The sequence below is a fragment of the Mustela lutreola genome, chromosome 6 (assembly GCF_030435805.1).
Source record: "Mustela lutreola isolate mMusLut2 chromosome 6, mMusLut2.pri, whole genome shotgun sequence".
Lineage (NCBI taxonomy): Eukaryota > Metazoa > Chordata > Mammalia > Carnivora > Mustelidae > Mustela > Mustela lutreola.
Window position 1 is genome coordinate 16,024,880 of NC_081295.1, and position 72,089 is coordinate 16,096,968.

The 72,089-nt window shown below is 43.2% G+C and overlaps 1 protein-coding gene and 2 long non-coding RNA genes across 4 annotated transcripts; 1 reads left to right on the forward strand and 2 right to left on the reverse strand.

Annotated features, from left to right (window-relative positions):
- Positions 1-1,782: 1,782 nt before the first annotated feature.
- IYD (iodotyrosine deiodinase) lies at positions 1,783-21,613 on the reverse strand. 2 transcript variants are annotated; one of them, XM_059176783.1, is made up of 5 exons: positions 21,326-21,613; positions 11,720-11,911; positions 9,218-9,377; positions 5,465-5,621; positions 1,783-3,349 (listed from the first exon to the last, which is right to left on the reverse strand). In XM_059176783.1, exons 1-5 carry the CDS (start codon positions 21,507-21,509, stop codon positions 3,167-3,169), a joined length of 876 nt encoding a protein of 291 aa, XP_059032766.1. In that variant the 5' UTR covers positions 21,510-21,613; the 3' UTR covers positions 1,783-3,166. The 2 variants fall into 2 exon arrangements, with proteins under 2 accessions (XP_059032766.1, XP_059032767.1); XM_059176784.1 differs by lacking the exon at positions 21,326-21,613 and having other exon boundaries at positions 11,788-11,911.
- Positions 6,015-9,224, forward strand: LOC131833463 (uncharacterized). Its single transcript, XR_009354480.1, has 3 exons — positions 6,015-6,136; positions 7,526-7,656; positions 8,415-9,224. It is a non-coding gene; the product is annotated as an uncharacterized LOC131833463 (long non-coding RNA).
- An 8,670-nt stretch (positions 21,614-30,283) lies between the features above and the next one.
- LOC131833087 (uncharacterized) lies at positions 30,284-49,325 on the reverse strand. The gene is made up of 2 exons (XR_009354315.1): positions 49,188-49,325; positions 30,284-31,319 (listed from the first exon to the last, which is right to left on the reverse strand). It is a non-coding gene; the product is annotated as an uncharacterized LOC131833087 (long non-coding RNA).
- Positions 49,326-72,089: the final 22,764 nt, after the last annotated feature.

Consider the following 72,089-nt stretch of genomic DNA (forward strand, 5'->3'; position numbering starts at 1 on the left):
TGATGACTGCCATTTTACAAATATGAGAAGAGCCTCTATTAAGCAATGAACTCCAGGTCACCAGAGAAATAAGAATTTTTTTCTTTAGCTCTCTGGTAGGGCAGTGGTATAAACCCAGGCCGTGTGACTCCTAGGCTCCTGTGCTTAACTGTTATACCCATGGCCACCCTTGCTTCCTGGGCATGGCCATGAGGGTGATTGTGTCATACAAGGGTGCACCACTTCCTGCTTCCGGGAACGTTCCTGAGAGTCTAGGCACTTGGTATCTGGGGGGAAGACTCCAGGCCACACTGAGATTTGACTCTTTGTTCTGACATTGATTATTCTCATGGGAGCTTACTTCATGCCCCCTCTTTCCTCCCTGAAAATAGTCTTTTTATGATTCATTAAATAGACCCCTTCAGAAGTTTCCAGAAGCAATCAGATACAGCTAATGTCAAGCCTAGATCCTTAAAAAAGCCCAAGTTCAAGAGAAATAGCAGATATGTTGCTTCTACAGTTTAAAACTACATAGTGCATTAAAGATAAGATTCTTAAAAGATGTCATTATATTTTATTTTATTTTATTTTTTGCCAAACATGCATAGCACCTAGCCTTAATCATTGTGAGACCACTACTATGACTAACACCAGGCGCCAACAATACCAGCCAGCCCTCAGTGCTACGTAACACGTTAGGAACTACATGGGACCCATCAGATACAAGGTTTTAAGTGTAACTTTCACCTTCATTTTATAAAGGAAGAAAATGAGGTTTGGAGAGATCTCTGTTTCTCATGGCCATCTAGCTGGTGAGTACCAGATGAGAAACCAAGTCATGTAGGCTGTGCTGTCAAGACCAACAATCACTGTTACGTTGCCCCTCAAACATCACTGGGGTTCAGGATGCTGACCACGCCCCCCCCACCACACACTCCCAAATTCACCTATAACTTTGGTTCCTTCCAAAACTTTATTCCGGACAGCCAGCCATTGGCAGGAAGCCTTACTGATAGCATAAATACCCGATTAACACATATTTTGTGTGTTCTGTGTTTTATACACTGTATTCTCCCAATAAGACAAGCTAGAGAAAAAAAAAAAAATCATAAGAAATCACCAAAATACATTGAGACCACTGTCCTGTACTTATCTTAAGAAAATAAAAAAATTCTCATTGCTTAAGAGTCACCTGTAACTCCATTCCCTAAAGAGAAGGATGGCTGTCGTGCCTCCTGAGTCTATGCCTTCGCACATTTGTTCACCGTCTTTGAGAAACCAGGGCGGTGTTTCTGGACGCAGCAATCCGGAAGGTGGACAGGCCTTGGCAATCTGTTGCTGGAGGGTTCCTATCTCACATGGCCGGGCTTTCCCTTTCCTGTCCGTGTCTCTTCTTGAGCATGGTACTTGGACTCCCACCACCAGCCAGATTTCCTCTCCACCCTGCTCCCTGGAGGCAAGGTTCCCTTTTACGTGAGCCCCACTCAGCAGACCCAACTAAAACTAGTCCACAACGCTGGGCTCAACTAGTTTCAAAACATAAGAAATGTATCACTCTAACTCCAATTTCTTTGTATTGTAACGCCAAAGTGTGTTTATTATTCTGATACCTGGAACTCTCAGAATATCTTTTTTTCTACTAAAAACTGTCTGAAATACAATGGTTAGGCGCCCGTTCCATCCCGTGTAAGTCGAATAAGGCTTTAACAATGTAGCTAAAACGATGCTCATTTACAATAAAGAGCCCAGGACAAATACCTGTCACAATACTAATGATAGTAAAAAAAGAACAGAAACAAAATGTAAGAGAGTTGGCATTTATTAAAGTCTGTAGCCTTGGGGAAAAGCATGTTTAGAGAAAAATGAAACCAGAGGTACAAGATTTTGGAGATTTTAAAGGAAGCTTCTAGAGCCTTCAAAGGACTTCAGAGGTGGTTGAGGGCACAGGTTCTTATAATACCTAATTATATTTTAAAGGAAAATAAAAGTCCTTCTTTTCTCTAATACAGATTCGTCACCAGCCTCCGACTCATCAAAAACGCTCAGGGCTTTTCCTAGGTTTTATGACTCCCAAGAGGATGAAAAGAGGCAGGAGAGGTTTTTCTTGAGGAAGCTGAGTAAGAAAATAGAAAACGGGTGATAGAAGGGATAAAGAGACCAGTGGGGATGCTGGATGAGAACTGATCTGAGCTATGAGTGTGCCCGTGCGTATGGAGCCCAGGGAAGGGAACGCAGAGTGATGGGCCAAAGACAAGGTCTGGCATTCCCAACCTCACACCTCCTACCCCATCAGTCCCAAACTGCTCGACTGCCATCTGGAGAAAAGGAGTATCTTTTGTGGGCTCGAGTAGAAAAGAAGGGAGACACTGTTTGTGCTGTGTATGGAAAACAGTTCCCTTTAGGAAAAAGGAAACAAAGTCTGATTTGTAGTATCAATCGATTGCGGTGTTGTAAACACTCCACCATGGGCGATTTCCAGCGACAAATGGTTTAATAACTGGCTCACAAAATTCCTGAATACTTAAGGAAGTATTCCACAAGCTGGTGTGAACCAGCTCCAACACGCCACTCCATGATTCAACAACCCTTTGCACGTTCGGAGGGCTGCCGGTCAGAGCCACCTGCTCAAGCTGTTCTGTTCTGTGACGGTGATGTTGGAATTATTTTGACAGTTACTTATTAAAAACTAGCAGGGTAGCCATGAAGTTCAGCAAAAGAGTAGATCTCAAAAGCACATCCTGGCCTTAAAGCCACCAGAAATCAGAGGGCAGAAGTTACTTGATGAGTCTAAATTTAAATTCAGGAATGATCACATAGCCGAGTTCTCTGGGCTATGTTCAACATTCTGGTGACTCTTTCCTGCCTATGGGCTTTTTAAATGTAAGACGAAAAAAATCACCAGGACTTTTCTGGAAGAGTTTTAAAAACTTAAAAACCAGGGCCTGTTCTTAGTAAAAGCTTAATGCGTTTCCAGAGTGGATGAGACACAAAAGTACCTGTTGCCCTCTTACTATTTCTGGGGAGCAGGACTTCTCAGACTCCAAGGACCCAATGCGGTGGAAAGTTTCTTGAGTGGAGTGGGGGTGCTGGGGAGACCTAACCACCATGGAAAGAGCAGCCTTGTACACCCAAGAGGGACAAGAGAGGACCAAGCCATTGTCTGCCAGCATCCTGGATGGGCTCTTGACTACACGGTCACCATGATCTGATCTAGGGGTTTCCGTGTTAGGTCGGGCACCGTGGCCTCTTTGCTGGGGTACCCCACTGGGAGCAGCATCAGCAGCTTTTCATTTGTGGGGCGGTCCAGGAGCTCCCTCAGTCGGGGGCCACAGTTGAGAGGAGTGGTAGTGACAGTCACCAGTCCAGCATTCTGCAACAAGAGGGGAGAGAATACATGGGCAAGTGAGGGGAAAAGAAGTCACAGCTGTGCCCTTAGCTTGGGGACATGGTGGTCCCTGTGATGCCTGCATGTCCCATCCTTTCCCAGAAGCCAGCCCGGGCAACTGCACCTTGAACTTCACCTGCTCTCCTCAATCTCCCTGTCCCCACATTGACCCAACGGTGAGAGGCTTCTTGAAGAATTAAAACACTAGTCTTATTTTTCACTGATAGTTAAGAAATAGGAATGGTTATTTCATGGAAGGAAATGTGAGGAATCTTTTTTCTTTTTAAAGAATTTTTATACACCAAAGGAACACCCCCAGAAGCAGAGAGTTCCTATGTTTACATAATCAACATTGAAGAAGAGCATCATCCCCAGCTAAAAATACCTATGTCCGATCACAGAAGACCCAGGGACCCAGGGATCCGTTGGAGGTAGAGGAATTACTCCATCAACTTCTCCCCAAGCCTCTCCAGATAATAAACACTTAAAAAATTCATGTGCAGCTTTGAGATGTCTCCCAAGCTAACTATCTCCATCCCCCCTACTTTGCCAACCAGAGGGACACTGGAGAGAGTGTCCAGAGCCAGACAGAAGTTCTGGAACTGACTTGGACTGTCTTGCAGGAGAGGCTCTTTGGTCAGATCATTATGGGATCTGTGCAGATGGGGGTTTCAGGAAGATTCCTCTTGCCTCCCTCACAACTAGAACCTACACTCAGAATTAGGCCTGAGGAGCCGCTAGAGGGCAGCAAACTCAACACTAACGGGACGCGGCTGCCTACTGGAGCTTGAGAAAACCTCTGAATTAAGCACTTTTTTTTTTTTTTTTTAAACATGTACTTTAAGGAGGGCATGTATTGCATGGAGCCCTGGGCGTTATACGCAAACTATGAATCTTGCAACACTACCTCCAAAACTAATGATGTACTGTCTGGTGACTAACATAATAAACAAACAAAAAATAAACATATACTTTCCAGTTAAGTGTTTTCATACGCATTACTTTTTTCACCCCTACAACATCTCTGTGAGGATATCCAGTCCCCAGTTTCTTTTCTCCTCTTTTTTTTTTCCTTGGAGGATTAGTTTTACGTGTTTCTGTTTTTGTTTTCCTCCCAACACGCTAAGATGAATGAACCGTGGGGCCATATGGTCTGACCTCACACGTCATTTCCTCTATTTTAACCAGTCACAGATTCAGGAAGGAAATAAGGGGTCACTTGCTTGAGGCTGACTTCTCAAGAAATCTAAAAGTGAGTGTCTCTTTGGTGTAACAATGATTATATCTTGTGAGGTGTTTTTGGCATATGCATTTTTCTTGAAGAAGCATGTAGGTTTGGGGAATTGTTTGTCTCTTGATGGTTCGATCACTTGTCCTAATAATCTTGTTTGCTTCTCTTGCTTTCTGTGTTTTCTGTCTCTCTCCACCAGTGGACCCTGGTTTCCACTAGAAAGCACACACAGCTCACACACGAGGCAGTTACCCCTGGGACCTCCCCTACTCCTGCCTGGGGCCTGTCCAGTAGAAGGCGCTCAGAAGCTATGGGTTTAGGGAATGAATAGCATCATGTAAAAAGTGTATATCAATTCCTGCTCTATTTCATGCTGAACAGTGTCTAGCTCCTACAGAGTTGGAATTTTTTTTTTTAAAGCACATAGAGACATCTTTCTCATGCAATACAGTGTCATCTCGACTTTCCAGGAAGAGCTCTAGGACAGAGCCCTCTTCGGAGCGCTGTCATCATTCCACTGGCTCTGACAGCTGCGAGCACAGCTAGGTGGTGTGTCCGCTGAAACCCTTGAAGCTTCCTGTTGTTATGGTTGCAGGCAAACACAGTGTTTTCCTGAGCCTGATGTCGTACATAAGTGAATTTCTGGAGGAATCCCAGCTTGTGGCAACATTATACTCACCAATCCAGCTTTCTAGGGTGACTTTTTTTTTTTAGTACATCAGAGTCGCCTTACTTAGAAATCCAGCTCTAGATAAACAACTTCCAAATGTCTCTAGGCTAGAAACTTGGCTGAAATGTGTGAATAAGGCCACTGTTTGGCCCTGGAGCCGGGCTTCTGTCTTTGGGGCGGGCTGGGCAGGGGAACATACCTGCAGGGCAGCCAGGAGGAGACCGCAAGCAATGGAGACACTGATCTCGTTGTAGTAGTGGACTTTCCTTTTGCCGTTTGCAGCAAAACCATGAACTTGCTTGAAAATCAGAATCAGAACGGGAGCTGTGTCCAAGTATTCCTTAATCCAATTGGTTCTGAAGGGAAAGAAAGATAATTCAGAGACTATTTGCTCATAATGATTTTTTTTTTTCCAACTTGGCTTATTTCTGTCTAAAATAAAAGCATTTTCTCGGGGCACCTGGGTGGCTCAGTTGGTTGAGCGATGACTCTTGGTTTCAGCTCAGGTCTTGATCTCAGGGTCCTGGGATCGAGACCCATGATGGGTTCTGTGCTCAGTGGGGAGTCTGCTTGAGGATTTCTCTCCCTCTCCCTTTGCCCCCCCCATGCACTTTCTCCTCCTTCTCTTAAATAAATAAATAAATAAATATTTACAAAAAATAAAATCAAAGCATTTTCTTGTCTTTCATATTTCAATTTTTACCAGAACAGAATTTTTGTGTGTGTCTTATTTTTCTGTCCAGGGTCATTCAATCCAGTAAACATGTGTTCGTAAGGATATAGCATGGCAAGGCTCAAGAAATGCTGTAAGAGATGAAGATGGTCCTATAACCCAGAGGGCACTATGGAAAACTTGGCAAATTGAAACCTGGTAAGTGGAATTAAAGAAAAGTAAGTCAAGTACTTCAGGAGTTCTCCAAATGAAGGGTTGATCATTTTAAATAGGCAGATCAGAACTTTTCCAGAGTTTCCAGTGAGGTGGGGCGCTGAAGACCAGATGGAAAGGGGGCACAGGGAAGGGCATCCTACTAAGTCGACGAGTAAAGGCAGAGTCAGGACAGAGGATGATTGGCAGGCTGGAATTTTCAAAAGCCTGGTCGCCCAGAGAAAGAGGTACACGGTGGAGCACAGGGGGGCTGTTACTTACTTCATTTGGTAGATAATGGAAAGTGACCACAAGCTCCTGAGCAGAAGCTTCATGTGATCGGGTTTATTTCTGAAAGAGGCAGATTGCTATGGCCAATGGACTAGGAGAATTTGGGGAGGCATAGAGGCTGGAGTTGATCCGTCTGGTATAGAAGCAAAGGAAAAGAAAAAGATCATGGTGAGGTTTAACCAAAATCACTGGGTCAGAGAGTGTAATGTTGTCCATCCTGTTGTGGAGAAAAAGAAGGGAACTTTGTGGGAGTGGGAGATAATTCATGTGAGATATTAATATTAAGTTTCAATTTTTGATTTCCAGCTAAGGAGCCTCTATTCTATTACTGTATCTGATATATTTGGCAAAAGTTTTATTCCAACACAGATATTCAAAGTAATATTCATGCAATGCTATATATTAGAAAAAATTTTTTTTTTTTTTTAGGATACAGACACATTAGGTCATTAATTAACAAAGGATGATTTCATTTTAAGCCTAGTTATGCTTCACTGTTTTAAAACATACTAAACTCACTTGTGCAGTTTTCTATGGTTCCTCTTACACTCTTAACTTCTACAGTTTACATTTCCAAACCTACCTTCCCATGCTTCTACCAGCTTACATGCTTCTTGGCCTTTTGGCTAAGATCAAGTGTAGTACCACACACTTTAGTCAGCTTAGTCACATTGAGTTATTATCAATCCTTTTCTCCTTACAAACATGGAGAATGGTCATCATTTACAAAGAGCATAAACTCTGGAGCTGACGGATGTTGTCATTTTGGGTAATTTCTTGAATGTCTCATGGCTCCACTCCTGCATATGTAAAGAGCACTATCAGACACTCACCCCATACAGCTATTGTGTGGGTGAGATCAGTCAAATAGATAAAATACCTAGAAATATACCTAATCTAGCACAAACTGATATGTGAGTGTAAGCATTACTACTACTACTATTATTTTAAAATGGATAATTCAAAAAAAGATTAATGCAAGATGAAGATTAAGCAGTTAAACTTGGTTCAAAGGCAAATTAATAATTTCAATGATTTTTATACTTTTTTTTTGCCTGGACATACATTAGTTTCCTCATATTTCTGGTTTGTTAAATTTTACAGGAATTTATTATGACATCACATTAAAGCTAATAAAAACATAGCAACAAGACCTATTAGGAGAAGGAAAAATAGGACCTCCTGCCTGGGGTGAGGGCTTAGACCCACAAACAGAAAAACAGAAGGTTTGACAGGTAGGTTGGACCCAGGTTGTATATTGAATCTTTAATGACAGCTATGGGCTTCAAAACTGACTCAAACAGGATGTCAGGATATATGCTCATTTGCAATTCAATTCAACAAACATTTATTCAGTTACCCACTATGCATCAGTACTATGCTAGATGGTTTAATGTAAGACACCTTAAATCTGGACTCCTAGAGTTTTTATGTATACATGTGTGTGTACATACTGCCTGCAGAGAAAGTCTATAATCTTTCTGAAATATGGCCTATAACACAAGAAGAAAAGTAAACCAATAATTAAAATGCTATGTGATAAAATGGCCATATTAGATGCACAGAAAGTGTATGTTAGGTTTTTGGAGCACAGGGACGAAAGAGTGACTAATTTTGCCTTCGCTGGGGAGAGGACCAGGGGCTAGCGGCATTCTGTAGGCACTGTGCATGCAAAGAGCAGGCCATCCCAGGTAGGAACTCAATTTGACCCATCCCATTTTTTCCCCCATGAATATGCAATAAGGTTCTTATATTTATTATTAATATCCTGTGCTAGTTCCAGAGCATGGTAATAAGTTAAAACTCCGTAAGACATCAATTTCTTAGGGTTTAAATATCTTAGGAAAAATATGTCCTCTGGGGCCAAATAAATGAAACAGGAGCAGAGCCAAGAGGCCCTCTTCCCCTCCCCCAGCCAGCCCTGAATACTGGATGAGAGGTCCCTCCTCTTCTCCCCAGGGCTGCAATCTCATTGCCCTTTCTTGTCTTACAGGCTTGGGTCACACTGGGGTGTTGGATAACACCCCAGGACTGGCCACGGAATGCCCACAACTGAAAGCCACAGGTATGAAGACCTCTGTATTCCAAGTACCAAATCTCGTTCCATTGTCCCTCCTCAGCCTCCGGGCACCCTGGAGGGGAAAGGAAATGGCCTTTGTGGGGAAGGCAGAGTTTATAAAGAGGACTCGGCAAATGACAAAGCAGAGTCTAAACAATTGAAAGTGACCATTTTGATGACAAAAGTGACTGAGAAGTTATGAAATGCATCTGAGCTATTATGAAGGAGACTGGCCCTCAGTGGGGAAAGAGGACTCCACAAGTCACTGTTAGTCACAGCGACCAGAGGAACAGACGACTTAGAGGACCTACCCTAATGCATTAAATCTAGTCACAATGAGTTTCACCACACTTCCTTCCTGAAGATAAGGAGGCCTGCGTAGTGACTAACGCCCAATAGATATTACACTTACACTAAATATCTACTCTACTAACTGTACCCAAACTAAAGCCTGCTTAATAACATCACTTGGAAGATGGTATCACTTCCACAAATGGAATTTACTTCAGTCAAGGTCCTGAGAAATACCTCACAATCTTACATTCCAGATAGGAGAAAAGTAAGTCCCCAGTGTTTTATTTACTATTGCTTGGGTCAAAGCCCATTTATTTCCCGAAGACGTGGATGGCAAACATGCAAACATTTAATTTTCATAATGAAGTAAATCCTAGACATTCTCATTTTACAGATGAGAAAACCAAGCACAGAGAGGTTAATAACTCCATCAACTTTTGTACCTCAGCTTCTTCAGGTCCGTGACCCATTGGCGTCCCATCCGTTTCAAGTAGTTTATTTCCTCCTCCTCCTCAATGATCTGTCGAATCTTGTGCTTCACATCCGGGTCCTTCACAACCACAAAGGTCCAGGGCTCTGTGTGGGCCCCACTTGGGGCGGTTCCTACCATCCATTAAATTAAAATTAGAAATTAAAACATAGGAAAATGTGAAAATGTTCATTAAGGATAGATAGGATAACTCATACTTGTTCAAAATGAAGTTAGATCACCCGGTGAACGAAGGGCTTGGCCACAGACACTGGTGTGTGGCTGCCACTCCGTTTCAGTCTGCATCCCTTTAGGGGCAACAAACCAGCTAACTGAGTTCAAGACCAGTGGTTCTAGGGCTATGGGAATTTATCACCACTTCTCTAATTATGTGGAGGAAAACATCCCTAAATAACTGTGCCTGGACCACTAGGTGAATCCAGAAGGGAAACTCTGACGGCCCAAATTCTCTGAGATGTTGTTTGTTTTGATATTCTTGAAACAGGATAAAGTCATGAAGCTTATTGAAAATGATAAAAATTCAAATAGCAAAATGACTTTTAAACACTTATGAAATGGGCACCTGGGTGGCTCAGTCAGTTAAGCATTTGACTCTTGATTTCAGCTCTGGTCATGATCTCAGGGTCGTGAGATCGAGTCCCACCTCCAGCTCCATGCTAAGCTTGAGATTTTCTCTCTCCCTCCGCTCCTCTCCCCACTTACACTCTCTCTCAAAATAAAAACAAAACTTGCCTTTAAAAAAAATAATAATAAGGGGCACTTGGGTGGCTCAGTGGGTTAAGCCTCTGCCTTCAGCTCAGGTCATGATCTCAGAGTCCTGGGAATGAGCCCGGCATCGGGCTGTCTGCTCGGCGGTGAGCCTGCTTCCCCCTCTCTCTCTGCCTGCCTCTCTGCCTACTTGTGATCTCTGTCTGCCAAATAAATAAATAAAATCTTTAAAAAAAATAATAATAAATTAAATACTCATGAAAGGGAACTGAACTACAAATTGTTTGGTACCTATATCAGAACCCTGAATGTGGTACTGTGCAGTTTGTGGTCTTAGGGACACATGAGATCTCCTGGCCCTCAGTGCTTAGTACACATAAGTCTGTCTTCAGGTCTCATGGGCTATGGGAACCCTTAGCCCACACTTGGGTCAGTCCCAGGATCCTGAGTCAAAGCTTCTTAGTGTATCTCAGCGTCCAAGGAGCTTGAATTCTTTTTCAGATTCCAACCAGGGCCATCTTCTGCTGTGAGTCACCCTGCTGTCCCAGAGATGGCCTGCTGTTCCAAGTGAGAGAATGTGACCCATAGGTAGGCTATTTCAGAAGGAAGTATTCCTTTCTCCCTAGTGAGTAATTTAATGACATAATCTCTGCATGGGGGGTGGGGGGGTGGAGGGGTAGGTGGGTAGGTTGGGGGCAGGGGGGTGGTTAGAACTGCCTGCTTGGTGGGGATCTTTGCCTCCAAACACTCCCTGTGGTTGAGAAGGCATGACTGGATTGTGAAATGCAAGTCAAAAGCTACACACAAAGCCCATATTTCTGAAAAGAGTGATTCCAGTTTCCGTTGTACTCATGTTTTTCCACTAAATATTGTCATCGCTACACATAAGAAATAAATTGTTCCCTAACGTTTCTGATTATGCCAAATTCATCTGCACATCATATGTATAAACACACAAATATAGGTAAAGGTAAATATGTGGAAGGAACTCAAGGACCGTTATTGTTAAATAAAAAACTAGCCAGTACATTTGTATTCTTAGTTTAAATGAATGTTTTATTCTTGCTTCCTTTCATTTTGAGCAATGGATCACAATAGCCATGTAATATTTCTGCAAATGAGCTTAAATGTGACTTATATAGGAATAATACACAATACTCCAGTAGTATTCAAATAAGAAGATTTCTCTTATATCTCTTTCCCCTTCTTCTGTAATTCCTTTATTCTCCTCCACGGAGATATCAATTTATGTTGAAAATGGGGTTGCCTTGCTGTAGATTACTCTGAAAATTCACATAGTGAATGTTGCTAGTTCATTAGAGAACAGTATGAGAGCATGATGCTGTATAATATAAAAAATTTGGTTCCAAAAAGAGAAATGCATAAACGTGAGGGTGTGTGTATATGTGTGCATCCATGTGTTTCACGAAGAGGGGAAAGAAAGGGCATGTTTCTCTTCCAGTATGTAATAGTATGTTCAAAAATTTTAATTTTTGATAAAAGATCATAATATTCAGTAATTTCAGAAGCTTTACACTGTTGTTACATCTGCTCCCAGGAAGTTTGTAATAGTCGATAGTTTGTAGAAAGTGGAAATCATTATGTTTCTGGCAGCCAGTCAATACCTGGGTAAACCTTTAGAGATAAATGCATTGCTCTGGGCTTTGTTCACTGTGTTTGAGCTTTATTGCCCCAGTATTATCATTTGCAGCTGACATTCTCAAGGACGCAATGTGCCATTACAGACCTGCTGCTTTGATGACATTATCAATGACTTCCATGGGTACTTGCTCATTACTTATGAATCGGACAGACCGCCTTTTATTGAGAAGTTCATAAAATTCCTGGGACCGCTTAACCATTTCTTTTTCAGGATACCGGGTGTGGGAGAACGGGATATGTTCAACATTTTCCTCTGAGTCTTGCCAGTCATCAGCATCTGCAAGAAAAGCAGGAAATTCAGTGACCTCTCTTGGTCATGAAGGGGAGCAGATTGTGCCACCCCCAAATATGCCTTTTTGACATAAGAACTATATTGAGCTGATTTTTTAAGAAACAACAGACACAAGAAAATTTCTGAAAACCAGAGTGAAAGTTACCTTTTTGTAAGGAACACTTACTTTTATAAAGGATATCTCCATTCATAAGCTTTTTCTGTACCCAAGAAATTTTTTATCAATGGAGAAGGTAGACTTAAATCTGCACAACAACCTTACTCTTTTTTTAAAGTTATTTTTATTTTTTAAAAATTTATTATGTCAGTCACCATGGAGTACATCATTAATTTTTGATGTAGTGTTCCAAGATTCATTGTTTGCATACAACACCCAGTGGTCCATGCATGTGTCCTCCTTAATACCTATCACCAGGATCACCCATCCCTCCACCCCCTCTCCTCTAAAACCCTCAGTTTGTTTTCTAGAGTCTATAGTCTCTCCTGGCTCACCTCCCCCATGGATTCCCCCTCCCTTCATTTTCCCCCTCCTTCTCCTAATATCCTCCCTGCTATTCCTTATGTTCTGCAAATAAGTGAAGCCATATGATAATTGTCTTTCTGTGTTTGACTTATTTCATTTAGCATAATCTCCTCCAGTTTCAACCATGTTGGTGCAAATGGTAGGTATTCATCCTTTCTGATGGCTGAGTAATTTTCCATTGTATATATGGACCCCATCTTCTTTATCCATTCATCTATTGAAGGGCATATCGGCTCCTTCTACAGTTTGGATATTGTGGACATTGCTGCTATGAACACTGGGGTGCATGTTCCCCTTCTTTTCACTACAGCTGTACCTTTGGGGTAAATACCCAGGAGTGCAATCGCAGGGTCATATTGTGCTCTTCTTGATAACTTCCCATAACTGGATCCTCCTCCCCCAACATCTTTCTTTCATTTTTTGTAGAGGATGGTAATTAAGGTGGTGGCTTGGGCCATTTCAGGGACTCACTCAATTTTCCTGAATCTGTCCCATGTATACAGGAAGTATATGTGTTATTAAGATCCTATTTTTTTTTCTCTTCTTAGTGTGTCTTTTATTATGGGGGGGGGTGGTTTCCTCAGCCAAGAACCTAGAAGAGTAGAGAGGAAATTATTTTTTCTCCCCTACAGTCATAAAGTGGCCAACAGGGAGAAGGAAATAAAGTTCTCAAAAATGTCTTCCAGATTATCATTTCAAAAACATCAAGAAAAAATGAAAAGAATGAGTCCACAGAATCCTGAACTCTGATCTTGACTATTGGCTATCCAAATTCCATACTGGTTAGAAATCAAGAAAAAGAAAATTTTACCTACACAAAGATGAAGAATGAAAATTCCTATTAATGGCTAACTGGCATATTTGAAACAATATCCCACGAACTAAAAACCACTAAGATCATGAAACAAAGTATCTTTAAAGTATTAAAACAACAGCAATAAATTGCTGACAATGTAGTAAGAAATTCCTAAGCCAAAACTGAAGGGAAATATGAGCCTGCAGAGGCAAGTAAGCACAGAAGCCACTTTTCCTTTGATAGTATTTGCCAATCTCTACATATTTGAATTTTTATTTTTATATTTTCAGGGGTTGTGGGGGGCAGGAATCAAAGCTCAGACCCGTACACAGTGAGAAGGTGAATAAGCTGTGACCTCAAGATTACATTCTTAAAGAAAACATGGATAATAAATATAATAGCCCCCAAGGGGTTATACCATTTGGTGGGTCCTGCCTAAAACTTGAACTTGGAAATAGGTGCCCTTGCCTATAAATGTCTCCATTGTCTAATAGAAACAAATGCTAATATACAAGTAATTTTAACTACAATTACTATAATTACCCACCATATTCAATCAAGCATAAAAAGAAAACATTTTGAGCAAGAAACAACAGAATTGTTATTTAAAAAGTCTCCAAATATTAGAATCATCAGTCTCAAAAGATACAACTACTATGATTACTAGGTTTAGAGAGGTAAAAGCACAAATCTGTAGGGTACAGAAAAAGATAAAAGGTGACATAGAAAATATGAAAAAAATAAACTTCCAAATTGAAAAGGTAATAGAATTAAGAACTTAATGGATGGATTTAAAGCAGGATATACATACCTAAAGAAAAAATTAGTGAACTGGAAGAAAACTCAGAAGAAAATATCTGGAATGGAGCAAGGAGAATCCAACAGAGAGAAAGCATAAACGAAGCAGGGTGAGGTGTATATTGGAGGGAGACAAAAGTGAAGGAGAAAGAACCATTGAGAAACCACTACCATAGCCAGGGTGGGATGATGTTGGCCCAGGCTAGTTGTGCAACAAAAGAATGACAAATTCTTGGAGCATCTTGGAGATACAAATGATGAGATCTGCGGAACTATGTGGTTGGGAGTGGAGAGAGAGAGCGACTAAGGATGAAACCCAGGTGGCAGGCTTTAGCACCTGGGAAGACAGTGGGACCATCTACTGAGATAGAAGATGAGCGATCTGGGGGAACCATCTGGGGGAAGTAGAAGTAGGAATCACCAGTCCGTCACATTTGAGATGCCTGTGCGTTGTTCAAGCAGAGATTCCTAGTGTGAAACTAGAAGTCTGAGTCCAGAAGGCTGGATGTCACTTTGGGAACCTCCCCATAAAGATGAGAATGACAACAGGAAAAGAAGGAAGAGAACAAGAGGATCTAGTGCCTGGCCCTGAGGGTCTGGAACATTCCAGGTGGAATTCAGGTAAAGGATTAACTTTCCCCTTCAATCATATGCACATACTTTACTCCTAGGCCTTTGAGGACTGACTGGGGAGGGAGAAGGCAAGAGAGGATGACTTCAAAGACACTGAAAACCTCAAGGACAATACAAGGTCAGCACGAACAATAGTTTGCACATTGCTGTTAGTGAGAAAATTCCTTATATATTTTACTAGCCAGGGAAGTTTGGACCCAAACTATACACATTTAATGAAAATGCCCAGTTACTCAGTTAAAAGGAAGTAGATGTGATTGGGGAATAGCAGCAGACACCTATCAACTCTCTAGTGATCAATTCTCAACTAAACCCAAGTGTCATCAGTATCAACCCTGAACTTATCAAATGTGTTAATAAAGACTTTCAACACTAGTGATAACTTCTATATCATTTGTTATGAAGTCTGACAACCTCTGTTCTTAGTAGGTGGTAAATGAGCAAATGCATGAAATGCCTCATTACCTGTTTGAAAAGTAGGTTACCAACTCTTACTATCCATTCAGAATTTGTATAAACTAAAGGCAGTCTAGGTGCATGATTTGGCAGTTTCTGCAGCTTCTAAAGTCCAAGGTAAGAGTTCCCACTGTAGCAGAATGAAGCGGCTGCTGCCTAAACCTTATCAGTGAGCTGGGCAGACAAATGGCCTGATCAGTGCTGGGTTAGATTGTCCTGAAAGGCTTGGTCTTCCTGGAGCTTCTCCCAGAGCAGAAGGGCAGGGCAGTGAACTGATACCAAAGGTACTTTTCTCCTTCCCCTTGACCTCCTGACTGCTCTAAGAGGAAAGAGAACAGCCACTGTAACCTAGTCATTTTGTTTCCATGCTAGACCAGCCAAGCCACTCGGGGGGATTCACTCAGGCATAAAACCCATGTATTTCAAAACAAATGTGTGCAATTATGGTCCACTTTTTGCTATAAGTCTGTGCTGCTACACTTGGGGTTTGCACACTTGGGGTTGACACCAAGAACTACTCACCTTTTATCATTGCTTTAATGCCAAGGAACCCCAAACTCCACTATAATAAGGTTTAACAGCCAAGAAGTTCTAGGCCACATGTATTCTCTAGTGCTTAACACAAAGGTGGTTTGTGGTGTTTTTTTTTGGCTGCATGTCTACATAAGTTGCTTTTGTGTTTTTGCAGTTCTATTTCAAAACCTTTGCAAATGAGCCAAATTTTCTAGCTAGGAAGCTAAAAGGCCAATTTGTGTCATGTCATCCTTGTTCCCTCCTTCGAATTTTGGAGAACATTGAGAAGCAATATTAATAAGCGTGAGGGTAATGCAGCTTTTGCAGGAGACTGATAATGAAGGTGGGGATGTAGCAAGGTAAGGGCTCAACCCCTGCCCTGAGAGCCCTGAGAACACCTCCTTCCCGACTGCCTCAGCCCTCACGGTTTCCACACCGGCCTGTCAGTCATTCAGCACCCTACAGTATATATTTCACTAGCAGCTCCTGAGGTGTATGGCAGCTGGAGACTCTGGGAGATGTTCAGATGGAAAGTTCTTGAATAGAGCAATGTTATTGTAGGGGCTCAGGGCAGGCTGCCCCAAAAGCTGCCACAATGGCATATTGATTATTCTGAATTGAAGCTACTTGGGAAATAGCTGGTATAAGAAGGAACCTCTGACCCTCCTCTGCCCCCTTAAAAGCAGAAAATAAATCTCTCATGAAACGTACTCCACCTATACTAGAAAGTAGTGTATATATATATATATATATATAGAGAGAGAGAGAGAGAGACCCTCATCACCAGAGACAAGGACTTTAGAGCCAAGAAACCTGTATAAACAAATCTTTTTACTTTTTACCAATCTACTACCTCAGCCCAAATTCTGTTTAGAATTCCTTCCTAATTGAAGCCTTCAAGCATTTGTTTTCTTTGTCCTATCAACTCCTCACAAATTTATTGTCTCTGTCTAGAATGTATAAAATCTGCCTGGCTTGGTCATTTTTTGGGGTCTCAATTTTATTATTGGGTCTCTGTGCACACATAATTAATTGTGTTTTTGTTTTCTTCTATTAACCTGTCTTGTGTGAATTTAATTCTTAGATGAGCTTGAAGAACCTTGAAGGGTAGAGAGTAATTTTTCCTCCCCATGCTATCCTAAATGAATTTGACAAACTTCTTTCTGAGCCCCATCATCTCTTGAGGTATGTCAGTGCCCCCTTCTACCTCTGTGTTGGTCCTTACCTTCCCCTAGGGCCCACCCAGATTTGATCTCAAAGACAATGTCTCCATGCAAGTCCTTTCCCTTTGCTAATCTTCTCCCACCTGAGTTTACCTGTCTTTGCCCTAAAGTTTTAAGGTCTTATAAAAGTCTTGGTAAATCAACCTTTTAAAGCTAACCATGTAAAAGTATTAATGACTGTGTGTATGTGTGTGTGTGTGTGTGCCCAAGGATAATGAAAAGTAAAGACCAAGCCAGATTTATTGCTTCCTATAGCAAAAGAGTCTCTGTGAACACAGTAAATACTGCTGACCTTTTACAGTATTTTGGACAGTGATGTGCTAGTAAACCAGCTCTAGGAGGGAGGAGGGGAGCCTGACTTACAACACTTGCCAATTTCCGCTGTGTAAATACTTTCATCCAGTCCTCAATTCAAGCTGATAATTCAAAAATGGTGCACGAAATTCCTGAATATTTAACAATTGGTTCTTGCTTCTCCCAGAGGCTACCTATAGCATACCACCGGTTGGGAAGCTTGGAGTTCAGGGATTGGTGACTCCCAGAAATGTAATAGGATTAATATCATCTCTAGGGACAGTGTTACTTGTTTGATACTGTTGTTGATTGGTTGGTACTGAAGTGAATTCATCCCTGATTGGCTGGCTTTCAGAAGCAAGAAACTGTCACTGACTGGTCCGCTGGCTAAGTTTTTACTGAAGTGAGTTGTCATTGAGCTATTGAACAGATCTGAAACTGGTTCTGACAGCTGCTTATTACCTCGATTACCTAAATTTTAATTCTTAGGGGCTACCCACATTAGATAATTTTAACACAGGCCTTTTTTTTAATGACCACGCACAAACCTTGAAGATGCATATTGTCTCTACATATACATATACGTATATGTCATATATATGTATATACATATATTTCGTATGTATATATATATCATGTATATACACACAGAGATGCATTAATTTGTGTGTGAAATTTATAAGATCATATACACACACATATGCGCATATCTATGGACATATATCTACCCTTACCACTGAGCATTTTTCTAACACATTTTTTCCCCTTGCTTCTGTCTCCCATTGCCTTTCCTGCCTTCCATTGGTGTGACTGATTTTTTTTTTGTTTTACCTTTTCTCACCTGGAAGTTACACAGTGTATTAGGTTGAACTAAATGAAATTGCTAATGCAAGCCTTTCTCAGTAGTGACTGGACAATCTGGGACAACCAAAATTTCAACTAGGACAGTAGCTTTTGGATGGTCAGTAAAGCTAACTGGAGACAAATTCCTACCAACATTAAAGCAAACCTATCCTGGGGCACCTGGGTGGCTCAGTTGGTTAAGCAACTGCCTACAGCTCAGGTCATGATCCTAGGATCCTGGGTTCGAGCCCCATGTTAGGATCCTTACTCAGCAGGGAGCCTGCTTCTCCCTCTTACTCTGCCTGCTACTCTGCTTCTGTGCTCTCTCTCGCTCGCTATCAAATAACTAATAAAAATTTTACAAATAAAACAAACATATCCTGATGAGATGTGTTCCCTCTATCTTTTTCTTTTATTTCCATTTCCATGCACTTCCGTGAATCAGGCCTGACTAGAATATGTTTGTGCAGGATTTTTGCCTTGTTTTAGGGAGACAATCTAAGGTTTTCTCTTTGTCACTTGTCCTCCTAAGACTGCTGCTACAGTTAAACAGGAAACTGAAAATATTAACAGAACTCATGTTTGGCCATCCCCAAAGGAAGTCTGTGACTGATGTCTAGTAAGCATGGCCATTCTGCACCCTTCCCCCATTCCCCAAGCCACCCACACACATGCTGATTCTCTGGTCTACGAACCTGGAGTAGGAATTCTTTGTGAGAAAGATTGTATTGTTACCCATTATTTTCCTTAACTCACACTAGGATAGCCTAAATACTTATTTTACTGTATTGTCTCCTATAATTAACTTTCAGCAGAGTTTGAATCTGGTATCCATTTGCTGTCATCAAAAGCACCTCCATGTTTCTTTAGAAATGGAATCCTTTCTCTTGTATCTCTTCTACCCCCTGCTCAATCTCCTCTAAACCTGCACCTGGTACTGGTGCCATGAGTCCTTTCTTGGACTGTGTACACCCATCCAGGGCTTAAGAGTAGGGACCTGGGGGTGGCAGAGAAGCCTGGGTTCAAATGTTGCTTCTCACTGATCACCTGTGAGACCTCAGTAGGCGTCACTTCAGCGAACAACAAAAATTCCAACAATAGACTGAACTCCACATTCAGAGCAGAGGGCCCCATGGCTGCTGAGATGCCCCTAAAATTCAACCTATTCTTCTGTGTGAGGAACAGAGAATAAAGAAGCAGAGGACTTTGAAAAAAAAAAAAAAAAAAAAAAGAGTAAGTAGGAAGAGAACAGAACCAGACAGGGCCATACAGTTTGTGTGTTCCCAAACTTCAGACCCAGCCCCCTACCCCTGGGTCCCCACCAGCCTTACCAATTCCTCTCGTATCCCCCAAACTCTTCAAATTCAGGGGCTTTTCCTCAAAGCATACTTGGGGTGATGGTCTTCTCCCGCCCTCTCTGTTCTAGGTTATTCTTCTGTTAGAAAGACAGCCTAGCAACTGGCTGTGTGTCCAGAATCCAGAACACATTGCCTGGGTCCTGGCTCTACCAGGATCTGCTTAAGCTGGTTGCTTAGCATAGTTGAGCCCCAGTTTCTTTCTCTCTAATGTGGGACAGTAACAGTGTCCACCTTGTGTTGACATGAAGACTGAGTGGTTTACTCTACATCAGCTGGGATGCCAAGTGAACAGAGCCAGTGTTCTCTAAAAGCCTGCTGTCGTCATTATCCTGAGCTGCTCCCCCATATGGTCTTGTCTGTGGTCGCTTCTCCCACCACCACCCACAGCCCCTCTTAACTGCAGGTGCCCCAGATCCATCCTCCGTCTTCTGGCCAGCAGCGTCTCTTTAGGGAATTCACCAGTTTTCCAAGTTTCAAGTATCCCCCTGTGCTGGTGAGCGTCCAATCAGTGTCTCTGGACCCCTCACCTGGACTGCCTTTCCCTGTCTGCTTAGATGTGTCATCTTCTCAAATCCAACATGTCCCTGTGTACGTTCAACATCTTCTCTGTGCGTCCTCTCCCCTCCCCCGTGTGGGATCATGTCCTTCCGCTTCTTCCAGCCTCCAGCTCTCATCCTCCCCTTCTCCCCCTACCCAAGGTATTACCAAACCCTGTTGTTCTTCCTGTAACTTTTTGACCAGAGCAGACTATCACGCGGCTTCACAGCGGATGTCCCTTTGCTTAAGAAAAGTGCTTCTCGACTGGGCCGAATTGCCATATGGGTGGGATTCGTTCAGTGAAAGGAAGAGTGAGAGGCAGGTCTGCTCAGAGGCTGCCTGACCTTGAACTCTATGCACTACATTCAGCATGGCTGGCTCCCAGCACTGAGTGCCAGCTGTATACACCAGCCCCCAGTCCTGAGATTAGGGCAGCTCAGAACACATGCGCACATACGTGCACATAGGCACATCAATACACCCCCAACCATATCCAGGTGGCTTCTTCCCAGGGTGCGGTATCACTAGCCCAGCTGAGAATCACGGAGTCTCTTCCAAATTGAATCCATCCTACAAACCCACCTCAGATGAACCTCAAACCCTGATCGCTTAAGGCTCAAGAGCCTCTCCCTCCTGCCTGCTCCCTCACCACCTCGGGTCAGCCATGACCGGGCCCATGCTCACCACCACAATGCACTCTCGCCCATCTCCTCCCCCCACCCAACTCCAGTGCGGTCCTCCCACCTTCTCAGCATCTTTCCCAAGGGCTCCATCCCTGCTTTTATGCTCTTTCTGCTCCTTTTGCTTCAGATGCCTCCTAACCATAGCTATTCGTGTCCTAGTAATCGGCCAGGCCTGACTGTCCTTTCCCTGTGGCCCCACCATGCCCCTCTGCCTCCTTGAAACCCCTGATGATCACTTTAGCCCCTCACTCCTCCCTCATTTTACCTGTTTATTGCCTTGTCTGCTAAACGGGACACCCAGCTTTGAGGACACAGCCGAGTGGTCTCTAAGCCACGCAACCTGGCCCAAGGAAAAGTAGTGAGCCCCTCAACCGATGTCACTTTTTACATTTCCAAGACCTTGTTTCAAACCTGACCATTTCCCCCACCAGCAGACTGGGATGTGCCCCTTCAGAAAGATTTCAACAGCCAGAACAGGATTGGGGCCAGGGAAAATGTCAGCCCCTCAGCGGTTCTTTGACTCTTTTTCCAGAAAACAAGGGGGGTTGGTGCCAGCAGGTGCTAAGCTGACCACCTGAGAAAAATGACCTGTCCCTGTCACATAGTACTGTAATCTGTACAGTAGACGCTGCCGATGAAAGTTCCCCGTGTGTTTCCTCCTCTCCATAAGCCCAGGTTTCAATGGGCGCCCAGCAAAGCAACACAGAAGGTGGAAGCGAGGCAGCTGTGCCTGTATCCTTACCTTCTTCCACTGGGTGCAGGTCAGAGCTGTCTTTTAGGTCCTCATCCACCCAAGGACGGGCCTGGGCCCTGGCTCTAGTCTCCCCCTTTCTTCTCTCCATGTTTCCATCAGCATTTTTAAAGATCCAGGCAATCAAAATGCAGACAACTGCTACCAAAAGTGGAGTCAGGAAAAACATGGTCATAAGACTGACTCTGAACGGTGCCCACGCTTCCCACACGGCATTTAAACAAACAGAGCCGGAACGAGAAATGCTGGGGGATGGGATGAAGGAAGAGAGAGGTGTGCGGCTGTGGGAGGGACCTGCTGAACTCTCGGACTCTAGGAGGACTTTGCCAAGGAGCAAAGATCATGGCGTGTGCCTCCAGGGTGTGTTGTCGGGTTGGAAATTCACAGGTGCATCCCCCTTTTAAAACTGTGCTCTTTCAATATATTCCTAAACAATAATTGCCAGGATCTGAGGAAACACTTGAATGCACCAGATCTTGCTAACAGTGGTGTAAGGGGTTTGGTTTTCCTCCTGTATAACTTTTCTCTGAGAGACCTGTGTCTTCATCTTGCCAGAAGCCAGGAACCACCTGGGGGTCTTGTTTTTAAAAGAGATTTCCAGGCACCAACTCAGGTCTAGTGAAAGAAAATGTCTGGAGGGAGAAAGGTAATCTGCATTTTAAAAACAGCATATTTATGAAACGCTGCCCTGAGGCTTTGAACTTTTTTAAAGGACGCTCCTGAGACAACAGAGAAAGCAAAGAAATTATCACATTTCGCATTAGAGAAAAACTTTTTGATCCAGGAAAAGTGATCCCAAATCATTAAAAATGATGGTTTGGTTAATTATATAACTTAGATAGGGTTTGTTTGTTTGTTTCTATTTTTAAGCAACTGTCTTATAATTTGCTGAGCAAATGTTGGTTTGGGTCCCTATAACAAAAATACCTTAGGCAAAGTGGCTTAAAAAGAAATTTTTTTCTTACCTGCCTTGAAGCTGGGAAGTCTAAGATCATGATGGGGCCCAATTTGGTTCCCTGTCAAGAGGGTGTTCGTCCTGATTTGAAGGTGGATGATTTCTTTCTGTGTCTTCACATGGCGGAAAGGGGAGACCATATCTCTCATGTCGCTTTACAAGGGCACTAATGTCACTCATGAGGGCTCCACCCTCATGACCTCAAAGAAACCTAAGCACCTCCCAAAGACCCCACCTCCTTATACCATCACATGGTGGTCTGTTGGGACTTCTCTGTACTAGTTTTGCAATTTCTTCTGAGTCTATACTTCAAAAAAAAAAAAAGGTTAAGAAACAACTGTGTCTATTTCTTTTGGATGGGTTGTGGTATTGGATTGAGGGGACAAGAGAATTATTACTGTATACTATTCCATAATTTTAAAATTTAACTATTATGGTTATATTACCTATTCAAAAATTAAACAAATGTTATTTAAATACCCCTTTTATGTTTTGTTTTATTATACATTTTAACATTTCTTTTTATAAGAGACAACTATTTTTTTAATCGCTGTTGCACTTGTCCTAACTCCAGAGAGCGGTGTAAGATTGTGGGCAAAGGTTACGATGGAAAACCTGGACTCCAGAAGAGACACTGTAGTTGGGATGGCACTGGCTGCCATGCCCACAGCTCTTTGAAGGGAAGTCCCCTCCAGAGCTCCTCTGAAAGGACATCAGAGGTGGCCATGTATCGTCCAAGTAGATCCAACCCCACACCTGACCCAAGGCAGCTGGTCTGTGTGATGTGTGGCAAACCCATGCTGGGGCCAACTCACCTTTTCATCCCACCAAAAGTACAGAATAAATAAACCACTCAGTCGCAAGGGAGGTACAGACTAAACATGCAAGGAGAGAAATAAACTGGAAGGAAGAAGCACCCTATAGGTCATGAGGAAAGACAGACAGAGGGGTCACTGGTGGCGCAGGCTTCAGTTCCTGGAAGATCCCATGTCTTAGCTTTGTTTCAGCCCATATGGCTCTTTATCCGCAAAGGATAAGAGTGATTCTCTGTTTCTGCAATCACAGAGCCCAACTCTGATAGTGCCAGGACGAGATGGAGCCAGGAAGATGGGGGGATGGGAGAATGGGAATTTATTACAGCACGGTGGTCAGTGCGGAGCATGTGCAGTCTCCCCCACCCCCCATCTCACAACAGAATCGGAATAGCACAGGGTGTGCAGCGGCTGGTTGGCTCATTTAGGTGTGGCTTACCTCTCTTTGGTTCCTGACCATTGCCCAACAAAACAAGGCTTTAGAAGAATTTTGAAACCATCAATAACCTAAAAGGATAAAAAAAATGCTGAATAGAAATTTTTCATCGTATTTATCAACTTGCAGTGGGAAAAGAAGACTCTTACCCTGGATTGCTTGGCTGAAGGCAGTAGGATGATCATTTGTTCCTTCCTTCCTTCCCTCCTCCAACATATTTTTGAGGATCAACATGAAAGGTATTGCATTAGGTGCTAGCAATGAAATGGTGGATAGAACGGAGGGTATATGCCATGGTGGAGCCATTGGGCTAAGGGAGAGGCAGACAGGATCAAATGTCACAGATGTCACAGCTCAATTTCCGTAAGAACTATTAGGGGGCAGAATAGAGCATGGTTTGGCCAAGACAGTGAGATCAAAGGTTTTCCAGAGGAAGGAACAGTTGAGTTGAGGTTGGAACCCTGAGTGGGAGACAATTTGGTGGTGAGAGGAGAAAAGAACCTTCCAGTCAGAGGGTGGGCAAGGCCTGTGTTTTGGAAGGAGATGGCACCCTTGGGGATTGGACACAGGGGATGCAGGCATCAGCTGATGCTAGATGATGCTGGGTTTTGTGCGTCACATAAACAAATTGTATTCTTTACCCTAAATGGAATGGGGACCGGGGTGGGGGACAGGTCAGTGGAAATTTACTGAGTGCTTACCAGCCACTCTTATCACTTTTTATGTACTAACTCACATACGCTTCGCCACAACCTGTGCAATAATTCCCATCGTTCAAATGAAGAAAAGGAAGCACAAGGAGGTCAAGTAATGTGCCCAAGGTCAGTGTTATACAAATGGGTCAGTAATAATCCCTGTCTGTTGGCCTAAAATCTCTCCATGTCATTTACTTTTCCATAGCAAGCTAGGATCATTAACCCAAAATGCACTGGAGCCAAACTGACTTGACATGGGAAGGGAAGGTGGAATTTTAGAGACGGAATGTTTGTATTCATCCTCCCTCCGTCCCGTTCGTATGTTGAAACCCTGATACCAGTGTGATGGTATAGGAAAGTAGGGCCTTTGAAAGTAATTAGATCATGAGGGTACAGGCCTCATTGTGAGATCGGTGCTCTTAGAAGAGACCACAGAGCTAGCTAGCTCTGTCTACCACGTGAGCACACAGCATGAAAGTGGTCATCTATGAATCAGGGAGCAGGTCCTCACCAGACACCACCTCCACCAGCTTCTTGATCTAGGACTTCCCAGCCTCCGCAACTGTGAGAACTTAATGTCGTTGGTTGAAGCCACTCCTTCTGTGGTATTTTTGTTACAGCAGCCTGAGCCGACTAAGAAACGGCTTTCCATGGCTCATGCTTAGCTGAGGAGAAACACAAACAAGAAGTTTAAAAATATGTATAGCACAGAATAAAGGAATGAAACAGGTGTGTTCAGGTAAAGAGTGAGATGGAGAAAGAACACAGAGGAGCCAAGGCAGTGAATGGTGGTGTCTGGCGGGAAGCAACCCAGCTCCCAAGCCTCAGTACCCAAGCCACCTCTTATCCCCAAGCATCTTGTGGTGCTGATATCAGCAAAGGGTAGCCTACCTGAGGTTCTTGTTCTTAGATTCCTACGGCCTATCTCCGTTCACTCCGTGTGAATCCCTACAATACTTACCTGAGCTAGGCTGCGTGGGTCTTCACTGTTCTTTACAACCAACACAATCCCATGACCAGGCTTCCCATTCATGATAAAGCCAGCACAGTAAAATTCTCCGTAATCACTACCTAGCTTTATATTAAAGGTTTCTGATAATATCACAGTTTCAAATCAGTTTTACTTTAGAAACAGAGCTCGATGTGCTATGAGACAGAGATGACATATGGCTGATTTGGAGGCGGTCCCATTCACCTCTCTACTTTGAGTAGTCCTAAACCATCCTAGGGGATAATTGTTGTCTCCATGCTTTGCCTTATCAAGGTAGGAGCAGGGAGTGCGTCCTGAGGGTAGAGGCCTTGCCACGTGGTGTGGGACACTTCACACCGTTTAGGATGCTTATTTTGTATTACTCACTTCAGACTCATTTTCCATTTTAATTATTTCCTTTCCACAGTGGGGCCAAAAACTGAGTTTTGCTATCTAGACAATTCAACCTATATCATTTTAAAATGGAGACGATTAGAAATGTCTCATGTCCTTTCTTTCCCTGGATACCCTCAGTGTGTCCTGATACTGGAGGAGAGGCATCTCGATCTTGGTGTGGGCCTTTTTCTTACTGGATTTCACCAAAAGGTACAGTCTTGAGCAACAGGTGAGCCTCCACAGGAAACATCCTATCTCCCTACTTCTGCCCTTGCTCTTCCAAGCCCAGATCATGCAGCCGTTCTGCTTGGACCGTTCTCAACCTCTCTCCATGCCCCTTTGAGTAGTTCCAAAATCTCCTGGGATGTTCTTCTGTGGTTTTAGGGACTGGGGGAAGGATTACCTCTCTCATTCACTGTTTCCCTTATGTATGTGTACATTATTTGCATTTTTTTCAACTGATACGTACAATTTTATATTTTTTTTGGATAAAATATAATAACATAAAACTTACTATTTTAGCCCTTTTTAAAAAATTTTATTTATTTATTTGACAGAGATCACAAGTAGGCAGAGAGGCAGGCAGAGAGAGAGAGAGAGGAGGAAGCAGGCTCCCTGCTAAGCAGAGAGCCCGATATGGGGCTCGATCCCAGGACCCTGGGATCATGACCTGAGCTGAAGGCAGACGCTTTAACCCACTGAGCCACCCAGGTGCTCCATATTTTAGCCCTTTTTAAATGTACAGTTCAGTAGTGTCAAGTACATTCACAATGTTGTACACTCATCACCATGATTTCCAGAACTGTTTCATCATCCCAAACAAAAACCCCCACCATGCCAAACAGAAACAATTAGGCAATAACCGCCCACTTCTCCTTTCCTGGCCCCCAGTAACCTCTACTCCGTTTCTCATCTCTACGATTCTGACTACTCCACCTCGTATAGGTGGACTTGTACAATATTTTTCCTTTTATGACCATGTCTTTTACTTAGCATAAGGTTCAAGGTCCATCCATGTGTTAACATGCATCAGAATATCATTCCTTTTTATGGCTTACATGGGCTATGTTTATAACTAACAAATAGATACTAAATCGATACTACATAAATCCTTTGTGGGGTTTTAAAAAGACCATTACTGTACCATAGGATGAAGACCATGATAACTGTGAGTTGTGAACTCAGGGACCCTTGTTCAGTTTGACACAAGATTCCCAGAAAACATAAAGCTTTTCCTGAGAAGACTCAACCTCTTCTGTGACAGTGTTACTTGAGGAACTTGTGATGGAATGATGTAATCAACTTGTTCTCTTTCTTTAGAAAGTCGTACTACCAAAACAAACAAACAAACAAACAAACAAAAACCAGTTGGCCCAAACAGTGTGTGTAGTCACTTGGTTGGTTTATCAGAATTTACATTCCAGTGTATGCCATATATTCTCTTTTATGACTGGTAATGAAGAGCGGATGGGCTGGCCAGTCTGCAGACCATCCTACGAATCGCACTATTCTAGAAAACACGTTTTCCCAAAACATGATTTTAACTTCCAGTGCTGTTGCTAAATCTGATTGACTCTGTCCCCACTTACTTCCTATTTCTAAAGTCCACAAGTGTATTTGCAGAAATCACATGAAACGAAAGAGAACTTTCTAGGAAAGTGACTTCTTGGGGTATTGAGTGAGGTAACACGGTTCTAATGATTCACACAGCAAACAGTTAGAAACATTTCCATCATATACTCATTTAGCAAGTGTTCTAGCAAGTGTTCAAGTGAAAGGTTTAAAATAGGATATGCGTGTGTCCGCACTGTTATCATATCTCAGTTTAAGTGTGAAGTTGGGGGAAAAAAAAGAGGTTTCAACAATGTTTTATTTACTTGTTATTTTTTTTTTAAAATAAGCTCCTAACTCTCTATATCATGCAAAGCATTGTAAACATCAAATGTTTATTGAAACTTTTTTTCAAACGTTTTTTGAAACTGTATGGTGTCTCAGTAAGGCACAGCATCTTGCCCAACATAAGCTCCCAATAAATATTAATTCAAGGTTTCAAGAGTGGAAGGATGCTTTTAAAATGTTTTTAAGGAAGATGAATATGGCCACAAAATCAGGTGCTGAAAAAAACCGTGCCCAGGAAGGCCAGCCAAGGAGGGACGGCAGCCTCCCCAGAGGAAGGCTCACAGGCCTCATCCAGGGGCCTTTGGGGGGTGAGAAGGGGAAACGGAGGCACATAGTTCAGAGGAGGTGGATGTGACAATGTCTAGACATGGGGGTTAGAAAATGGGAATCAAAATTTACAATCCCCCTTCGCTGAGCAACTCGCTTGTTCTTACCCATGCTTTGTTTCGCTCCTTCCTTGCCCTGGGGGAGAGAATGCGCGATTTCCTGGGCTTCCTGTGACATTTAACCCAGTGAGTATTGAAGTGGAGTCACTGATGATCAGTGGAGTCAGACATGATCACTGGAAGAGAGACTCTCCACTAGAAAGAGCTCTCAAGAAAAGAGCTTGAAAGAAAAACTGGAGAATGTTCTGGAATGTGATTCATCAAGTGCGACTGTCTCTGCCCCTATCAAAACAGGACTTCTGAGTTGGGGATTTTCCAAGTGTTTCTTTTCCTCACCCAAGCAATATCCACACAATACTGGCAGGTCATGGGTTGGGGTTCACAGAAGAATAAGGACAGGATTTCTCCAACCACTGCTATAGTATGTTTTCAAAACCAAGCCTTCATTTGAAAGAACTAGCCACAAACAAGATGCGTCCATTCCAGACAAGATGACAAAAACGTTGTGAAATTAGTCTCATTTTTTAAAATAGAAAATGGCATGTTCCAGAACAAAATTATGTAGCATTTGCCAATACTGAATTTGCTCTCCCAATAGAGACTTATTATCACTTTTCTGAAAAGTAAAAAAGAGGAAGTCAGAACTAGTGATTATTGCTCAACCTTACTTCTTTGAGAATAAATTATGAGGCATTATTTTGACAAAACAGGGTGGCTCTTGATAAAGGCATTGGTTGCTTGGCATTTAAGGTGATGCCTTATATATTGGTTTCCTGGGATTGTTGTAACTAAGTTCCTAAGGTGAGTGGCTTAAAACAACAGAAAGGTACTGTTTACAGTTTGGGAGGCTAGAAGTCTGAAATTAAGGTATCAGCAGGATGGTGCTCCCTCTGAGAGCTGTAGAGGAGAATCTGTTCTAGAACTTTCTCCTTGCTCCTGGTGGTTGCCAGCCGTCCTTGATGCTCTTTGGTTTGTAGACACCTCATTCCAGTCTCTGCCAACAGAGACACCTGGGGTACTCCCTTTACATCATCTTCCTTCTATAGATGTCTGTGTCTGTGTTGTTTCTTCTCATCTTAAATGGACACCAGACATGGGGCGCCTGGGTGGGTCAGTCAGTTTAGCGTCTGCCTTTGGCTCAGGTTATGATCTCAAGGTCCTGGGATCCAGTCTCAAGTTTGCTCCCCACTCAGCAGGGAGTCTGCTTCTGCCTCTCCCTTCATCCCTCTCTCCACTCATACTCTCTCTCTCTGTGTCAAATAAATAAATAAAACCTTAAAACAAACAAACAAACAAACACCAGTCCTTTTGGATTAAGGCCCACCCTAATGACCTCATCTTAACTCAATTATATCAGCAAAAACCCTATTTCCAAAAGAGGTCAATTCACAGGTTCCAGGTAGACATGAACATATTCTCTTTTGGAATATATTTCAACCCATAAAACCTGGTAAAATGGAAGTAAAGATATTTCAGCCTGATTCCTTTGAGATTAAGTTCATTATCCATGCAGACATAATTCAATATGGGGAAATCTTAATCTATTACAATAATTAGTCAAATTTTAAAATTGTGTAGTAGTCTTCAAAGATTTCCAAAAGCTATCTGAGATTACTCACTACCCAACATGATTTTTAGGAACTTCTTTAGAAACCAACAATTTAAAAATATTTGTTTAACGTGGTTTGAAGAAATCAACCTTAAAATGAATCAACATTCTTAATGATTAATACTAGAGGCAATGTTATTAAAATCACAAATCATGTATACAGTGGTATATTACTCAGCCATGAAAAAGAATGAAATCTTGCCATTTGCAATACATGGCTGGAACTACAGGGTATTATGGTAAGGGAAATAAACCAGTCAGAGAAAGACAAATACCATATGATTTCACTCATATGTGGAATTTAAGAAACAAAGCAGATGAACTTAGGGGAAGGGAAGAAAAAATAAAATAAGATGACATCAGAGAGGCAGACAAATCATAAGAAGCTCTTCGCTCTAGGAGACAAACTGAGGGTGGCTGGAGGGGAGGTGGGCAGGGGGGATGGAGTAACTGGGTGATGGACATTAAGGAGGACACTTGATGGAATGAACACTGGGTGTTATATGCCACTGATGAATCACTAAATTCTACTTCTGAAACTAATAATACACTATGTGTTAATTAATTTATTTTAAATTAAAAAAAGAAATCAGCATGCAAAAAAAAAAAAAAAGGTAGGAAGGAAGGGACAGAGGGAGAAAGGGAGAGAAATGGGGGCTAAATTCCCCATTTGAGTTTTATCAATAATAAAACTAATACTTGTGTTCCCATCTGTCTAACTCCGGGGTCTATCTCTGAGTTCCAAGCAGCAGAGAGAAAGAGGTGAGCATTACACTCAAATCCCAACAATAAACATTTTAAAAAATCTTTATTTTATAGAAGAAGCAGGCTTGAAGAGGTCAAGCAACACATGTGAAGAGGGGCCACCATGTTCACACTTGCTGGGAGCCCGTGGTGTGAATGATGCCTTCCTAGAATTGCCCTGTGCAGACCTCTGTCTCCCACTGTGGCTACAACGGTTCTGGTGCCTCTTAAAAAGAGCATCCCAGGAAGGGAACTTCTGGGCCACAAGGTAGAGAAACATTCAGCCTTCCAGAATAATGCCAAACAGGCTTCCTGGGATCCTAGTAGCAGAGTAGAATGTTAAAAATATTATTCCATTTTTTGCGGAAGACTTTATTAAGGGTCTGCTGCAGGGCGGTTTTGCACTAAGGGAGAGAGACTGGGCTCCTCTCTGAAGATGACAAGGAAAGTGGGGATTGATAGCCAAGATGTGGGGTGGGTCAGTAGATAGAAAATTATTAAGGGGACATATCAAGGCTAGAGAGATTCTTGATAGAGCCAACAGGATTCTTGCTGAAGGCAGGCCAGGGTTAGAAGATACCAAGGGTGGAATGAAGTATTGATCAGATAGCAGGCATGGGGGATTTTTGCTAAACTGATCCAGAGGATTTTTACTAAAAGTTGGACTAAGAGGACAAAGGACATAGCCCCAGGTCTGGACCTAGCAGAGAAGAAGGTTCAGGGAAGTCCAACTCAGTTTTGGTTAAGGAGAAAGTCTTTGTCAATAAGTTTCCTTTATGCACATCTTCATCAATGTGTGACATGTGACACTGTCCTTAGAGTAGCATACACTTGCCTAGATGAGTGAGTTTCTGACAGGTCAGGGAGGAATCTCAGAAGGTAGATGGGTTGGAGCCATCTTGCTTCTGGTCAAGAGCTTGCGTGGTAGGGGTTGAATCCCATTGGTCAAGAGGCTGCTGAGGGCACCATGGAAGACAGGACCTGGAGGGAACTGAAGGAGGTCAGTTGGAGCTGGTTTCCTCCTTCATGAAATCGCTGTGGGCCCACCTCTCACCAGGGCACCTGGACCAAGAAGCACTTTTTCTGTAAAGGAGCCATAGAATAAATCAAAGGAAGATAGTTTGATTAAATAATTATAAAAAATTTAAAACCTCTGTATATCAAAGTAGCCCATACAAAATTAAAGGACAATTGAACCAGAACACAGCCATAAGGAATACAACCAAGAAAAAACAGACTTCTATTAAAAGAGTGAGCAAACTGATATAAGAAAATCATCAGATTCAAATAGGCAAAAGGACAACAGAAAAGTAGCACAAGAGAAATACATTAGTCTAGAAATATAAAGAATGTTCAAATTCAATAGGAAAGTAATAGAAATTAACTATAAGACACCAGGTTTAATTTACCAACTCAGTACACCAATAGTCAGACTTTAGCCCCCTCATTTGAACCACATTAAAATACAATATTCAAGGTTGGCGAGACCAGGATGAAAAGTCTTTCTTGTTTCAGACACATCTGAGGTATGTAAGTTATACAGCTTTAATGAAAAGAACATTTCCAATATTTAGTAAATGTCTTTTGAAGAGTTGTTTTAAACCAGAAATTTCTCTTTTAGGAATCAATCTTAAATAATCTGAAACACAGAAATAACTGTTTACCCAAAATGTTCATTTCACTACTATATATAATAAAGGATTAAAAACAATAATAAACAACAAAGATATACACATGATGAAGCAAGTCGTGATAGACTATTAAAAAACAGATTAAGGGGCACCCAGGTGGCACAATAGATTGAGTGTCTGACCCTTGGTTTCAGTGCAGGTCATGATCTCAGGGTGGTGCGGCTGAGCCCCATGTCTGTCTCTGTACTGAGGTCAGAGTCTGCTTGAGACTACCTCCCCCGTGCTCTCACTCTCTCATTCTCTAATAAATACATTAATTAATTAGTAGCAAATTAAAATTATGTTTTATGAGAATTTAATAATATAGGGAGATGAGTGGGAAAATATAAGAAAAAATACATTAAATAGAAAAGAGGATGAAGTGAAAAATATATGACAAAATTTTAAATATAAGCTAGAGCACAAGATAAAATTTTCAATTATATTCTAGGTTAATATTAGAAACCTGCATAGAAGAATATAGGACAGGCATCAGAACATTAATGCTGATGATTTCTGAGTGGTATTGGTTTTTAATGTTCTTAGTCATATTTTCAACATTTTCTATATTTTCAACCATCAAGATGTAATATTCCTATGAATTTTAAAGGCGATATACCACCTAAAATATAAGCTTGAATACATAAGAATTCCTTTCATGATGTTCTAGAACTAGAATTACTTAGAGAGTAGGTGTCACCTCATGGGCCAGATTGCCCGAGTTTCAGTCCTGGACTTACCAGGTACTAGCAGTGTGACCTGAGCAAGTCATTTAACCTCTTTGTGCCTCAGTTTCCTCCTCTGCAAACTTGAGGCAACAAGAGTTCCCCCAACCCCCACATCGTGGGGCTGTGTGAGAGGCAAAAGAGTTAATATAGTGAGCTGTATAACACATGCCCTAGGAATGACAGCCATTATTCTGATTCAGGAAAAGAAGGAAGAGTTTCACCTTCTATGCTCCTTGAAAGTGAGGCCTATTTCTCTTAGTCCTTTTACATCTGTAACACCCTCTACCTGCTCCTAGACAAAAACCTTCATAATAAGTATAGAATCCATAGTGATGTTCTATACAAAGGTTAGTGACTTCTCGCCATTCCTCTTACTCCTTTACTTGAGTATTGCGACCATCAGAAGTGACAGTCTGCCACGGGCAGTCGGTGTATGAACAGAGCTCTCCCACAATCACCATCACACCATCATCCTCCATTGCAAAGTGCTATTATTCAGCATATTCAATGAGATATTAATGAAAGCAAATCCCAAATCAGCCATTTAGCTTTTTGTCAGAAAGTTCTGCAATCCTTTTGCCCTTAGCTCAGCAACAATAGCTGCTGTGTCCACAAGGGCTGGTTGTCAAGGGCCTCTCCTTGCTGTTGTGAACAGAGAAGAGCTACTTGACCATGGGTGCTTGGCAAGAAATCCTAGAATGTGACCTAAAGAAGGCGGTTGGAACATGTATTCTGGATTTCCAAAGTTGGCCAACGGTATGTGAATAGGATCGCATTCAAGGGGAGCTGTTGATGTCTGGGAGAGAATCAAGTTCTCCAAGCAAAGTGACATGGAGGATGGTGATGGGAATCTGAGTAGGGAGATGAAGAGGGGGAGGGGAGGTCTGAGAACAACAGCCAACCCATGAGAGACGACTATCGAGCAATGGGACTGGATACTGTCCTCCATGATGGGACTGTGGTCATGGCAAACAGGTGGCATGACATGTGGGTTCCCCTTTGAGAGTCCTGCGGGTGCTGCCAGCACTTAGCCCAGCTGTCAGCCCTGGTGAGTCTTGCCTCATGTCACACAGCCCTCATCAATGGTCAGTTGGGTAGAGATCCAAAGGCTTGGGCATCCAATTCAATCTGGTCAGTTTGGGAGAGTCGTCTCATCTTGATTCCCTGTGGGGCATCTGTTGAGATGGCACCATGGCCCCATGGCCCTTCTTCCTGGTGAAATCTCTTCCCTTCCCTTCCACAGTGTTGATCCCAGAGCTCCCTGATAAAGGTCTACGGGAAATCTCTACCTCAGAGTCTGTGACAGTCCCCAATCCCCTCCCACAGAGCTTACCTCCCAGTGGGAGATAGAGAAAGTGAACAAGCAAGCAAACCAATAACTTTAGAAGAAAAGAAGAACTAGAAGGAGCAATGAAATAGGGAGAATTTGTAAGCAGGAACAAGATAGGGCTAAGGGAACCAGGGAAGGCCTCTGAGGAAGGGATTTTGGGTTGAGACAAAGAGCATGGGAGAAGTTAAAGGCCAGGATTAGCCAGTGTTTGTGAAGCAGGAAGAAGTCGCTGACCCTGGAGAGATCCAGGGTGAGCTGGAGAACACAGAGTTGGAAAGAACCTTTCCACATAGGAGCTCACAGGCATAACAAGGAGTGTGGGTTTCATCCTGGCTGAATGAAAAGACCCAGGAGGGTTTTAAGTGCTCAGAGACCTGATCTAATTTAGGTTTTTAAAAGATTATTCTTGCTGCTGGGTGGAAAATAGATTGCAGAGAAGTAAGAATAGAAATAGGGAGACTATTCAAGAAATTTCTCCTTAATCCAGGTCACTGCTTCTCCAAATACAAGCCGCAGCCCATTAATGGGTAATGCAATCAATTCAGTGGTTATGAATGACATTTTTAAATGAAATAGCCCAGGCTAGATTTGAAGAGAATAAAATAGAGGAGAAAATTGAGTGTGTGACATTTAGGAAGAATAAATATCATTTTATCATACTTAAATGGGCTTATAAAGAGTTTTATACATCTGTATTGGTTCAAGATTGATTGATTGCTATCTACAGGTTGTGTTAATTAACCAACACCGGGAAAAAAAAGACTTAAAAAGGAAGAAGAGTTCACAAACGATGGAGCGGATGTGATGGTCAGTGGGGTCAGAGAGGCCTGTGAGAAGCAGCAGGGAAAACAGCACATGGCCTAGAGGTACGCAGACCAGAGTAAAGCCCAGCAGAACAAGACAAGGCTGTCCAGGAGGGGAGGGGGAAGCTGGAGCGAGCTGCTGCCTCCAGTACATTGGCCTTTGATGCAGTATCAATTCCAGTAGAGGCAAAATATTCTGTTTTATTTGAAAAAGAAAAGGGGTGGGGGGCGGGCTCCTGCAGGGGGATGGCTGACCCAACCACAAGATGGCAGACACGCGCTTAGGGAAGGTCTCCTTTCCAGCCCAGACCCACTGCACAGTCTCACTCAAAATGCAGGAGCAGCTCCTCTGTGGGTGGCAAGTTCCATGGTTCCCCCGGAAACGGAAGTGGAAGAACAGTGGCGTCCGAGCAGCAAGACCTGAAAGCAATGCTGACGGTAGTATTTGAGGGAAACTGAAGAACTGCGTGAGTTGGCATTCCAGACGCGGAAGAGCATTGTTTCATACACAGGTTCCACAAGTCATTCATTCCACAGTATTCTCTTCCATGAAAAAGGGCTCTGGACACATAATTTGGGGAAATTTGGATCCTGTATCCTTTCTCGTTGTGGGTTCAGTTGTATCCCCCTAAAAGATATGCTGAAGTCCTAATCCCAGTACCTCGACACCTGACCGGACTTTTTAAATAAAGTCATTCATCTCAGATGGAATTAGGTAACTGACGACAAGGTCATTCTAGAGTAGAGTGGGTCTCAAACCCAGTATGACTGGTATCCTCAGAAGAAGAGGCGAGACACAGAGACAAAGGAAGACAATCAGGTGATGACAGAGGCAGAGATTGGAGTGACGTGTCTTCAGGCCACGGGAGGCCATGGATTGCTAGGAAGCACCGGGAGCTAGAAGACACAAGGAAGGATCCTTTCCTCCAAGCTTCTGAGGGAACATGGCCCTGCCAACACCTTGCTTTCAGACTTCTAGCCTCCAGGGAGACAATAAATCTCTGTAGTTTTTAGTTCAGCACTTGGTGAAAGCAGCCCTCAGAAACTAACGCACTAGGCATCACGTTCGATGCAAAGCAACCTGTGCCCTTCGGAAGGAATGTATCTCTCAATGTGCCCTTTGGAAGGAATGCATTACGTAATGCATCCTGAAGCCCTACAAAGTCCATGGCTTGAGACCCACAGATCTAGAATATTCCTTAAAATAAACTGTTTTTTTTTTTTTTTTTTTTTTTTTTTTTTTTTTTAGTGGTTTAAAACAATAATAAATACTATTTCAGACACTTTCTTTGGATCAGGAAGTTAGGAGTGGTGTAGCGGTGTCTTTATGTCCAGGAAAGTGTCTCTCAGGAGGCCACACAAAGCCGCTTGCCTGGAGCTACCGTCTGCCGCAGTGTCCCTGGCGTGACAGGGTCTTTTCATAAGAGGCTCACTCACCGGGCTTAGGGAGGAGGTCTCCGTTCTCTGCCATGTGGATCTCTCCAAAAGGTTGCTAGAGTATGCTCTTTGCAAAGCCACAGCCTGTTTTTTTGTTCATTTTTCAGTTTTTATCTTAATTAGCCTGTGTTCCTGAGGCCTTTGCTCCTTGATCCACTGCACCTATTTCCTCCATCTGCCCGTTACCCTCCCCTCTGGTAACCACCAGTTTGTTCTCTGTAGTCAAAAGTCTGTTACTTGGTTTTCATCTCTCTCTGCTTTTTCCCCTTTGCTCATTTGTTTTGTTTCTTAAATACCACATAGGAGTGGAATCGTACTTGTCTTTTTCTGATTGATTTATTTCACTTAGTAGTATACTCTCTAGCTCCATACATGTCATTGCAAGTGGCAAGATTGTACTCTTTTTTATGGCTGAGTAATTGAAGATAGAAAGATAGATGATAGATAGATAGATAGATATAGATACAGATATAGATATAGATATAGTATATGCTACATCATCTTTATCCATTCATCAGTTGATGGACACTTGGGCTGCTTCCATATCTTAGCTATTGGAGATAATGTTGCCATAAACATAAGGGTACATGTATCCCTTTGAATTAGTGCTTTTGTTTTCTTTGAGTCAATACCCAGTAGTGTGATTGCTGGATCATAGGGTAGTTCTATTTTTAACTTTTTGAGGAACCTCCACACTGTTTTCCAGAATGACTACCCCTGTTGGCATTCCCACCAACAGTGCATGAGGTTTCCCTTTTCACCACATCCTCGTCAACACCTGTCGCTTCTGTGTTTTTTTATTTTAACCATTCTGACAGGTGTGAGCTGACATCTCATTGTAATTTTTTTTTTTAAAGATTTTATTTATTTGTCAGAGACGGAGAGAGAGCGAGCGAGCACAGGCAGACAGAGAGGCAGGCAGAGGCAGAGGGAGAAGCAGGCTCTCTGCTGAGCAAGGAGCCTGATGTGGGACTCGATCCCAGGACCCTGGGATCATGACCTGAGCTGAAGGCAGCTGCTTAACCAACTGAGCCACCCAGGCGTCCCTCATTGTAGTTTTGATTTGCATTTTGCTGATGATGAGTGATGATGAGCATCTTTTCCGTGTGTCTCTTGGTCACCTGAATGTCTACTTTGGAGAAATGTCTGTTCATGTCTCCTGACCATCTTTAAATTGGATTATTTTTGAGGGGGTGAGTTTTATAAGGTCTTTGTATATTTTGGATACTACCCTTTTATCAGATATGTCATTTGCAAATATCTTCTCCCATTCTGTAGGTTGCCTTTTAGTTTTGTTGATTGTTTCCTTTGTTGTACCGAAGCTTTTTATTTTGATGTAGTCCCAATAGTTCATTTTTGCTTTTGTTTCCCTCACTTTAGGGGGCCTATTTTGGAAAAACTTGCTATGGCCAATGTCAGGCAAATTACTGCCTGTGCTTTTTTCTAGGATTTTATGGTTTCAGGTCTCACAATTAGGTCTTTAACCCATTTTGAATCTTTTTTTTTTTTTAAATTTTATTTGACAGAGAGACACATAGCAAGAAAGGGAACACAAGCAGGGGGAGAGGGAGAGGGAGAGGGAGAAGCAGGCTTCCCGATGATCAGAAGCAGGTTAGCCCATGTGGGGCTCAATCCTAGGACTCTGGGATCATGACCTAAGCTGAAGGCAGACACTTAATGGCTGAGCCACCCAGGCTCCCCTTTAACTCATTTTGTATTTATTTTTGTGTATGGTGTAAAAAAGTCGTCCACTTTCTTTCTTTTGCTTGTAGCTGTTCAGTTTTTCCAACATCATTTGTTGAAGAGACTGTCCTTTTCTGATTGGGTATTCTTTCCTGCTTTGTCAAAGATTAGTTGACCATGTAATTGTGGGTTATTTCTGGGTTTTCTATTCTGTCCTATTAATCTAGCTGTCTGTTTTTGTGCCAATGTCTTACTGTCCTGATCACTATATCTCTACAATATAACTTTAAGTCCAGAATTGTGATGCCTCCAGCTTTGCTTTTCTTTTTCAAGATTGCTTTGTCTATTTGGGGTATTTTGTAGCTCCATACAAATTTTAGGGTTGTTTGTTCTAGTTCTGTGTAAAATGCCATTGGTATTTTGATAGGTATTACATTAAATGTATAGATTGCTTTGGGTGGTACAGACATTTAATGATATTTATTCTTCTAGTCCATGAGCATGGGATGTCTTTCCACTTCTTTGTGTCATCTTCAATTTCTTTCATCAGTTTTTATAATTTTCAGAGTACAGGACTTTTACTTATTTGGTTAGGTTTATTCCTAGGTATCTTATTATTTTTGGTGCCATTGTAAGTGGAATTGTTTTCTTAATTTCTCTTTCTGCTGCTTCATTATTGGTGTAGAGAAATGCAACAGATTTCTATACATTGATTTTTGTATTTGTGACTTTACTGAATTTATCAGTTCTAGAAGTTTTTTGATGGAGTCTTTTGTGGTTTCTATATAGTATCCTGTCACCTACAAATAGGAAAGTTTTATTTCTTCACTACCCACTTGGATCCCTTTTATTTCTTTTTCTTACTAGATACTGTAGCTAGGACTTCCAGTACTATCTTGAATAAAAGTGGTGAGAGTGGACATTGTCTTGTTCCTGATGTTAGGGGAAAGCTCTCAGTCTTTTCCCCACTGAAGATGATGTTAGCTGTGGGTTTTTCATGTATGGGCTTTATTATGTTGAGGTATGATCCCTGCTTTGTAGAAAGTCTTTATCATGAAAGGATGTATGAATGTACTTTGTCAAACGCTTTATCTACATCTATTGAAATGATCATATGGTTCTTATCTTTTCTCTTATTGATATAATGTATCATATTGATTGATTTGCAAATATTGAACCACCTTTATAACCCAGGAACAAATCCTACTTGATCATGGTGAATGGTTTTTTAAATGTACTTTTCAATTCCATTTGCTAGCATTTTGTTGCAGATTTTTTGCATTTATCAGAGATATTATCCTGTAGTTCTCTTTTTTGTGATGTCTATCTGGTTTTGGTGTCAGGGTAATTCTGGCCTCATAGAATGAATTTGGGAGTTTATCTTCCTTTTCTATTTTTTGGAATAATTTGAGGAGAGTAGGTATTACCTTTTCCTTAAACGTTTGGTAGAATTCACCTGTGAAGCCACCTGGTTCTGGACTTTTGTTTGTTGGGAGTTTTTTTGATTACTGATTCAATTTCATTTCTAGTGATCAGTCTGTTCAGATTTTCTGTTTCTTCCTGCTTTAGTTTTCATAGGTTGTATGCTTCTAGGAGTCAATTCATTTCTTCTACGTTGTCCAATTTGTTCGTGTTTCATAATATTCTCTTATAATTATTTGTATTTCTGTGGTGTGGTCTTTCACTTGTGATTTTATTTATTTGTATTCTTTCTCTTTTTTTTCTTGTTAAGTCTGGCTAGAGGTTTGTCAATTATAGTGAATTTTTTTCCCAAAGAGTCAGCTCCTGATTTCATTGATCGGATGTATTTTTTTTTTAAGTTTCTATGCCATTTATTAGTTCAAATTTTTATTATTTTCTTTCTTCTGCTGGTTTTAGTTTTTTTTTCTTCTTTCCTTAGCTCCTTTAGGTGTGAGGGTATGCTGTTTATTTGAGATGTTTCTTGCTTCTTGAGATAGACCTCTATTGCTATAAACTTTCCTCTTAGAACCACTTTTGCTGCATCCCAAAAGTTTTGAACTTTTGTGCTTTCATTGTCATTTGTTTCCATGTAATTTTTTTATTTCCCGGTTGACCCATTCATTGTTTAGAAGCATGTTATTTAACCTCCATATATATCTGTGCTCTTTCCAGATTTTTTTCTGTGGTTATCTTCTAGTTTCATAGCATCACGCTGAGGAAAGATGGATGGTCCGACGCCAATCTTTTTAAATTTGTTGAGGCTTGTTTTGTGGCCCAATATATGATCTATTCTGGAGAATATTCCATGTGCACTTCAAAAGAATGTGTATTCTGCTGTTTCAGGAGAGAATGTTCTGACCGTATCTGTTAAATCCATCTGGTCCAGTGTGTCATTCAAATCTATTGTTCCCTAGTTGATTTTCTGTTTAGATGATCTGTCCATGGATATAAGTGAGGGGTTAAAGTCCCTAACTATTATTATATTATTATCCATTAGTTCCTTTATGTTTGTTATTAACTGTTTCATGTATTTAGATGCCCCCATGCCTGGTTCATAAATATTTACAATTATTATATCTTCTTGTTGGATGGTTCCCTTTATTATTATATAGCATCCTTAAAAGAAACTATTCTTTAAAAACATGTTCTAATCCCAATGTATATTATCTTTTCAGTGTGAATACTTTATTTGTTATACCATTTATATGATTATATATAGTACTATCTAGTACTTAACCAGAAGGGAACAAGTTAAATACTCAGATCATATTTCAGAGACAGTCCTGTCAAACTCATAGGTTTGGATTCATGGCCTCAGACCAAGCTTCCACACCATTTCAAGGTTCACTAGGCAGTAATGATTTCTTCCCTGCTCCCTTGTCACCTGCCAGTGAGGCTGCCTGCCCCATTTGCCTGTTGGCAGCAGAGAACTCACAAGAGAAGGCCCTTCAATGGATGGTGTTTATGTCTTCACTTCACACCCTTAACTTGGGTGGGAAGAAGGGCAGAAAAGAGATCTTTTTTTCTAGAATGTACACCAGAAGCTGTCACCCAGTGGATCCCAGTAGAATAAAATTAAATCAAAGGGTAAAGTGTTCAACAGCCTGATAGAATCGAGCTGTCTTTTAACTAAGATGCTTCCGGCTCATCCCTCCATTTGTTTAATAGAGCGATAACATCATTACCACTGCACTGCAGTAAAACAGGATACTGAAAGCAGGACTGCCCCAGGAGATGAGGACTATGTTGCTGAGCAGGCGGGCAGGACCAGGACTCCCAGCAGCCAACAGTGGTGGCTGCTTCACCCAAAAAAATCCATTTCCTCACAGGGATTCGAGATAGAGCTCAAAATATGAGTGTACTTTTTTCTTTGTTTCTCCCTTCTGGGGAGTGAGGGTCTGATTACCAGGGAGATCAAGACTATTTAGGAATGATTGCCTGGGTGGCTCAGTTGGTTAAGTGTCTGCCTTCAGCTTAGGTCATAATCTCAGGGTCCTGGCATTGAGCCCTATGTTGGGCTCCTTGTTCAGCGGGGAGTCTGCTTCTCCCTCTGCCTGCTGCTCCTCCTGCTTATGTTCTCTCTTCTCTCTCTCTCTCTCTCTCATGCACATTCTCTCTCTCAAATAAATAAATGAACAAAATCTTTAAAAAAAAAAAAAAAAAGTAATCTCTGAGATCCAGTGTGAGGCTTGAACCCGCATCCCTGAGATCAAGAGTTGCACACTCCACCTTGGGTGTAGAGATTACTTAAATAAATAGAACTTTAAAAAAAAAAAAAAAAAAAGACTATTCAGGAACCCGGAACACATTATGGGTGGTTAAAAAAAAAAAAAAAGTCAGTTTTTAGGGTCAGAAACACTGGCAGGAAGGTGAGTGAAGGAAATGTAGAGGCGACATTTCAGGGGATGACCTAAAGTCCAAAGTAACCACAGTATCCAGAACTCAGGCTCTGTGGTATCACGCTACGGCTCACATTCTAAAATGACAGCTTTCCTTTTTTTTTTTTTTTTTTTTCTTTTAAAGATTTTATTTATTTATTTGACAGACAGAGATCACAAGTAGGCAAAGAGGCAGGCAGAAGCAGGCTCCCTGCTGAGCAGAGAGCCCAATGCAGGGCTTGATCCCAGGACCCTGGGATTATGCCTTGAGCTAAAGGCAGAGGCTTAATCCACTGAGCCACCAAGGGACCCCATAAAATGACAGCTTTCCTGAGGAAGAATCACCTGGTAAAGTAAATGTAGCTCCGGGAGACTCGCAGCATTTTCCCGTCCTGCTGGGATGAGGCAGCTTGTCCACAGCTCAGAACAGAGTTGTTCTGAGCTGTGTTCCTCCACCTCACTTCAGATTCAGGCAGCACAAATTACTTAAAGAGGTTTGGAGCCCTGAGGGGCTTTGCTGATTCCCCAGTGATTTTTCAGCAAGTCTGTACTTACAGGAAAAAAGGAACTCTTGCTGGTAAGTATTACCTGTATCTCTAATTTCCATACCTGACACCTACTGGGAATCAGTGGGAGAGGAGAGTGGATGGATTAATGTCCCCCCCACCACAGAGTCACAGAACCTTGGAGGACTTGGGTAAACCTAGCCTCTCACTTTACCATGGACAAGGGGCTTAGGAGGGTTGTACCGTCTGGCCTGTAGACCCAACACCTCAATCAGGTCTCCCGAATGTTCTCCCCACTCAGCCCCTGAGTGAGCTGATCTGAGATAAAATTCCTGCTCAGCCACTTCCAGGCTAGGCAGATTACCTAACTGCTCTAATCTTCTTTAATGAGGACAACAAAACCTGGTCTTTCTTCCTGACTCACAGATGATTGTGACACTCAAAGGATGCACGCGAAGAAAATGCTCTTAGTTGACGGACATGTTCTCATCAGGCAGATGCTAACGAAAATATCCATATACTTTGGTCCTTTTTTTCTTTTTAGTAACTTAACATGCAGAGCTTGATTTGAGTTAAGAATGTTACGCTGTGCTCTGGAAAACATATGGAGGTTCCTCAAAAAGTTGAAAATAGAGCTACCTTATGACCCAGCAATTGCAGTCTACAGGGTATTTACCCTAAAGATACAAATGTAGTGATCCAAAGGGGCAACTGCACCCCAATATTTATAGCAGCAATGTCCACAATAACCAAACTTTGGAAAGAGCCCAGATGTCCATCAATAGATGAGTGGATAAAGATGTATTTATATATTATAAACATATATTATTTATTTAATATTTATCCTATATTATAATATATAATATTTTTATTATATATGTATATTATATATTATAATATATATTATAAATATATGGAATAATATGCAGCCTCCAAAAAATAAAATCTTGCCATTTGCAATGACGTGGATGGAACTAGAGGGCATTATGCTAAGCAAAATAAGTCAATCAAAGACAATTATCATATGATCTCACTGATATGAGGAATTTGAGAAGCAAGACAGAGGATCATAGGGGAAGGGAGGGAAAAAAATGAAACAAGACAAACCATGAGAGACTCTTAATCTCAGGAAACAAACTGAGGGTTGCTGGAGGGGAGCGGGGTGTGAAGGATGGGGCGTCTGGGTGATGGACACTGGGGAGGGTATGTGTTATGGTGAGCGCTGTGAATTGTGTAAGACTGATGAATCACAGACCTGTACCCCTGAAACAAATAATACATTATATGTTAATTAAAAAAAAAGAACATTAGAACTAAGAAGAGTGTTCCAACAGCCCATCTCCTTCCTTTCAAGGTTTTGTGTCACCACCATCATTAATCATATATTTAATAATCAAGATAAATTCTAAAAAAAAAAAAAAAGAATGTTAGGCTGCAAGAACAACAGACATATTGGAGTTGGTTCCAACGGACTTGTTGCCAACCCTCCTAAAAAGAAACATGGAACCACCTCCCTTTTCCTACTTCCTCTGAGCCCCACAGGCTCTTCTTATCAGTGTCCCCACTCCCCCACTAGCACCTGCCAAAGGGTAAAAGGGAACGGGAGCAGGACACAGATCTCCTGTACCATCATTCCTGTTGCTTGTCCTTTTAGTCAGACTTGCACCTTCACCTAAAATGGATGGGAAAGCACAGTTACTATAAGACATTCAGAGTCTTCCTTTGATTTCCATCTGCTCTCTGTAACATAGTGCCAACAGTGTATCCATTTTTAAAAACATGTTGTGAAATGATAAGGAAGCCTTGTTATCTTTGTCATTTTTTACGCCAATACCTGAGTAAGTATATGTTCAAAGGCAGAGGTAGGTGGTGATCTAGCATAATGCCTGCCATAATGGGCACTCAATATTTATTAAAGAAAGAAATGAATGAATGGAGAACTTTCATGACTTTAGCAATATTTATTTGCTTTTTCCTTTTAAATTAACATATAATGTATTCTTTGTCCCAGGATAGGTCTGTGATTCATCAGTCTTACATAATTCACATCACTCACCATAGCACACAACCTCCCTGGTGTCCATCAGCCAGCCACCCTATCCCTCCCCCTCCCACCCCAGCACCCCTCAGTTTGTTTCCTGAGGTTAAGAGTCTCTTATGTTTTGTCTCCCTCCCTGGTCCCATCTTGTTTCCCTCCCTTCCCCCCACGCACCACCGCACTGCCTCTCAAATCCCTTATATCAGAGAGATCATATGGTAATTGTCTTTCTCTGATTGACGTATTTTTTTAGGCATAACACCCTCTATAATTTTTATCTGAAACTCCAATATTTTGCTCAGTCCAATTCAGCCTCTCATTTCCCTACAGAAATTCCCCAGGTCCCTCCTAGGTGCCTCAGAACAGATAGAAACCTAGAACCTTATAGAACCATTAACATTTTTATTCTTATACTTTGGCCTTCCCTCCATGAAGAGGTATCTATTTTTAGATCTAAAAATTTGTTAATTGGACTCGTTCAAAGAATACTATTTTGTTTGTACCTCACATATTTTCATCAAATTAGACTCTGAATTCTCCAATAACAAGTATCATGTTACTGCCCACAAATTGTATGTTCTGTTTGACATTCCTTAAAGCCATTCCATTTCACTGAGCTTGTTAGTAGAAATGACTGTAAGAAAAACCAAAAAGCAAAAAGATCCTGTCATGTGTCTGGTTTCACCAAGATTCTACAATCTGATACTGATCTAAACCAGAAGCAACCCTATTCCAGATTCCAGATGCAGCTAGGACATTTAAGTACAATTTCTTAAACTGGGCGGAAACATTTATAGTTTTTGTGGATCTTGGTAGGAAGCTGAAATGTGTTCTTGCGCTATTCACTGCAAGGAGGATTTTTACAATAAAAGAAATTTTTAGCTGGAAGAGAGTTCAAGGGGACCCTTCGTCCAATTCTGATTCAAAGGCACAACAGTAGACCCTTGGCATTTGAGGAATTCCAAATAACAAATTCCACTACCGACAATGATTTTCTTCACAGAAGTATTTTAGTTCAATGGAAAAGAGCAAAGTGATCTCTTTGGACACTTCCAGATGGCTCTTGCAAACTAGGAGATAGAGAACAGTTAAGTCCAGTAGAAATGGAGATGCTGGAAGTTGGCTAGGCTCACTTAGTAGCTCTGAAATTTGTTCCTACACTCCAGCTTTAAAGCACACCGATTCCCATCTCAGCAAATCTAACACTTACTACATACCATGGGCTTTTCAGATCACTTGCAAATAATTTAAGCTCTGGATGTTACATCTCAGAAACAGGTCCACTTTATTCTAAAAAAAGAAATCATCTGAGATCGCATCCAAGGGAAGTCGATCCTACTAATTTCCTCATAGGGCACCATCCATTAGTCGGTCAGTAACTATCTACTTAGCAATTCCAACATGACTGTTGCTAATTCTGGAGCAAGTCAAGTGTCCCTTCCAGAATGTGGTTCCAAAATTCTAGCACCTTCTTTAAAGGTCAGTGGTACAAAATTCTGCTCCTGATGCCACAGATGTTTATTTGTATTTTCCATCAATATTTGTTTCTTAGTGTTCTATTTTAACTGGAGAATTTGAAAATTACACAATTATATAACTATAAAAAACATACACTGTAGACAAAGAGGTTTCAATTAAGAAATATATAGGAGAGGGGCACCTGGGTGGTTCAGTGGGTTAAAGCCTCTGCCTTCGGCTCAGGTCATGATCTCAGGGTCTTGGGATAGAGCCCCACATCCAGCTCTCTGCTCAGCAGGGAGCCTGCTTCCCCCCCCCCCTCTCTTCCTGCCTCTCTGCCTACTTGTGATCTCTGTCTGTTAAATAAATAAATAAAATAAAAAAAAATATATAGGAGAATCTCTAACCACTTTTTAAGGATTTGAGACAAACTCTGGCATCAGGAGAGAAAATACCATCATCATTGGAGAAGGAATTACACTCAAGCCAATAAGTATCCAACATCCCCATTATTACCAGGAATATAAACACATTCACTCATCTGAACTGATTCAGGAAAACCTCTGTTTTTGAACTTTTTAAATAAGATGTTTAAATAATATTCTCTTAACAGGTTCTTTGGAAAGAGTTTGAGACAATGTACACATCAACATAAATCAAAACATAAGATATTGGACAGAGAGAGAAAAAAGACCAGATTGTACTTAAGGTAATAGGCACTTGTGGTTCCCATAATGAAGCAACTTGGTGCCTGTAAAAAAAAAAAAAAAAACAAAAAAACAAACCAGGTTTCATATCTGCTTATGCAAATTAAAAAGCCCACAAACAGTAAAGAAGCCAACATTAAAAAAATCCATTTTTCTCTAGAGGTAAGGTTTTATACATTCATCACATTTTGAAAATAGATAAGAGGTTTTTTTTTTTGTTTGTTTTGTCTTTTAATTCAAAAGAACAGAGAGTCTAGCAAAGAACAGTCCCTTCCCACAGCCAACCAGGCATCCTGGGACGACACAAGCATGCGAATAACACTTCCTGCTCTCCCAACCTCCTTTCCTCTCGATTTTAGTAGCATTTGCAGCAACCAAATCCCAGTTAACTTGCAGATTTCACATACCCCACTCTATCTTTCCTGGAACTGGGTCCAGAGTCCAGAGCCTCCCATAGTACATGCTGGGAGGGGTCCAGACAAGAGGTTGACATCCCCATGGTTCCCCCAGGTCAGGGCTGGGCACTCCATCCCCTTACCCACGTGGGACCACACAGGCCTGCAGGCCTTACTGCGAGACTGCCCAAGGCCCCACCTGCCTGATTCCCAAGGGCTCCCTACCTCCCATTCCTGGCGGGAAAATTCTGTCCCTCTGTCCCTCTAGCAGGGCCCTCAATGCCCATCATCTTGTCCCTTTCCTCATCTAAGAAATATTTTTCTAGTTTGAGGGAAGTAGAACTTCTTCATCCTTTGATATCCTCTAAACATTTTACCAGAGCTCAAAGCCCCTTACATCCTCCTAATATTTTTAGGGAAACCAAAGCCAGGAAGTCTTGCCAGCTATTTCCTGTTTTCTTCTTTGTCTCATTCCTCTCTTGAAGGATGAGCAGGAGATCTCCTTGACAATTAGAAGAGGGCAGGGGAGCATAGAAAATTACCCATGCACTCCTCAACGTGGTCCTCACAGCCCGGCATCCTCCAGGTTTTCCCCACCTCCACCAGCCAGTGCCACCCGTCCCCTTCCGGCCCTCCAACCACGGAGGTCTTTCCACGGTCCTTTGTATTCACTGTGCCCTTGATACTACAGGGCCTTCGCACATGCTGTTCATATTATCTGAAAGACTCTTTCCCTCTTCTCTAGTAATTAAGCCTTTTCAGCTCAGATGCCACTTCCTCAGGAGCCTTTCTGTGCCCCTGTGTCCCTTTTTAAAACATTCCATAACACAGTAATCCCCTCCTAGTGTCTCACGTGATACTTAATTATTTATGTACCCCCCTCTCTTTCTAGGCTGTAAGTGCCATAAAGTCAGAATATCTGGCTTTGAGGTTACTCTAGCTTTGTATAGAATCTGGCATTTAATAAATGCTGAACTGAATGACTAAACAGAAGGAAGGAAGGAAAATTTTCAGCTAAAGAAAACTAACTTTTGGGTTTTCTTGCAAACCAGGCAGTTAAGCACAATGAATGGCCTACTTTGTTTAATGACTGGCAACCCTGTGAGTCATATCAGTATAATTACCCAATTGACACACCCAGCTGATGTGCACCTTGTCAAAAACAGTAGCCATAGTCACCTGCCAGAAAGTTCTGCACTCCTCCAATCACATAACTGATTGATACACATCAACACTCTTCAAAGACAAAATTACGTCAGTGAACTAGAATTTAGGAGATCTTTGGCTAACTTCTGGAAGTAGCATGAGGCTGGATATTAGAGGTGGTGGCCCCAAAATTAATACAGGAGAGAATTTGGGGAGGATTCTTCTTGGAAGATGAGAATTGAAGTGGATTTTGTGTAGAAAATGTCAAATGTCCACATCAGATAAGGGGAAGCTGGGTTGACAAAGATTATGAGAGTAGAGGGAAAGCTAAAGAGTCTACATTCCTTGCCTCTTGACTCCAGCTGGCTTTTGACTTTTTTTCTGCCCCCTACCCTAGGTCCCTCCTGGAATTATGGGAGATTTTAATAATGGTATTGCCCTTTGAAACTTCAGAGTCCATAATCTGCTTAACTCACTTTACAGTGCCTAGCACCAGAAACAAAAGGTGCTTAATAAATATATCTTGATCAGGAGAAATAAAGTATGGTTAAAAATAGGGTATCCATATATATCTCTTCCACATATATCAAGAAATACATTTTACTCTGGGCACCATTTAAGATTTAACACTTGCAGAAATAGTTCTCTTTTTGTTGTTTATATTTCAGTAGGTTCTGCCTGGCTGGCTGGCTCTCTTTCTCTCTTTCTCTGGTTATTTTGGTGCACCAAAAATTATTGAAAAACTTTTTTTAAAGATTCGTCTCTCCTCGATAGACATCAACTCACTGAAACCTTCAAAACCAGAAGGTGGTATTTTCCACAAATTCAAAAGGACCTGCAGGCACAGTGCCAGCGATAAGTTACCAGGGTTCCAATGTGGTAGAGATGGTTTCGAGATCCTTCTCAGAGACAGGTACTAACATGTCATGCAGTTCGGGTTTCTAAGAGGCACAAGGAACTGGCCCTGCAATTTAGGTAAACAGCCATTAGGTGGGGTGAGCGGTACAATCAACCTTGGTACAATCAAGGCTGCCATCCAGTTTCCCTGTAATGCTGAAAAGCACTTTTCATTTGTCCACTGCGGAGCTTCCCGTTAAGACGGTTGGCCCTGCATGATCTTATTAGATGCTATGTAATGACGCTTCATATCCCAAAGTTTACATAGAATTTTACACACACACACACACACACACACACACACACACACATACCTTGAAAGCGTGATTGTTTGTGTATCCATCTTCGAGGGAACCATCTCTTGTCATCCTTCTGTTCCCGATGGCAACGAGGGCTCTGAGAGGACCGTCTGCCCTAGAAGGCACTCTGTAATGCTTGTAGAATTGAGGTCATCATCACTGAGAGGAATCATATCGTAGTCACCACATTCTGACTTGATCATGTCTCGCCTGTGTACCTTTTCTCCTGGGTCCTTTTCTGGGGGCCCTGCCTTTCCAGAACAATGAGTGGGGCACTTTGGACATGCAGAAAGAACATCTGAGAGTTTTCTTAATTTTGTCTGCAAACTCACTGTCCTCCTGAGGCTCTATCACTACTTTTATTACTACCATTTAAACTCCAGCTCATTTCAGGATCTGATCTCTTACACAGAGTCTTGCTACTCAGAGTGTGGGCTGAGCCCAGGGACACTGGCCTCACCCTGGAGCTCGTTCAAGTTTCAGATCCCACCCCAGGCCTCCTGAGTCAGAATATACATTTTATAGGATCCAAGGCAACCTACCTGCCCATTACCTTTTGAGAGACAAGCCCTTTGGGCACAGAGCTCAGCCTCTTCGAGACACAAATGCTAGTCACCTCAGTAGCCTTCCCCTCCCCTGCCTCTCTCCCTTGGGTGCCTGGCCAGGGAGTCCTCAGGGATGAATGAAGTCTGTTACAGGCGTGCCCCCGACCTGCCAGGCCTAACCCCACATCACAGTGCGGTAGGACCTCCTCAAAGCCTGGCAAGACTCTTGCTTGGCCCAGTTCATGGTACCCCCCCAACCCTAACAGAGGCCTCCTTGGCTTCAGTCATCGAACCTTTCTCTGACAGGACCCACAGGTGACTCACAGCTACTTTTGGGTTCTGCCTGGGCCACTTCAGAACCTTAAGGCAGCTTGGTGAAACCCTTCCTGAAAGCCTTCACCCACCTGACTACAACTGGTTACTACTCTGGCTTCCCTCCACCTGGTATCAAGGAAAGTCTCTGACCCTGCAAGTCAGCCTCTCTGAGACCCCAAATTAATCAGAGGAAAGGCTCATCTGACTTCCCCATGCTCCTCAGTTCATCCAGAATATCTTCCCCATGGCCAATGCACAGAGAAGGGAAATCAGGAGATAGACATAGAAAGTGTCCCCTTTGCTCTCTTGGATCCTCTGGGATTAGAGAGGCATTAGGTAAGAGGAAAGTGGATGCCTCAGGAAGATGAGGGCCCCACTCAGATGTTCCGGAAGCTTCAGAGGCATGCACATTCACCATTTTATTTGGGGTCACACAGAGCCCTCACACAATGGATGCCTGCCGCCTCATGCTGAATGGGCACCTCATTTCTCCCGGTTCTTCTTCCTTGTACTAGGAATGTGAACAGCAAAGAACCAACTCACCTTGCATGGCAGGGAGGTGGGGGAGATGGGCTGCCATCACCGATGTCCAGAAACTTCCTCTACTCTCAGCTGCTGAATAAGCGTGACCACCTCTCACTGGCACTTATAGCATAGAAAGCAGTGTTATATTTGGTATTTCAGTTTATCCTTGCAACCATCTTTTGTGCTGGGTAGAACGAGTATGACTGATTCTTGTTACTGCAGGTAGTTAAGTTTTAGAGAGTCTCCACAAACACGGAATTGGCAAATGTGGAACCATTGCTCCTAGCAGAAAGACTGGTTTAGGTTCCTGCTGGCCCCCGGTCACATCATTTTCATTAGTCGATCCTTACGTCAACATGCTTCACGCATGCTTCAGTTGAGAGGCACCTTTTAAACACATCCCGCTGATTTATTGGCATCAAACTCTCAGCCAACAGCTCAATAACTAGAGCTTGGATGAAGATCATCTAAGACAATGCACTTTTTCCCATAAGGCCCATCACAGCCTTCCTGAGCTTAGGAGCACCTCACGGCATCAGTGCTAGGCTCAGGGCTGTTTTAAACAACAAAATCAAAATGCTCAATTAAAAAAAAATGTAGCATGAAGCAAATGCTGCAAAAAGGACACTTGTTCACATGTGGGACAGGAACAAAAAGGCAGCATGCTACCTTGTCTGACATCATTTAAGAATGAGTGGCTGCTCTAGGCAACTCAAATTTTTCTCTGCTCTGCATGAAGCCTCCCATGATCACAAAAGTGCCATGAGCAATGATGGGGGGGATTCAAATACGTCTCAGAAGTAGGCAGACTCACAATACAGAACCCAAGAATGGTGAGGTTCCACTGAAAGGTAATCCCCATTTCACAGGAACAAAAGCTAAAATGTTAAGTGACTTGTCCGAGGCCATGCTACTGGCAAGCAGCACAACTAGGGTGTGAACCAAGGTCCAGCTGCAGCTTTTCTCCCCTGACTGCTGGACTCGCCTTCCCTTCAGCGGCCAGCGGCCAGCGGCCACTCGCCACATCAGCTGCTGTAAGTTCAAATCTCCATGCAAGCTTCCAGGAGAGGAACCTCTGGGGTCACCTGATTTCCAGACGTGGTAGGCGGAAACGAGCCAGAAAAAACCTCAGAGACATTTTGGTTTCCTCTCGCACCACGACACAGAACTAGAGGCTGAGGTTATTCGACTTAATCTGTGCAAAGAGAAGAAATAATCTAATTTTGTGTTGGTTCTGATTGTCTTCTCTCCTCTTCACCACGATTCCTACTGGAACAGAATAGAAATATTCTAAGACACTGCTGTGAGGGACAGCAGAAATACAAAAATGAATAAAGGAGTCTAAACACAGAAAGAAGAAAGAAAAAGCCTACAGAGAGAACCTTCCCCTAGTTCTCAGGTTTGCGCATTCCTACTCCAGTATCTTCTTTATGCTATTTAAAGTGTTACCCCAAGTCACATTTCAAACTGAGGACAGGTGCTCACATATCCAGTGGCTTAGAGACCAACACACGCTGGCCACTGTCTGTATCTGCTTGAACTCCAGACTGTCCGGCCAGGCCTACTCAACCTCTCCAATCCCAACCACCCTCAATTCTTGGTTCTTTCCAAACCAGCCCTCTCTGTGGTCTTCCCCAAGAACACTTGATCCAAGTCATCATCCTCAAGCAATACCTTGCTAACTGCCCTTCCTTCCATCCCTGCTCTCTTGTCTATTCTCAGTACACCAACCAGTGTGATCCTTTAAAACATAAGTTAGATCATGACACTCTTGGATGTCAACTCTTGGATGACCCAAGAGCAAAAACCAGAATCCTAGAGGCACCACATTATTTCATCTGCCATTCACCCCCTAAATTGTCCCTCTCCTTGTCTCCCCTCACTCCTTCTGCTTAGTGCCTTCCCTGAAAATGACAGGACTTCTCCTACCTCAGGGCCTTTGCACTTGTAGTTCTCTGTTTGTAAGCTTACCTCTCCCTACCATACATTGCTGCAGGCTCACTTGCCAACCTCGTGGGTCCCTTCTCAATTGGTACCTGTCCAGCGGGGTAGTGCTTGGCCACTCTATTTAAAACCGCAACCCCAAACATGGTCGGACTCTTTACCCCCTTTCTCTGCTTTCTTTTCTTTTTTTTATGACACTCATTACCATCTGACATTATTGTCAGTCCCTCCCACTGAGTCAAAGCTCTGTGAGGGCAAGCCATGTTTTTCTATTTTGTTGGTTCTTTTTTATTTATGGAAAAAGTTATTGGTTCATTGGAACCCGGACGCCCAGATGGAGAAAGATGACTACATTTTGGGATCAGAAGGAATTTTTAAAATAGCAATATCCAGGGACGCCTGGCGGGGCATAGTCAGTTAAGCATCCAGCTCTGGGTTTTGGTTCAGGTCATGATCTTGGGGTCCTGGGATTGAGCCCCCCACTGGGCTAGTGCTCAGCTTGGAGTCTGCTTGAGATTCTCCCTCACCCTCTTCCCCTCCCTCTCATGCTCTGTCTCACTCTCTAAAATAAATAAATCTTTTTTTAAAAAATGACAGTGCTTATGTTTCTCCTTGCCCTGCTTTCCCACGAAGTAGACAGTTCTACCCTGGGCCGTCATTCTCATACCGCCAGGAATATTATCAGGCAGCCTGGCACCCCATTTTTGTGCAGAGGGGGCCCACGGCTATGTGAAAGGGAAACCAAGGGAAGGAACACACGATGCAGAGGAGGCTGGCTAGCTCTCCCTGCACCGTCCTTCCCTGTGGAGTGACACGCAGCTTGTCTGAAATCATGCCTCTGCCACCTGCCAGCAGCCACTGGCCAGAGACTCAGGAGACTGTGGCCACGCCCAGGTTTCCAGGTGGTCATAGAAAGCCTTCCATATGCTCACACTGGGAGTTCTTCATCTCCATTTCATGCTTGACCCACAATGGAGATCAGGGATTATTGTCACCAATATCTTTTAAGCATTACTCCAGGCTAAGTGCCCCATGGCTGTGGTCTCCTGGCCCTCAGAGGTAAGCATCCTCGTGGACCCCCAGTGTTCAAGTGAGGAACTAAAGCTTAGGGAAGTCCGGAAACAGTGCCAAGGCACTGGGGCCGCTGCTGTCCTGGAATGTTATGCTGTCCCCTCCACATTCCCAGTTCTCCCTCAGCACGGTCTCCTTCAGGCCCCTCAGAACAGCTGGAAGGAAAATCAACAGACACTGAGCCCTAAGCAGCCCCAGGAAGGATTTGCAACACACAATGATCTGAAATGGGCAGGGGAGGCATTTCTAGACCCAGAGAAAATTTGCTCCAAGTAAGGAGATCTTTGACTTCCACAGAATCAAAGGATGGAGGCTCGGCTCTGAGAGGAAGGAACTTAAGCCCTTTCAGCAATAGTTTCCTTGCAGGGGAAAAGGGGGACGAGTATCATAGGTACTATTTTAATAACTTTAAAGTGCAATTTAAGAAAACACTTTTAAGCCCAGAGACCAGCAGCGTGAAGTAGAACTTTGCAAGGAGATGCCCCACCGTCAGTTGGAACTCAGCCAAGTGCAGAGGTGGGGACCTCGAGACCGCTGTGGGGGCTTCTTGCTCTAACCACAGTTCCCATGGCCTCCTGGTCACACTGCCACTGGAGGTTCAGGAACAGGGGGCAAGCTGGCCCTGGGGACCATTTAAGGAGATCCCACTAGTCCCAGAGCTTGTCAGCAGGAGTTCTCTGTGGCCGGCTTTGATTTTTGTTCAAAGGACAAGCTGGAGGAAACTGCCTCCCTCGGAGCTCAGAGAGCTTTTCCTTCTTCCTGCTCAGTGGGCTTTCCCAGGTTTGTGAGGCTTGTTGCCCCATACGCCTAACTAGCAGCCGCCTTCACGTTTTGCTGCAATGACCTATCCATTTATCTCCATTCCCTGCTGGACTTGAAAGTGTCTCGATGGCCCAAACTTCCATATCTTCTATTTTATTTATTTATTTATTTATTTATTTATTTATTTATTTATTTATTTTTCAAGAGGAGGAAGGGTGGGGAGGAACAGAGGAAGAGGGGGAGAGAGAGAGAGAGAGAGAGAATCTTAAGTAGTCTCCATGCCCAGTGTGGAGCCTGATGCAGGGCTCAATCGCCAGAACACAGAGATCATGACTTGAGCCCCAAATCAAGAGTCAGACTTTTAAAACTGAGCCACCAGGTGCTCCACATATCTTCTGAGTCTCTCACACTGTACCTGGCCCACCATGGTGTCATTAATGGGCCTCTGAGGACATCACAGAGGGGAACCAAAGTCCACATTGCTTGGGCAAACATGGAAGAGTTTCATGGAACCTGTCCTGGCCTGAGCGTTTAGGACAGAGATGAAGCAGGGAAAGAACAGGCGAGCCATCCTCATGAGACAGGAAGTAGGAAATGTGTGGAGAAATTGGAACGCACTTGACTTCCCTCTCTTCATCCTGTCCAGAGCAGTTCCTACACTGGAGTAGGATCTCCCCTCGTGGGAGATGGGACAAATAAACCACAAGTGTTCGCCAATAGCCTGTGTCACTTCAGCGGATTCCCTCAATTCAGAGTGAATCAAGAAAGTTCCCTCAGGCCCATCAACGAAGGCCACATTGACATTTTTGGTGGCCACCTTAAGAGGTATACTTTTTTTTTTTTTTTAAAGATTTTATTTATTTATTTGACAGAGAGAGATCACAAGTAGGCAGAGAGGCAGGCAGAGAGAGAGGAGGAAGCAGGCTCCCTGCTGAGCAGAGAGCCCGATGTGGGACTCCATCCCAGGATCATGACCTGAGCTGAAGGCAGAGGCCTTAACCCACTGAGCCACCCAGGTGCCCCGAGGTATACTTTTTTTTTTAATGTAGCTCATGTTGCTGGCCTGCTGGCATCAAGTCTTCAGTGAGTTTGTCTAAGTCAGAAGCGCTCTATCCCCATATGTTTGGGACTAAACTTAAAAATTGGCATCACTCACAAAGTCATCCTGGGTGGCAGTGACTGAGGACACTGAGGCAAACACGCCAGGCTGTATTAACCAAGGACACACTTTTGCATTCAGTAAAACACTGTCCTATTTGGAAGGTTTACTCTTTATACATATATATAGGGAGAGAGATGGGTTTGATACTTTTCCTAAGGATACAAAATATAATGCAGAAAAAGAAACAGAACTATCTTAAACATTTACCAAAAAAGCAACTTGATCAAGAATAAAAAATACAACTTTTCTTTCAGTGCCTCAAAATGTATTGGATACAGACTTTCAAAAAAAAAAATTTAAAAAAGTCTCTACCTTCATGTTCTTAAAGTATTACTTATATTGAGTATAAGGCCATTATTCTGCTTAAAATACGATTTTCTCTACATATATAACTACACATTGCTTTCCTATCAAATAATTGGGACCCTGAGTTACCCTGGATGATTCTGGACATGAGGACAGACATCTGACCCTGACCTTCTTCATTCCACCTGCTTACTGAGTGCCAGGCCCGGCAGGACATTTTGAAGAAATGACTGTTGACAAGATGCCTGTCCTTGGATAACTTATAGCGAGGTAAGGAGGGCACGTGATGTGATGAGCACAGGATGTTATATGCAACTAATGAATCATTGAACACTGCATCAAAAACTAATGATGTACTATCTGCTGGCTAACTGAACATAATAAAACAAGAGTAAAAAATAAACAAGTGTATGGAGCTGAGCCAAATCCGGGGTGCTGTGAGGGAGAGGAAGTGGTTAGAGAAGGTGACATGAATGGCGGCCCCTGAGAAGGAATAAGCCAACCAAGGGAGGAGTCAAGAGTAAAGCAAACCAGAGGGGAAACAGCAGCAGTTTCCAGAGCTGGAGTGGGGGAGGGGGTGTGGGCGGGGCCAAGCCAGCAACAGGACCAGAGCGCTCTGGTCTGGCAGAAAGCTGAGAAGTTGCTTGGGCAGAAGTTTAAGTGTATTCTGGAAGGATGGGAAACCACTGAAAGAGTTTAGCAAGGAAGCCACATGACTGACACACAGGTTTTAAAGATTATTGTCTTTATCTTAGCTGTGGTTACATGAATCTACCACATGATATGATTGCATACACACAAACACACACAGAGAAGCAGACAAGATCATAAAATCCCCTCTGTGGGTTGCATCAACTGCAGTATCCTGATTGGGCATGTATTTGTTGCTTTGACCATTATGTAAACTGTTGTTATTGGCAGAAACTGGGTGATGGGTACACAGGATCTCCTTGCCCATTATTTTTGGCACCTTCCTGTGAATCTATAATTATTTCAAAAGAAAGAAAAAAAAAAGTCATTCTGATTCCAGGATTGTGAACGGATGGAAGGCAGGTTTTGTGACAAATATGGCAGGACACGGTGGTGCGGCTAGGAACAGAAGTGGAGAGAGAAAGGAAAAGAAGGATTTAAATTTTAAAATAGAAACAGGAACTTTCAGCAGATTAGAAGTTGGGGCCCCAGGAATGGGGCAGTGGGGGAGGGGAGAGGATGACTCAGAGGATTTGGCTTCAGCAGCTGGCTGGCTGGTGGTCATACTCTAACTTTTCTCTGGGGTAGCGGGGAGGGAATCCTGGGGAGAAAAGTTCAAAATGGCTGTCACTACAAAGTAACAAACCTAAAGAGGTATCTTGGATACAATGTGTCATCAATAATACTGGGAATAAAATATTTAAAAGATAGTAGATTTTAGACAGTCCGGGAGCGAAATGAAGTTAGAAACTCTGGATTCTGATCAGGTTTTGCTCTGTATTGTGTGACCCTGGACAAGTCATTTTTTCCCCCTCAGAAAGTTTTTCTCACCAAAAAAAAAAAAAAAAAAAGACTAAACAGGTCTCTGAAATCCTGCTTTCAAAATTCTGAGAGGGGTGTCTGGGTGACTTCTCCATTAAGCATCTGCCTTCTGCTCAGGGCATGGTCCCAGAGTCCTGGAATCCAGCCCCACGTGGGACTCCCTGCTTCGAGGAGAAGCCTGCTTCTCCCTCTCCCATTCCCCCTGCTTGTGTTCCCTCTCTCACTGTCTCTCTTTCTGTCAAGTAAATAAAATAAAACCTTTAAGAACAGTTCTAGGGAACAATATTGAAGTTGGAAGACCCTTTTTACATCCTTACTGACTCCAAGCATGGCAATTGGCACAGTGGCAGGTGTTTTCTCTGGACACCAATTCTTAGAACCTAAGTTGCTTTTAATTTCATATCTATGCCAACCTTGCATACAACCTTGCATTGTAGGAAGAGCTCCCTCTCCCCAGGGCAGGGGTCCTCGTCCACGAAAATCTGCACCGATGCAATGTCTCCTAGCCCACTTATGGGCAGTAACAAAATATACCGTGAACCCCAGAATGCTCTTCTGTTTTGTTTAATTTAAGCTCTCCATGGTCTGCCAGATTAGCCTCAGGACTCGGAGAAGCCACTGCTGACAGGGCTGAAACCGTATCTGGGTTTCATGGATATGGTAGGCGTCCATTCACTGCGCCTGGCTCACTGCCAGGACGTGCCGCCGCCTCCTGCCCTCTCTGCTGTGTATTACACTATGTTCCCTCTTTCCTGTCCTGAACTGTGAGCAGGGTCATTTCTCCTGAGGCTGTATTTTGAGTAAGATTCGCTTGCGATCCTGTGGTTATCAAGCTGCAGGTGTTGCCTGGCGGCATGACTATCTTTTACAAAGCCCAAGGAAAAGGGTCTTGGAAAAGGCCTCCAGAAGTCAGCAAGCATGAGCCACACTTGTGTATGAAAGCCAGATAGAAACCCAAACTCTGCTCCAGGGCAGGAGAGAGGCATCCATCTTGCCCTGGACTCAGTGGGCATTTATGTGGGGGTCTGCTAGGCGACGCACGTAGGAGAGGACCAGGGAGCAGAGGTCACTTCAGGGAGTCTTGCTGAGGCTATGTGGCCCAGACAGCGAGACACCCAGAGAAACTCAATCCTAGGAGCCCTCCCAGCCAGCAAATCACTTTTCAGATCACACACAGTTGGATTTCCCAGGTGAGGTCTCTGCATGGCGATGGAATGAGCAAGAGGATACAGAGAGATTCGTAGTCACCTGCTGGTAGCTGGGAGGGGGCCGAATGGGCACCTGGCTCCAGGGTCCTGTCCTAACCTGACCTGACCTGACCTAACCTAATCGTCCTAACCACCAGGCAGCGCTACAACGACCCCGCACAGCCTTGTAAGCTGCGGAGGGCAGTGCTGCTACAAGCAGCCCCGGACCTCTGACTGCAGCCCTTAGTTTCCTGGGCCTGAGGGTGCATGGAACGAATTGCTGAAGGCCTTTGGCATTTCAGTGCTGCTGGGACTTGTGAAAGCCCTGAGCATCTCGGATTGCTCTGCCGAGTTTAGCTGCAGAAACAGCATTCCGCTAGCTGGGGCGGGGTTGGGGACAGGTGTGTCCCACAAGCCAACTGCTGTGTGCCCCACTTTGTGAGGGCTGTGCGTCTAGCAAACCACCAAGAGCACCAGTCTTGCTTCCCATTTCCAGCCTCGAGTCTGTACAAGCAGTGTGAAGCACTCCCACCCGAGGTTTGGGCTATGTTGGGAATGGGCCCCCATGACAGCTCAGAAGTCGTTCACATGCGCACTGTCTCTGCCCACTCCCGACCCTCACCCCAGCCCTGCGCTACTCGCTGCTGGTTGCCAGTCATCTCCTGTCCCCACAGGACTGCGAAGACAGGGAGGTGGGAAGACCTGTCGAGTTTGTCATTTTGCAGCAAGGGGTTCTGGGCATTTTCAGAGGGCCCCCGGAAGAACAAACATTAAGCACTGGGCAGGGGTACGGCTGTGTGGATAAGCAGGGGCTGGTGACAGACTGGCCACTTTTGTCCAGCCGTCCTAACTGCCTTCTCTGAGGTTCCCAAGCGGTAGCCTCGCTGGCTAGGAAGCTTCTGTTGCTGGGGAGGGGCATTTGAGGATGCTTAGGCTTACCCCACAGGACAGCTCTCCTATGCCAGGTGGTGATAGGCTGTTCAACAATGAATTATCCCCAGATGTCCTCTGACAGAATGCAAGTCGGATAGACGCCCTTGTCAAAGGAGACAGCCTACATCAAGAAGGACTACATCAAGGGACATCAGAGTCGTGCTGCCTTCTGGAAACCAACATTTGTGACATTCAAAAATTGAACGTACCTGAGCTATGGGGTCATATACTTCTAAAAGCAACTTGGACATGGCAGTGGTTTGGTTGCCCAGAACAGGCAATAGATCCCCTGAGTCCATTTCACCTGAAACCATGAACCAGGGCGCAGGGGTCCCCTGTGCACCCTGGGCCAGGCTTCTCTCCTGGTACAGGAGTCTCTACCAGCTGTCATTGTGCCTTGAGTAAAGCCCGGGGGGCCTGGGGACAGCTGGGCCACAACAGTAGGGCTCAGCGACAAGGAATGGATTTGACAGATCGCCTCTGAGGACAGAGCAGTAAAAGGACCTCTGAATGTTCAGTGATCAGTCATTATCTTGAAAATGGTGGCTATCCCCTTCCTTCTACATTTCACTTCCTGATGGGGTCCCCGAAAGGCTAGCACCCACTCCAGCCAGTGCCCTGATTTTTGAAGCAAGAAAGGAAACAAAGAGTTAATGTTTCAGGAGCAACTTCCTGTGATTGTCTTATGAACTCATTTGAGTTTCTATTTATAACTAGGCCATAAGTACCATCCAAAATGATAAGCATGTACACATTCTCCCCAGCTCGCACCCATGCATAACTTGTCTTCTAGGCTTTGATATCATCCCACATATCTTATTATTTACATAATTAGTAATTTTATATAAGTCATATTTAAAAAAATATTTTATTTATTTATTTGACAGAGATCACAAGTAGGCAGAGAGGCAGGCAGAGAGAGAGAGAGGGAAGAAGGCTCCCTGCCGAGCAGAGAGCCCAATGTGGGGCTCGATCCCAGGACCCTGGGATCATGACCTGAGCTGAAGGCAGAGGCTTAACCTGAGCCACCCAGGTGCCCCTATATAAGTCGTATTAATTAGGGATATTGCCTGTGTGTTCTTATCACTTTGCCTTAGGTACTCGTACCACAGGGGCTCACAAATCCTTGTTGAGTGATTGAATAAATGAATTAAAAGGCAAACACCAAGTCAACCATAAATCGACTCAGATTTTTCCGCCACTGGCTGGACATCAAGGCATTGCTTCTCTCTTTGGTCCCTTTTATGGACTGAATTATGTCTTCCCAAAATTCATATATTGAAGCATTAACTCAAGAGTGGCTGTATTTGGAGATGGGCCTAGAAAGAGGTCATTAATGTGTGATGAGTTCATAAGGATAGGGCCTTGATCTGAAAGGACTGCTGTCTAACACCAGAGGGTGGCCTCCCACCCCCTCATCCCCTGCTGCCACATGAAGGGACAAGGAGGTGACAATCACCTACAAGCCAGGAAGAAGGCCTTCACCAAAACCTAGCCATGCATCTGATCTCAGACCTCCAGCTTCCGGAAGTGTGAGAAATCAACGTCTGGTGGGGAAGTCCCCTAATCTGTGGTATTTTGTTACCATGTCTGAGCTAACTAAGTCCCCTCCCCATGTGCCGGCTCCGGGAGGCAGCTTTTCTGTTTTTAGCCACCACAGTCCTGGCCCTCCTCCCTTGCTGTCAACCTAGAGAGGCCTCGTTCTAAGCAAAACATCTGTCCCGTCGCATGACGTAAAGCGTGCGTTTGATGTGTTGTTCCTCCTACAGAGCGTCCATATTTTCTTTTCCTAAAACAAGCATTCAGAGCAAGGGGGAATCATCAGTGAAAAGATAAGACACCAGGCTGCCAACAAAGAGTTAAACTCACTCTGGTGGGGGGGCACCTGGGTGGCTCAGTGGGTTAAGCCGCTGCCTTCCACTCAGGTCATGATCTCAGGGTCCTGGGATCGAGCCCCGCGTCGGGCTCTCTGCTCAGCAGGGAGCCTGCTTCCCCCTCCCTCTCTCTCTGCCTGCCTCTCTGTGTGCTTGTGATCTCTCTCTCTCTCTGTCAAATGAATAAATAAAATCTTTAAAAAAAACCAAAACTCACTCTGGCGTCTAGGAATGAGGACTCCACCTTAAGGATACACATGTGTGGGGGCAAGGGAAATGCAGGGATTCCTGGAAAAGCTGGCCCAGCGACCACCTGGCCACGGGGATGAACAGCGCCCCAGAGGGCAGACTCCAGCCCTGGAGCCAGAAGGAGCCCCATTCAAGGCTGTGCTGGTGGGCTGGTGTCCTGTCTGCAGGGACCAGAGAGTGTGGATTCCCACGTCAGGGTGAGCCAGGCCTCCCCCGTCCTCCCTGTCCGGCTCCTGCCTGCCCTGTGACCCTTGGCTCTCGGCAGCCCTGCCTTCTGCTCTCTGGCCACCGCTGTGCACTCATGGCCCCTCCCCCTCTGTGTCTGCAAGTCTTTCTGCAGGATCCACTGCCAACTAGCGGCTTCGACCTGGTTCTCCAATGCAAATTCCAAAAAGGGAGAGACTCTGGTTGATTTTTTTGCTGCCCTTGAGTGAGGCTCTAACCCCAAACTGTCACAAGCTGCCAGGGAACCCAGGCTGCTTGCCCTTGTGGCAGGAGTGCTCCCCAAACCCAGTTGTCTCAGAGGGGTGGGATCCCTCAGGCTGGGTTGGGACTGGATGGGGGGTAGAGAGGGTGGAATTGGGGCGGGGGGGGGTGGTCAGGGAGGGGGTGGTTCTTGGGATGCCAGGCACACAGCTAAGGACACATGGTGGGTGAGCTGTTTCCTAAGGAGGGGGTTGCATACAGTTGGCATGCAGAGAACCAGGCCATTCTGGAGCCAAGGAAGCATCTGGTGTGTCCCTTAAAAGACATTCTGACAAGAGGGAGCAGCGGACCCTGAAAACAAACCATCTCTCTCATAGCTTCACCTTGGGCTTGAGCTACATGGCGTGGCAATTTGCCCAATCCATGCCATCTTCCCTTCACTCTTTACATAGTCACTATGTGGATGTGAAATGTTTCATATTAAATAAGCAGAATTATTTGCTCTGGTTCTGGAGATACCTATTCTTAAAAAGAGCCAACGTCTGAAGGTCAGTGTACAAAGGAAACATGACCCCGAAATTCCAATAGCCACATCTCCATCCCCCGCCCCCAGCAAAGGCTACGACAAGTCAAACCAGTGAGTGCCATTAAGGGGAAACCTAAACGCTCTCTAGGGACACAAACACTTTCCTAGCTTCTATCTTTCTGCCAGCATCACAGACAATAGGGCTGATCTGGCCTGAAACCACTTCAAGTTCTAAAAATGGCTCTTTTGAAAAAAAAAAATGCTATCATGGAAACCATCTAGGCTGGGCTTCCTTCATACATGTCACTCCCAAAAAAGAAAAGAACCACAGCACTGTCCTTCTTTCCCTCCCCCTCTCTTCCTCCTCCTCCCCTGAAACGTGAGAAGTCTCTGGCTAGAACAGAGGGAACTAACAGGATTGCCCCCCACGTTAATGGATCGCACACTAGGCACAGCCAGGGATTTAAAGCTCTGTACGAATATTCTCTTCTGAGCCAGGAATTCCCCATTTGTCTACTGAGATCAGGTCTGTCATCAGCGTTCATGCCCATTTGAAAGACTTTGAAATGTTGTATTTAAGAAAAGGAACTTGTCCTTCATCAGTAAAGGTGAAGAGAGTTGGCTTTTCTCCAGCCATTTCAAAAAAATTAAATGGGCCAATAGCCTTGAAAGCACCCAGAAATGAGCTCTTACAGTACCGGCTGTTGAACAAAATTGGTCAAGAGACAAAAGAAGCCAATGGAATGTGGGGAGAATCTACTGTCACATCAACATCCTTTCATTCACTGGGTGCCTTCCCTTAGCTAGAGGTGGAGTGGATGCCAGACATGGCCACCGCTCCCAAGGGGCCTCCATACTACCATGGACAGTAATGGCCAGCTCTTATGAAGCACGTATTCTGTGATAACGATTTACGTACATTGTCCTTGGTCCTTAGAACAATCTTCTAAGGCAGGTGACAAACAATTTATTGAGGAACAGGCCATGCATATGAATGAAGTGGTGTTGGTATTGTGGAGGGCATGTATTGCATGGAGCACGGGTGTGGTGCATAAACAATGAATTCTGGAACACTGAAAAGAAATTAAAAAATAAATAAAAATTTTTAAAAAGGAAATATATGTAAAGTTTCAAACACACAGTAAAACAACAACAACAACAACAAAACAAGAAACAAGAGTTTTGAAGAAGGAAGTCAACTAAAGTGCTCTTTTGAGGCTTCCAAAAAGTGTGACAGCAGAAGAGAAAGAGGAAGTCCTTCCAGGGAAGGGAGGCGCAGCGGAGGCCAAGTTTTAGGGGTAGGGTTTGTGCACCTGGATGCGAGGGAGGGGGCGTGGGGGGGAGGCAGCAGGGGGTACTGGGCTGACCAGATCCTACATATTTCTCTGTGCATAACTCTGGGCCAGAGGCTATCTCAAATGCATTGCAGTGGACTCAGAGCCCCCAGAACACTTTCTTGGGCTGAGCATGCCTCCCTCTCCAAGAAGCCTTCTGCATCAGCTCCGTCTTAAGACGTCTCTCCCCGCCTGCCTGCCTGCCTGCAGCACTTACGGTCCCGAGAGCCCAAATCATCATGTTGTGGGGTTTTTTATTATTCTTTTTTCATTTTTGTTTTAACCATTTTCTCAATTTTTATTTAATTTTTAAAAATATTTTATTCATTTATTTGACAGACAGAGTTCACAAGCAGGCAGAGAAGCAGGCAGAGAGAGAGAGGAGGAAGCAGGCTCCCCGCCGAGCAGAGAGCCCCATGTGGGGGCTCGATCCCGGGACCCTGGGATCATGACCTGAGCTGAAAGCAGAGGCTTTAGCCCACTGAGCCACCCAGGTGCCCCAATTTTTATTTAAATTTTAATGAACATACAGTGCAATGTTGGCTTCAAGAGTCGAATTCAGTGATTCATCACTCACATATGATACCCAGTGCTACAGGTTCCCTCTTTAATGGCCAGCCCCCAGCTAGCCCGTCCCCCAGCTAGCCCATCCCCCACCCACCTCCCTCCATCAACCCTCAGTTTGTTCTCTGTCATCAAGTTCTACGGTTTGCTTCCCTCTCTCCATTTTTTTTTCTCTCCTCTTCCCTTATATTCGTCTGTTTTGTTTCTTAAATTCCACATGAGTGAAATCATATGACATTTGTCTTTCTCTGACTGACCTATTTCACTTAGTATAACACACTCTTGCTCCATCCATGTCATTGCAAATGCCAAGATTTCATTCTTTTTGATGACTAAATAATACTCCGTGTAGATATATAAATATATATAATATATATACTTATACATATAAATATAAAATATACCACATCTTCTTTATCTATTCATTAGTCAATAGACATTTGGGCTCTCTCCATAGTTTGTGATAATGCTGCTATAAACATCTGGTGGCTTTTTTTTTTTTAATCCCTTGGGTAAATACCTAGTAGTGCAATTGCTAGCTTGTATGGTAGTTCTATTTTTTTTTTTACCATTCTCCAGAGTGGCTGCACCCATTGTCATTCCCACCAACAGTGTAAGCGGGGTCCCCTTTCTCCACATCCTCACCAACACCTGTTGTTCATGGGTGGTTTTTACAGTCCTTCATCTGTCTCCAATCCTTCATGTTGTACACATTTAGTACCTCCAACAAGATGGCTGTATCCTGGAAGTCAGCAGTGGCATTTTACACTTTCCATCTCCTTTTCCCTAACTCTGGATTTGCCCAGGGCTCAACCCTTGATTCTCTGATCTTCAGACTCATTTTTATCTGCCATTTGTTTGCAGTGGACCCCTTAACCTTTATTCCTGGTTGTTCCCTGACCCACAAGTTCTGCTCCTGAATCTCCAGTTGTCAATAAAATAATTCCATAGCCATGTCTTGTCATCATCTCAATATAATAAATCCAAAATACAATAGGCCATATTTATGGCAGACCAGCTCTTACAGCCAACTTTCTCATCTTTGTCAAATATATCACAGTGGACCCCATCATAAAATCCTTTTACAAAATTACAAATGATGATTAAAATGTTTGGTTGAATTTCAATTCACTAGCTCTTTTTTTAAATTTATTTTTTAATTTAAACTCAATGAGCCAACATAGGTGCTCAATTTCAACCAAGTGGCTGTTTCTTGTCCAACAGCTTCCACTACCTCCAACATATCTGGGATCCCAGAGAAGAACCCCAAATGTTTAGTACATTTTATTATTGTTAAGTGAAGTTACCAGCCAAAATGATGCCTCCCCCCTCCCCCCAAAAAATTAAGATCTCAACTTTATAACTTTGCTATAGAAGAGCCTTCTCCAGATACTTTACACGCATTTTTAAAGGATGTGGTTATCTGGTTTACCACTCCAACCTGCAAGCATACAATGAGGAGGAAGAAAGGTCTCCACAGAGTTGAGCTGCAGAAGGAAGACTTTTAGAGACAGGAGAGGGTTTTAGAGCCATGAGAGAAGTTCAAAAGAATAGCAATCCAAAAACCATCTCACACAAAGGCAGGAGGACTTTCTTCTTTCTGAGAACAATGCTATTTTGTCGTAGAGCATGAGTTATTTTGTATAATAATAGCAAATATTTGCCTAGTACTTTATATTTTGCAAAATGTTTTCCAACCTATTTTGTCTGCTTCCTTAACCATCTCTTCCACCTTTCCTCCTTCCACCCCTCCCTTCCTTGTTTCCTCTCCTTGCGCTCCACACTTTAGATAAAGCCTCTACCTACATCCACCTAGCCTAGGATGAGCTAGGATGAGAATTCAATTCCTGAAGATGCATTATTCATTCACCCAGAGAAGACTATTCTGCAAAAATCCCTTAAAACTAATTACTAACTAAGGCTTCCAACCTCATAAACTGTATTTACTTTACTCCAAACTCTCTTTCAATATTTAAAAACAAACACATGTTTTATGGAGCTATAATCAGTGTGTTTATGCTATTTCAAGTTCTGGGGTTTTTTTTTTTTAACTTCCATTTTTGTTTTCAAATACAGTATCCATATTAATCAACATTTTCCCATAGCATCTTATTAGCTATTCCCTCACCATAGTTTGCTAAATTGACAAAATACTCTTTAAAATACATTTTCAGCATGCTGCATGGTGAGGGATGCCATCTGCACTGACCTAATGCAGGCCCCACCAGGGAGGAAACCCTGACATTTCATTTCTTTTCCTGAGTCACTGCCACAAATCTTTGTGCAGTAGCTGTCTCCAGCAAAATGCCAGATTGCACCTTGAGAACAGGGTGGGGGAGAAGCTAATTTCCACTCCTGTCTTTCACCTGTCTCTTTCTGTTAGAAGCTCAGTCGAGGCAATTTCATCTCAGGGAGAAGGAAGTGAGGCTGTCTGTTGGCGCTTTATTTTTACATCCACCCAAGTCCTTCTGTGGCAAATGTCATTTCCAAAACCAGATTCAGGGGTCACTGAGCTCCCAAGATGCTGGAACACACTAGTGTTCCTGAGCAGTAAATACAGGGAATCCCCAAGCTTTCAACATGGCCAGTGGAGACAAACCCCAAAGCCCCAGGCACTTGCTGCTGTCCACACTTACTCCATCTGTTCTGCTTGGACATAGAATCCAAAGTCCTTGGGAGTAGCCAAAAGCCATCATCTGGAAGTGACTGCTGTAGAGGCATCTGAATAATTGACCATCAGAAACCTCTACTGAACACATGGTGTATGCTAGGACCTGGAAACGCAACCATAAATCACCTGGAGTCAAGGAGTTCACTTCCTAAGTGGGGGAGACAAGAACAATTCTATCGAAGGCAAGCAGTGGTGAATGCTATGCTGGGGGTGTTCACTACATGTAAAAGCAAGTGCAGCATCTACCCCTGCCCTTCTCTCATCTTAGTATCTGAGAAGTCACTGCCTTCCTGTTCCCAGCCAGGCAGGTGGCTGGACCTGACTCCACCCCAGCTCCCAGGAAGCAGGAAAGCCTGAGTGTTTCTCATCATCTTGGCCTTGGCAATTGGTTGAGGGATAGACACTTATTTGACCCAGTCAATATGGCAGGAGGAGATTTTCACAGGGAAGGAAAAGTATCTTCTTCTGTTAGGAACCACATGCGAATGGGGTAAATATCATGGAAGTAGAGCAGAGGAAAAGAGAGAGTAATTAGGACCAAGTCATATCACATGAACCCTGAAGCCAGCCAGTCCTGGCCCACAATTGGACCTTTCAGTTACATGAGCCAATAAATTATCCTTATTGGGTGTCTGGGTGGTGCAGTTAGGTAAACTTCTGCCTTCAGCTCAGGTCATGATCCTGGAGTCCTGTGATGGAGCCCTGCATCAGGCTGCCTGTTCAGTGGGGGGCCTGCTTCTTCCTCTGCCCCTCACCCTACTCATGCTTGCTCTCTCTCTCAAATAAAATCTTTGAAAAAATAAAATAAAATAAATTATCTTTATGAACTAAGTCTGCTTGATATGGATTTTGTCTGGCTTGCAACACAATAATAGAACTTGATTGTTGTTTGGTTGGGAAAACTGGCAGGCAAACAACTAGCTCTAATCTGATGTGATAGGTGACATCTCCAGAGAAGGAATAGTCAAACAAAAGGAATGATTCACTGTGACTCAGAGGGAGGGGTTCTTCTACACTGGGGGCAAGGAGGAAGAGACTCCCAGTACAGTGTTCTCTTGTCAGAAGATTTCATAAGCAACTAGAACATTCAGCCCTTAGAACTGTTCATATGCCATTTCACACTCAGATAAGAAATCTCCAAGCCAGAGAGGCTGTAGCTTGTGTAAGGTGTCAGAATGACATGACAAAGTTGGAATCCGAATAGACACCTTATTTTTTAAATGATTTCCTTAATTTTAACACAAGTCTTTTAAAATATGTATTTGCAAATTCAAAAAATGGTTTGTCATTTTAAAATTCTTATTATTCCCTTCATTTGTGAAGCCCTAAGTCAAGCTTTTCTCTGTATTTGGGCTCACCCTTTTTTATTAATTCCAAGATTGGGGAGGGAGCTATAGACATTGTGTATAGTGGGAAAGCTCAATCTTGGGAGCAAATTCCCATGTTTCACAAACCCATAAGGCAGCAGGCTGTGCTGTTAGATATTTATATCTGAAAAAGCAGAATAGGAATTATCAGATGATTTCAAGATTCCCTATCCTAGGTTAGCAAGGTAGAGGTTTCTGTAGTCAGGAGTCCTTAAACAAAAGGATCTCAATCCTGGAGTTCAACTTGGAAGAGGCAGGGTACATCAGAACAGAAAAAATGAACCAAGGGGTGGGGATCCTCCCAAGTGGGGGGGAAGGACAGCAGCTTGGGGGGCTGAGGGGTGGGCATTGGGGGAGGGGAGGAGGAGAGGAGGCGAGGGTTATCAAAAGAAATGATCAATCTCCAGTGCCCAGTTAGCATTCATTATATTCCTTTTGAATATAATATTACAAAGAGGAGAAGGAAGAGGAAAGAAATCATAGGAATAGTGTTTTCCACATGACAGTGGACAGGTGAAAATGACAAAGAAAAACAATGAGAGACTCCACTTTTTTTTTTTAAAGAATGAAAAAAAGTCCAAGTTAGGATTTATGAAAATAAAGGAAGGGTAGCTGAATATGACACCCAACTATGTCACTTTGGCATACTGATTATTTTAAACTAGAGGCACTTGAAAAACAGCAAATGCAAGGAGTGGCTTTCGCTCAACTCCTTTATCTGCCTAAAGACAGATTTGGTAGATTCTGAACCGGTAGATACCCTGATGATGCCCTCAGAGTGAGTCCCTGTGATCTATACTCTCCTATAAAGAAAATCAAACCCATAACGGTGTTCATAAATTTCATGTAGAAATAGCCACACCTCGAGAGGGATAGTTCCACTGCTCTGTGTCACTTGGGTGCTGCTAGGCGTATATGCAAACACAGAGGGTAGAGCTGACTGGACCTTCCCCACCAACTCCCAGCCTCATCAGGGCCAATGTCACCACCTAAAGATCCTTTCTTTCATATTCCATTTCTTCAGGTGTTGGCCTCTGAGATGAGGAAAATTAAAACTCTGCCCATCTGCCTTTTGGTAGAAACTGGCTACTTAACTTTAATATCTGAGCTACAGAATTGGGAATTGTGTATCTCAAACTTCCAGCAGGTTCTGAATAAGGAATTAAACCCCTTCTTGCTAAACTGTACAAACGAGCAGATGGAAGGGAGATACAATTACAACTCTTAAAACCGTTTTAAAAATCAATAATTTTTTTCCCCTTCTCAGAATACAAAACAAGTATGCCCTGGTGATGACAAGGAAAGGCTTTGGTTTTCTGGAAAAGGTAAAATGCACCTCCATCCTTGGAACTCAGGAGGCAAATAAAATTGTTAAAAATTTTAACATAAGTACAAAACCCAGGAGGAAATGTTATCAAGTCAGAAAACATGTCAGAAGCAGCCTGACCCCTTGTCCCTGTGGATCTGAGAGTTTACTGGTTACTAATGATTGGTAAAGAAAGGTGGCTCTAATTATGGGAGATAATACATTTTGTTTTCTGTTTCAGAGCAACTATCCCCATCTTTTTATTATCAAGTTTTATGTTTATTATTTTTCCCAGACAATTTATTAATGCGAGTGATGGTCAAACAGAACTTCTGATCTGCATGACCAACCAGTATTTTATCTTTTATTTTTTTAACATCTTAATTTTATTTTATTTTTTTCAGGGTTTCAAGATTCATTATTTATGTACCACACCCTGTGCTCCATGCAATCTGTGCCCTCCATAATACCCACCACCAGGCTCACCATCCCCTTATCCCCCTCAAAAACCCTCAGTTTGTTTCTCAGAGTCCATAGTTTCATGCTTCATCTCCTCCTCCGATTTCCCCCAATTCACTTTTCCCTTCCTTCTCCTAATGTCCTCTGTGTTATTCTTTGCTCCACAAGTAAGTGAAACCATATGATAATTGACTCTCTCTGCTTGGCTTATTCACTCAGCATAATCTCCCCCAGTCCTGTCCATGTTGATGCAAAAGTTGGGCATTTATCCTTTCTGATAGCTGTGTAATATTCCATTGTATAATGTTCATCAATAATTAGCCATCAGGAAAATTCAAATAAAAACCATATTGAGAAATGGTGCTGGGAAAATTGGACAGCTATATGCAGAAGAATGAAACTCGACCATTCTCTTACACCGTACACAAACATAAACTCAAACTGGATTAAAGACCTCAATGTGAGACAGGAATCCATCAGAATCCTAGAGGAGAACATAGGCAGTAACCTCTTCGATATCAGCCACAGCAACTTCTTTCAAGATATGTCTCCAAAGGCAAAGGAAACAAACGCAAAAATGAACTTTTGGGACTTCATCAAGATCAAAACCTTCTGCACAGCAAAGGAAACAACCAAGAAAACAAAGAGGCAACCCACGGAATGGGAGAAGATATTTGCAAATGACAGTACCGACAAAAGGCTGATATCCAGGATCTATAAAGAACTTCTCAAACTCAACACACACAAAACAGATAATCATGTCAAAAAATGGGCAGAAGACATGAACAGACACTTCTCCAATGAAGACATACAAATGGCTATCAGACACATGAAAAAATGTTCATCATCACTAGCCCTCAGGGAAATTCAAATTAAAACCACATTGAGATACCACCTTACACCAATTAAAATGGCCAAAATTAGCAAGATAGGAAACATCATGTGTTGGAGGGGATGTGGAGAAAGGGGAACCCTCTTATACTGTTGGTGGGAATGCAAGTTGGTGCAGCCACTTTGGAGAACAGTGTGGAGATTCCTCAAGAAATTAAAAATAGAGCTTCCCTATGAGCCTGCCATTGCACTACTGGGTATTTACCCCAAAGATACAGATGTAGTGAAAAGAAGGGCCATCTGTACCCTAATGTTCATAGCAGCAATGGCCACAATTGCCAGACTGTGGAAAGAACCAAGATGCCCTTCAACAGACGAATGGATAAAGAAGATATGGTCCAACCAGTATTTTAGAATAACCTGAGAGAATTCATGTCCAAAGCCAGGAATCCAGAATTTTCATTCCGAGGTTGTAAACTCATGCTAACTGGCAGGGAACAGACGATCAAGACCCCAGGGCTGTGAACCCAGCAGGGCAAGAATCATGACAAATTGCAGCTGGAAAACACTGTCTGAGTGGCAGGGAGACAGTAGGAAGTGGTCGGGTCTGTGGTCAGGTAGAACAGGATACACACCCTCTACAGAAGGCCGCTGTCACCAGCCTCCCCGCCCACATTGCCAGGCAGGAACGGGGACCCAGGGGGGCCATATTGCCCAATTTTTCCAAGGGTAATAAAAAACCAGAGATGTTTTAATGAAATCTCCTGGTTTGAAAATGTGGGTGATTTTTGTAAAACACAGCGGTGCTGCCTTGAGAAGTCACACCTACAGGCTGGATTTGACTTTGAGCCACCCGTTTGATGTAGCTGCTGTGGTCCTGCTCTGTGGCTGTCATGTAGTAGACCCACACCTTCCTGTCTCTGTTGCTTTCCCAGCAATAAATGCACCAGGGCCCTTTACCTTCAGAGCTACTGGAAAGAGCTGGTCCAGGGACCATTGCTTTAAGGCAGGGAACTGAAAACTACTTTTTTTTTTTTTTTTTTTAAGA

Coding starts and splice junctions, on each gene's coding strand:
- IYD (XM_059176783.1), bottom strand. CDS start 21,509: ATGACCATGTTTTTCCTGACTCCACTTTTGGTAGCAGTTGTCTGCATT. Junction 11,912..21,325: donor CCTGCACCCAGTGGAAGAAG/GTAAGGATACAG, acceptor CTTTTCTTGCAG/ATGCTGATGACTGGCAAGAC. Junction 9,378..11,719: donor TAATGTCATCAAAGCAGCAG/GTCTGTAATGGC, acceptor AATGGATGGTAG/GAACCGCCCCAAGTGGGGCC.